The sequence below is a fragment of the Cnephaeus nilssonii genome, assembly GCF_951640355.1.
Source record: "Cnephaeus nilssonii genome assembly, chromosome: 20".
NCBI lineage: Eukaryota > Metazoa > Chordata > Mammalia > Chiroptera > Vespertilionidae > Cnephaeus > Cnephaeus nilssonii.
In genome coordinates this window covers 50571809-50642188 of record NC_137091.1, presented here as the reverse complement: position 1 = coordinate 50642188, position 70380 = coordinate 50571809, and the positions used below count along the sequence as shown (strand labels likewise).

The 70380-nt window shown below is 51.2% G+C and overlaps 2 protein-coding genes across 9 annotated transcripts in view; both read left to right on the top strand.

Moving 5' to 3' along the window:
- The first annotated feature begins 25887 nt into the window (after window positions 1-25887).
- Window positions 25888-49771, top strand: PEG3 (paternally expressed 3). Of its 8 annotated transcripts, XM_079760140.1 has the most exons (11): window positions 25888-26047; window positions 29850-29921; window positions 33670-33743; window positions 35968-36440; window positions 37075-37155; window positions 38149-38376; window positions 38458-38567; window positions 40814-40916; window positions 41702-41791; window positions 42122-42329; window positions 42963-49771. In XM_079760140.1, the coding sequence occupies exons 4-11, from the start codon at window positions 36047-36049 to the stop codon at window positions 46285-46287; spliced, it is 4539 nt and encodes a 1512-aa protein (XP_079616266.1). In that variant the 5' UTR covers window positions 25888-26047; window positions 29850-29921; window positions 33670-33743; window positions 35968-36046; the 3' UTR covers window positions 46288-49771. The 8 variants fall into 8 exon arrangements, with proteins under 8 accessions (XP_079616266.1, XP_079616262.1, XP_079616263.1 ...); XM_079760136.1 differs by having other exon boundaries at window positions 36275-36440; window positions 42122-49771; XM_079760137.1 differs by having other exon boundaries at window positions 36188-36440; window positions 42122-49771.
- Window positions 49772-58383: 8612 nt separating this feature from the next.
- LOC307092793 (zinc finger protein 215-like) overlaps window positions 58384-70380 on the top strand; it is an 18363-nt gene continuing 6366 nt past the window's right edge. Inside the window, exons 1-4 of the mRNA XM_079760292.1 lie at window positions 58384-58428; window positions 64825-65309; window positions 67702-67805; window positions 69146-69193. Of these exons, the coding sequence (XP_079616418.1) occupies window positions 64943-65309; window positions 67702-67805; window positions 69146-69193 (519 nt within the window). The 5' untranslated portion in view covers window positions 58384-58428; window positions 64825-64942. The remainder of the gene's footprint in view (window positions 58429-64824; window positions 65310-67701; window positions 67806-69145; window positions 69194-70380) is intronic.

Sequence of the window (70380 nt, the reverse complement as noted above, 5' to 3'; positions counted from 1 at the left end):
GTGGCAAGATACATGCAACATCAAATTTGCTATCTTAACCATTTTTAAAAAAATATATTTTTATTGATTTCAGACAGAAAGGGAGAGGGAGAGAGAGATAGAAACATCCATGATGAGAATCATTGATTGGCTGCCTCCTGCTCGCCCCACACTGGGGTTGGAGCCTGCAACCCTGGCTTGTGCCCTAACTGGGAATCAAACTGTGATCTCCTGGCTCATGGGCCAATGCTCAACCACTGAGCAACACTGGCTGGGCACCACCTTCACCATTTTTAAGTGTACAGTTCAGTGGTGTGAAATACATTCATGATGTTGTGCAGCCATCACCACCACCGACTCCAGAACCCCTTTCCTCTTGTAAAACTGAAACTCTGTCTCCATTAAACCGTCACTCTCCTTTGTCTCCTCCCCAACCCCTCCTGGCACCCACCACCCACCATTCTACTCTCTGCTCTCTGTCTCTGTAGCCAAACAGAGAGAGAGTTCCTCCGCCCGGCACACCGCAGAGCCAAACACTGAACATGGACAACCGCAGTGGAGGAATCAGGGTTGCTCTGTTGTGGGAGCCACACGAGGAAAATGGGAAGCTTTTGCTTAAAACCCAGACCCGCCCCCCCCCCCCAATGGCTTACAATGTGTGTGGGGGGTGTTGTTTATAAAGGCAAAAAAATCATGAATAATCATGAGTAAAGGGTTCAGGGTCATGGCTGTGTCGATTGGTTCGTTCTTGTGCAAGCTTCAGCAATTTCATCTGATTTATTTAGTGCTTAGTGGCATGTTGTCCGGGGTCTCATGACTATGGCCAGGTGGTCTTTCGTGCTTACAGAGTTCTGCAAGACATCTTGAGGATTATAAGTCAGTGATGTTATCTTAAGGGCAGAAAAAAACCAGAGCTATACATCCTGTGTTTAAAAGACTACATTCTTCTGTTATCTTAAGCGAAGTATATTTTTTATGCTTATCCCTGAAACTTGCTTATCCCTCAGGGCCCCATGACAGGACTACATTCCAGTGCGGTTACAACCCTTAAGGGAACCAATTTAATAATTTTCGCTAAAAGCTAAGTTCTAGTTTTCCTAGTCTGTTCTGCTTTGCTATCAGTTTCAACTGTAAGTACCTCATATAAATGGAATCACACAGTATTTGTCTTTTTGAGGTTGGCCTTACAAGGATTCCAATTTCTCCACATCTTTGTGAACATTTTGTTACTGGTTTTGTTGTTTTGTTTTGATTTGACAGTAGCTATCCCTGTGGTGTGAGGGGTTGGGGCAATACTTTGCTGTGGAAATGTGTGTGTGTGTGTGTGTGTGTGTGTGTGTGTGTGTGTGTGTGTGTGGTGTGTTTATTTTTTAATTTTTTGTTAATCCTCGCCCGAGGATGTTTTTCCATTGGTTTTCAGGGAGAGTGAAGAGAGAAGGAAAGACAGAAACATCGATGTGAAAGAGAAACACATCGACTGGTTGCCTCCTGCACCAGCCCTGACCAGGGCCCAGGCTGGGGAGCAGCCTGCACGTGCCCTTGACCAGAATCAAACACAGGACCCTTTGGTCAGCAGGCCAGCACTCTATCCACTGAGCCACACCGGCTAGGGCTGTGTGCGTGTTTTTAATCCTCACCGGAGGATATGTTTACTGATTTTAAAGAGAGAGAGTGAAACATAGACGTGGGAGAGAAACATCCATCAGTTGCCTCCCGTACAAGTCCTGACAGGGATTGAACCTGAAACCTAGGTATGTGCTCTGACCAGGCATTGAACCTGCAACCTTTTTGGTGCATGGGACAGCATTCTAACATGGCGGGAGCTGCTATGGAAGGGTTTTGTTTTTGGTTTGTTTGTTTTTTTCATCCTCACCTGAGGATACTTTCCCATTGATTTCTAGAGTGGAAGGGAGAGGGAGAAACAGAGAGAGAGAAACATCGATGTGAGAGAGACACATTGGTTGGTTGCCTCCAGCATGTGCCCAGACTGGGGGCAGGGATCAAGCCTGCAACCGAGGTATGTGTCCTTGACTGGAATTGAACCTGAGAACCTTCAGTCTGTGGGCTGACACTATCCACTGAGCCAAACTGTCTAGGGCTGTGAAAGGGTTTTAAGATGGAGAGACACGCATGTGTTTTCACATTCATCCAAAAGCTGATTGGAGAATGGCTGTGAGGGGTCCGGGAGGATGCTGGGAGGCACCTAACATAGTGGTCACCGGAGAGAAGATGGCAGTTGCCTCCACAGTAGGAGGATGGGGATGAAGAGCAGTGAAGAGGTTTGAGGGTGATCTTGATGGCAGGGATAGAAAGAAAAAAGACTGCAGTTGGGAGAGAAATTTATGTCTGGAAATCTCACTAGAACATGAACACAAGGCCCAGTGTCCAGATGAAAATTTTAGGTCAACATCCTCCCATGGAATTTCCCCCTGATTCATGAGCTGACTGCCGGCTGGAGTCCAAGCTACGTATACATCAATGTCTAATAATTAATGAAGGGACCTGTGTTCTTGGACGGGCACAATGTGCCCAGTATTCCAGAAAATGCCCATTTACAGAACGTAAGAAGGTGTGAAGACCAACCCTCTGCTATGCAACTGTGTCCGTGGTTCCTCGTTTTAATATGTTTCCCCCCAATAGTCAGGGTACTGACCATCTTACACCAGCATTTTCTAATGCATTGAGTGTGTTTCATTTCACTTAGCACCAAGTAGGTCTATAAAGGATGTTACTCAAGCTCAATAAAAAGACAAATTTAATTATAAACCAACGAAAATAATTTCACTTTTATTGCTTTGTCATCTCATTATGTGACTATGACTCTCAAAAGAGGGGCGATTTGGGCCCCCGGGGGACAGTTGGCAATGTCTGCAGGTAATTTTGGTGGGACAACTGAGTCGTGCTGTTGGGTGGATGCCAGGGATGCTGCTCAACATTCTATACCTCAGAACAGCCCCCACAGTGTGGTCCCAAATGTTAGTAGTACTGAGGTTGACAAACCCAGCTCTGTGGCTACCTAAACACACACACACACACACACACACACACACACACACACACAGACACACACACAGACACGTGCGCACGCACGCGCGCAGCAATATTCATAGCCATGGTCTGTTTTGCAATGAATTATATGGCATCATAGTTAGAAAAAACTGTACAAACATGGCTTCAAGGAAAACTCTACAACTCCCAAAGCTTGTAAGCCTAATGGACGTTAGTGAAGGAGCTTGGTTTTTTTGTAAGGGGACGTGCTGGTTGCTTTGACATAGAGTGGTAAAATCTTATTTTCGTGGGGAATTCATTGTGGGGTGGGCAGGAATGGGAGCAGAATACCATCAGGAGACCAGTGGAGGAACCCAGGAGAAATATGGGGAGGGGAGGGGTAGACTGGAAGTCCTGCAAAGGAGAGGAAGAGAGCTGGTCTGAAGGTGGTGTTTGGGGGAATACAATCGACAGGACTGTGGCTTGTGGGATAGGGAGACTGTGGACAGGGTTTGCGCTGACATCCATGCTTTTGCCTCCATCCATGCTTTTCCCTCCCCCCAGGAGACGGGTAGGTAGGTCTTGGATTCCCAGAGACTTTGGAAGTTAATGAGCAGCCAAGGTTTTACTCCCCGAGAACAAGAAAGCCATTCCTTACGGAGTAGGAAGACCAGCTCAAACAGGATAAGTCTGGAAGCAGCTCAGGCCATTTTTACTGCTCTCCTTCTCCTACGCTCCCCTCCCCAGGAGGCAGATTTGGGGAGAAGATTGGAAATGGCCAAGAACAAATTTCTCCTGGAAGTGTGAGCCAAGGCTCGGCCCCAGAGGGGCCAGGGTTCCCGCTGTCACCCTACCGAGCTTGAAGTACCCGGAGGCCTGTTTTGCATTCATTGTGATTTCTAAAAACCTTGGTTGAAATATTATTTCTCTTGACCACTGAGTTCTCTGGTGCCTCCTTAAGTTTTGGGAGACCTGGCTCACCCCAGCCTAGACGCTGATGCTGTGAGAAGTACAGCGCACACTGATTCTTACTTTTCAACTGGGAGGGCAGGATACGTGGACAGAACTGACCCAACTCTTTAGGGCTCTATAACACACGGAAGCAAAGGCTGGCTAGAGCACCATGTATCCAGAGCCTCACGATTCTCCATTCCACCTTTGCTCAAGGAACATTAGGTTCCCCACGTTGACACTGTCCCTGGTGGGAGGGGCAGGCCAGCAATGGGTGGGCAATCCAGAACATAGAGAATTGATAAGAAATTTGGTTCATATGGAGAACTCCTAGCATGTATCCAAAATCCAGAGATAATAAGGACTTTGCATCCCCCATTGGAGGAAAGAAACACATTCCCAGGAAAGCACAGAGAGCTTAGAAATGCAGAAATAATCTGAGCCATATATGTAGTTGTGCATTTACTCTGTCAAGATACAAAAAGCCCTAACAGATTTGGCTCAGTGGATAGAGCGTCGGCCTGCGGACTGAAGGGTCCCAGGTTCGATTCTGGTCAAGGGCATGTATCTTGGTTGCAGGCACATCCCCAGTGGGAGGTGTGCAGGAGGCAGCTGATCAATGTTTCTCTCATTGATGTTTCTAACTCTCTATCCCTCTCCCTTCCTCTCTGTAAAAAATCAATAAAATATATTTTAAAAATAAAATACCAAAAACAAACAAACAAACAAAAAACACCCAAAGAGACTACTACTCTGCTATAGGCTGAATTGTATCTCCCCCCTCCCCCAAATTCATATGTTGAAGTCCTAACCCCTAGGACCTCAGAGTGTAACTGTATTTGCAGTTAAGGTAAAATAAGTCACCACAGTGGATTCTAACAGAATGACTGGTGTTCTCATAGAAAGAGGAAATCTACACACCTACAGGTTCACGGAGGGAAGAAGTCCCTCCCATGATCTACCCTCTGTGAGGACACAGGGGAAGGCAGCCACCCACAAGCCAAGGGGAGAGGCCTCAGGAGAAACCAACCCTGCTGACACCTTGATCGTGGACTTCTCGAACCGTGAGAAAATAAGTTTCTGTTGTTTAATTTGCCCAGTCAATGGCGATTTATTACGGCAGCCCAAGAAGACTGAGGAAAGAAAAAGACAGTGCTGAATTTTTAAAAAATGTATACACACACACACACACACACACACACACACACACTCACACACTAGAGGCCTGATGCACGAAATTCGTGCAAGGGGTTCAGCTCTTGCAGGTCATCCAGATAGTTGTTCTGCTGTTTGGTCTAATTAGCATATTAGCTCTTTATTATATAGGATTATATAGGATATATATATATATACATATATATATATATATATGTATTTAAATGATTTAAGAGAGGAAAGGAGAGAGAGATAGAGATAGAAACATCAATGATGAGCTCTAGCCAGTTTGGCTCAGTGGATAGAGCGTCGGCCTGCCGACCGAAGGGTCCCAGGTTCGATTCCGGTCAAGGGCATATACCTTGGTTGCGGGCACATCCCCAGTAGGAGGTGTGCAGGAGGCAGCTGATCGATGTTTCTCTCTCGTCGATGTTTCTAACTCTCTATCCCTCTCCCTTCCTCTCTGTAAAAAAATAAAATATATTATAAAAAAAAACCCACACCAATGATGAGAGAGGATCATTAATCGGCTGCCTCCTGCACCCTGAACACTGGGGATCAAGCCCGCCATGTGGCCGCGAGCCCCAACGGGGAATCAAACTGTGACCTCCTGGTTCATAGGTTGACCCTCAACCACTGAGCCACGCCAAGCTGGGCACAGTGCTGAATTTTATTTATTTATTATTTTAATCCTGACCGGGTGATATTTTTTTTTATTGATTTTAGAGAGAGGAAAGTGCGGGGGTGGGGTGAAGAGAGAGAAACAGTGATCAGTTGTCTGCTGTAAGTGCCCGGACAGGGGATCAAACCCAAAACCTAGGTATGTGCCCTGACTGCAGCCTCTTTGGTGTATGAGATGACGTTCCAACCAACTGAGCCACCGGACCGGGGCCTGGATTTCATTTTCTATCGTAGTAAGGGAGATCTGTGCTAGCCGGGCAGTATCTCTGCAGATGGACCCATTTCACAGAGGGTTTGGAGGTCAGAGGTTGGAAGGCCTTCAGACACGTGAACCGGTTGACGTCATCTCTGGAACTATTGGTCGCCCCAGGGAGGCCCTTGTTGATTGGTTGGCGCCAGGGAGACCCTTGTTGATTGGTCGGCGCTCAGAGGCTGGGTATCCTCACTGCTGGGCTGGCAAACCCGCATCCCCCGAGGGGCGCCCTCATTGATGAGCTGAGCGGGTTTTAGTGGATTCCGATGGCTGCACACCACTCTGTCGTCCAAACTTGTGGGAACTTTCTTAAATCTCAACTAATTTGACAATCGACACCCCACGAGACTGTCAGCCCCAGGAAAACAGGAACGTGATCTCCGTTGCCCGTCTACATGTATCCCGGTAATGCCCGGCAGGCTGGCTCAGTGGTTGAGCTTCGACCTATGAACCCGGAAGGTCACGGTTTGCTTCCGGGTCAGGGCCATAGTTGCAGGCTGGATCTCCAGGGTGGGGTGTGCAGGCGGGGAGGGGGTGGCTGATCAATGGTTCTCTGTCATCATTGATATTTCTGTCTCTCCCTTTCCTTTCCTCTCTGAAATAAATAAATAAAAAACAAAATAAAATAAAAATAAGTAAATTTAAAAAAAATGTGTCCCAGTAACTCGAACATGACCGGCATAGAGTAGCCACTCAAACACTGGGAAATAGTATTATTCTTGCTCAGTGCTATTATTATTCCCTCAGAGTAGACGTCTAGGTTCCTCAAATGAGAATGGGCAGGCCCAAGGATGTGTATATCTTCAGTTTCAATACCTAAAAGTAGAAGTGGGCAGGGGGGAGGAGGGGGAGAGAGAGAGAGAGAGAGAGAGAGAGAGAGAGAGAGAGAGAGAGAAGGAAAGGTTGATCTGTTGTTCTATTTCTTTATGCATTCATTGGGTTGATGCTTGTATGTGCCCTGACTGGGGATCGAACCCCAAACCTTGGCATATGGGGATGAAGCTCTAACCAACTAAACTACCCAGCCAGGGTCTTGGAGGATTTTAGGTTGAGGAATGACAGAGTCAGGTTTTCAGTCTTAAAAGGCTATGGAAAGCCGGGCCGGCATGGCTCAGTGGTTGAGCATCAACCTATGAACCAGGAGGTCAAGGTTCCATTCCCAGTCAGGGCACATGCCCGGGTTGCAGGCTTGATCCTCAGTGGGGTGTGTGCAGGAGGCAGCCAATCAATGATTCTCTGTCGCCATTGATGTTTCTAACCCTCTCTCCCTCTCCATTCTCTGAAATAAGAATATATATATATTTTTTTAAAGCCATGGAAAATGACTACAAACGCAAGGAGACAGGATGTGATTGGAGGGATCCAAACTGAGGTAGTGGTGGCCTTCGCAGTATGGGACACAGTGATCCCGGGTTTGGGTAAAGAGCTATTTCAGGAGGCGGAATTGCCAGGGCTGGTGATTGATGGGCCATGTCAGGTGGGGAGGAGATTGACAAGGGCAGCGAGTCTGTACCCTGGGCCCCCGAGAAGAGGCACAGTTAAATATATGTGGACGGCGGGCGAGCCCTCGGCAAGGCCAGGATCACGTTACCACGTCCATAACTGGTCCGAGGAGTTCGTGCAGAAGGTAGAGCCAAGTGTGTTCCCCTCCGGGTAGAAAGAGATTATCTCCTGCAAGCAGGACTGGCTACATGGTTTACATAACTCAGTGCAGAATGGAAACTTCAAAAAACATCAAGAGATTTGCCTTGAAGATACTAAGATGCAATGCTTTTTCCTTGCGTCTGTGGTCTCTCTCATGACCGGTCCTGGTATTTGTCCTTTGGCTAATTAATGCGCGGCTCCCTGGGGTGCGGGGATAGTTGTGGGGGGAGAGCGGACCCTCCCAGGCAGTTGGGGGTCCTCTCTATGATTCAGACACCTGTGCCTAGCCCACCAGCAGCTAGGTCCCTCTTCCCATCGCCGGCAGAGTGAAGCCGCATGCCCCGGACAGGGCAAGGGCGCGCACCAGGTAGTTCTCCTTCCCAGCCCAACACGAGGCGGGTGAGCGATTCTCAGAGGTCTGAACCCGGCGTGGGTGAGTCCTCAACGAACTGCCCCCTGCCTCCACTTCCACACCACCTCCTCGTCTGTGTGTCCAGTCGCCCTCTGCCTCACTCTCGTAAGGATACTTTTCATTGGGTTTAATCAGGGAATCCGGGACGGCTGAGCAGGCCTTGGTCAGATACCAACTAGTTCCTCATAGAAAAGAGGGTTTCGGCGGCAAGAAGCAGGAAAAAGGAGTGTGGAGCAGAACAACGATAGAGGTCTGCCGTCATATAGAGTACGTTTGTAAATACCGATGCAACTAACTATGCCTTTGCCATTTTCAATGAATTAGGCCGGTGGTTGGCAAACTCACTAGTCAACAGAGCCACATATCAACAGCACAAGGATTGAAATTTCTTTGGAGAGCCAAATTTTTTAAACTTAAACTTCTTCTAACGCCACTTCTTCAAAATAGACTCGCCCAGGCCGTGGTATTTTGTGGAAGAGCCACACTCAAGGGGCCAAAGAGCCACATGTGGCTCTCGAGCCGCAGTTTGCCGACCACGGAATTAGGCCAATACATTCTCCTTCTTATTTAAGCCCATTTGAGTTGAATATCCTATTTGCTGTCACGGAAAGAACACTACCTGATTCGTTCACACATTTTTCCTTTTTTTCCACCAGAATGTAAGCGCCATGAGAATGGCTACCAAGTCCCTTTGCTTTATCGGTGTCATCCCTTTGCCTAAAACAGTGCCTGGCGCCCTAGCAGGTGCTCAGTAAATGTTTGCTGTGTTTGTGATTATCCGTTTAACATCTAATATCAATCTCACCAGGTCATTTCCAATATATTGTTCTATTTTTTAAACTCATCTCTGTATCCCCCCCCGACTCTAATATAGGTCTCATACATAATGGGCTCTATTTTTATAATTTATAATGAGGAATAAACAAAAAAATAAATGTATCCTTGTTGGATTCTAAGAAACAGGAAGGTAGAGAGAGGTTAAAGGGGCTAGAACACCAAGGGGCCACTTGGACATGTGGACGATTTTGAGCTGAAGGCAGCAATCCAGATTCTGCACACTCAGGGGAAACTTCTGCTCTTCCTTTAACTACCTACAAGAATTTAAATTGCAGGTCTTTCCCATAATAAGCATGATCACCAGAAATAACCTTTTGTGACCTATCTATAGGGCAGGGCAAACTTCTTATGATGGAACATCTGCTGTTCTTATCATCCTTCAAATGACCTCCTCCCCTTCAGAAGGTCCAGGGCACCTTACCTCATTCCTTAGCCCAGAATGCCATACTTTAAAATATTTTATTATTTCATTATTTTTATTCTACAAAGGAGGGAAGAAGCTCTGAGATAGGAGGTCGCTTGTTCAAGTTTCCACATTTCCATTCAGTCACCCCAAAAAGTATTCATTGAGAACTGTGTGCTGGCCTTTTTCCTTTCTGTCCCGGAACCTCTTATGTATGTGGGGTTCCCATATGTATGTGTGTAATCAAGTCTAGTTAATTTCCTTTGTTAATCTGTCTCATGTCTATTTAATAATTAGAACAGCTGGAAGAATCTAGAAGGGTATATCTAAAACTTTTAAAATTTTGTTGATTTGAGAGAGAGAGAGAGAGAGAGAGAGAGAGAGGAAGGTAGAGAGGGAGAAACATCAATTTGTTGTTCCACTTAGTTATGCATTCATTGGTTGATTCTTGTATGTGCCCTGACCAGGATTGAACCCACAACCTTGGCATATCGGGACAACAGTCTAATCAGCTGAGCTACCTGGCCAAGGCTAGATGAAAACTTCTTCCTTCCCCATAGGCCATGAATATTTTGATAGCAATTATATCTTCAGGGTCTTTCTAGCATTGTCTAAAACAGTGGTTCTCAACCTTCCTAATGCCGTGACCCTTTAATACAGTTCCTCATGTTGTGGTGACCCCCAAACCATAAAATTATTTTCGTTGCTACTTCATAACTGTCATTTTGCTACTGTTATGAATCGTAATGTAAATATCTGTGTTTTCCGATGGTCTTAGGCGACCCTGCTAGCGGTTCTCAACCTGTGGGTCTAAGACCACTGGTCTAAAACATGGAAGGCCACCTTCCCTCCAATTATTAGTTGAATGATAGATTAATGAATTAATAACTGGTAAGGATGCATACTGTGTCACCGGTGTTTGCAGCAGCTTCTGAACTGAAAACCTATGACTCTGTGGAGTGTGCTGGGACTCACGTAGGCAGATTTTTGTTGTGCGGAGATCCCAGCAGATCTTCGCACTCGCATACAACGCTGATGGAGAAGGCTTCGGGGCTTTAGGCAGTTCCCCCCACCCCCCAGCCAGGCTAAGGTCAACGCGAATGGTTCTGGCTTGTTCCTCTTCAAGTGCTCTTAACTCTTGTTGGCTATAGAAAGCAGGTGGCTCTGTTACCACGGAAACTGCAGCTGCAGTGGGGAAGGGGAGGGAAGCTGAGGAACGGGCAGAGACTGGAATTTTCCAGCTCTGGAGGCCGACTGCGTGTGAAACCAATGGACCAGACCAGCACGCAGTTCCCCATAAATATTTTTGGGGTGAACTGAATGAAAATGTGGAAACTGGAACAAGTGACCTCCTATCTCTGAGACTCTCCCCTCATTTGTAAAACAAAAATAATGAAATAATAAAATATTTTTTTAAATGGTCCTATTGCATAGGATGTTTCCATTGAGATCATGTAAATACAATCCTTGGTACAGGGCCAGGTACTTTATAAATCAAAATTTCTCAAGTGTGGTCTTCAGGCCTGCTTCAGAATTGTTTGGAGGTACTTATTTGTAAAATCCAGATACCATTTCCCCCCCATTCTCTAGTTCTCTTTCTAAGAGGTATGAAATCATCTTCCTTTCCTACCTCAACACTATGGTGCCAGATAAAATATAGGAAACCCAGTATGCCCTAATGAGACATACCAATGCTAAAAAATTATTTGTTCACCCAGCCAGTGTGGCTCAGTGGTTGAACATTGACCTATGAACCAAAAGGTCATGGTTCGATTCCCGGTCCGGACACATGTCCAGGTTGCAGGCTAGATCCCCTGTAGTGGGGGTGCGGGAGGTGGCAGATCGATGATTCCCTCTCATCATTAATGTTTCTATCTCTCTCTCCCTCTCCTTTCCTCTCTGAAATCAATAAAAAATATTTTTTAAAAAGTATTTGTTGATCATGGTTGGGTAGCTCAGAGTTTCATTCTGATATGCCATAGTTGTAGGTTCCATCCCCAGTTAGGGTACATACAAGAATAAACTAATGTAGGCATAAATAAGTGGAACAACAAATCCACGTTTCTCTCTCTCTCTCTCTCTCTCTCAAATCAACCAGTAAATAAATAATTATTTGTTAATCTGAATTCAAATTTAACTGGGTTATCCTGTACTTTTACTTGACCACACTAGGCTAGTTTGTGACAAATGAAAAGTTGATTTTTATCAGCTAACCTAGCAGATGATTCAACTTGAACGGTAATTCTAACTCCGACACAACCCCTTTTTAAAGACTTCAGTCATTCACTTGAAAAATATTCACAGATCACACATTCTGTGCCAGGCACCTTTAAAGGTGGGGGGGATGTTTGCAGTTGAAGTGCCTGCCCACTCAGCACTTGTTTTCTTGCTTGTCATGGAATCATATCTTTCCCCCAGAACATAATGAAACCTAATCAACATATGACCTAATAGAATTCTGAAACGGAAGCATTTTTTAAAAAAACGTGGGCAAATGAAATCCAACAACTTTATTTAACGAGATGCATTTCCTAAATTTAAAAAATTTCTCGTTTTCATAGTTTTGAAAACAAAATGCGGCACATCCCCATTTCCCCATTTCCCAGAGGAACTATAAAGATGATCTCTACAAGGGTAAACGTTGTAAAGCCTGAAGCTCAATCAATTGATGTTGAAAACTCTCAAAGGGATAAAGGCTTAATTTGAATGGTAGAACATTTACTGTAATTTAATAGCAGAGATGGTCGTCTTAATATTTAATGATTTAAAAGAACTTCCCAGTCCATGGGAAATGTACAGTCCAAGAATAAAGCAAATTTCTGAGTGCATTTTATACTACATATGTGTACTTTGCAATCCTCACATGTTTGTGGTGAATATCCTCTCAGCAAGTCCAGACGTGAAATTTATTTTTCAAGAATTAGCTCTTGCCCTGGCTGATGTTGCTCAGTGGTTAGAGCATGGCCCCACCCACCAAAAGGTCACAGTTAGATTTCCAGTCAAGGGCATCCAGTCAAAGGCACCCACCTGGGTTGCAGGTTCTATCCCGCCCTGTCAGGGCACATGTGGGAGGCAACCAACCAAACATCGACCGTTCTCTCTCTGCCCACCCCCTCTTCACTCTCTCTCTAAAAAAAAAAAGAAAAGAAAAAAGAAAGAAAAGAAAATCATCAATGGAAAAAAAAATCCTTGGGTGAGGATTAACAAAACAAAAAATAAGAATTAGCTCTTCCAGCATTCCCAACTTTCCCCAACACTATACAAAGGAGGGAAAATAGAATTAGTTCATTGCCTAGATCCGTGGTGGGCAAACTGCGGCTCGCGAACCACATGCGGCTCTTTGGCCCCTTGAGTGTGGCTCTTCCACAAAATACCACGGCCTGGGCGAGTCTATGAGGAAGAAGTGGCGTTAGAAGAAGTTTACGTTTAAAAAATGTGGCTCTCAAAAGAAATTTCAATCGTTGTCCTGTTGATATTTGGCTCTGTGGACTCATGAGTTTGCGACCACTGGCCCAGATCATAATTCCAAAGTAATGGGTCCAGATACCCTGTTCACCAAGCCCTGTGACAGACCGCTGGGCAGAGACAGCGGGTGCAGATACGTTAAGTTTCCAAATCCGGCTGAGCGCTCCCAGAGGGAAGGATTCCTCTCCCTTTACTGATTGTTTCCCAGAAGCCCTTGCGCAGGCCCGCAGAGCGCGGTGAGGACAGCAAAGGCAGGCGGCTCGCTGACCAGGAAATGCCTGTTCCTGGGTCCCACCCCGTCCTCTCCCGTGGGTGCGGCCGGGCTTGGAGACCTGCGCCTCTGACACTGTCCTGAGTGGAGGCCGTGGTCCTCCTGAGGGCTCTCCACGGAGAGGCTGGGGTCGGGTTCCCAGCTCTGGGAAAATCCGGGGACTCGACGCCCGGGCGCGGGCCTAAACCGGAAGGCCGGGCCTGGCGCATGCGCAGCCGGCCTCAGGGCCCCAGCACCGCCATCTTGGGACCTTGCCGGAGGCGACCCGGCCGGCTCGGTGCCTGAGAGGCAGCGAGGCGTCGTCTAGGTGCCTGTGAGGGGGATGGACTCGCGTCGCGGCGCCTCCTCGGGGCCCCGGACATGGGCTTCCTTGCTCTCCCGGCGACCTCCAGACTGCGGGCCCGGCACGGCCTCCCCGGCAGGCCTCGGGCCTCGGGCCTCGCGCGGGGCAGGGCCCGCCAGACGTCGGGGGTTCGCCGATGACCTCACAATCGGGCTTTCCGCACCGTCAACGGTCTGCGGGGCTGCCTCTGGGCCGAGCCCCCCGAAGGCCTCCAGGTGCTTTAAAAAGTGAAAAGAAGGGGGCTTGTGAGTGAGAAGAATCAGAAACCCCGGGAACCGAGGGTTGAGGCCGGGCCGCCCCTGCGCACGGCCCCGCGGACACGCGTTTGCGCGGAGCGAGGAGCGGCTGTTGGGCGTCGATGGCCGCGGGCGGAGGCCGTGAGGGAAATGCCACCCAGTGACTGGACCACCAGCCTCCTCGGACGGGTAATTGCACGCAGAGCCAACACGTGTCCATGGTGAGTGCGCACCTTGGGGCTTTTTAAGCCCTTTTTGGTGTGTGTGTGTGCGCGCAACCTTCACCCCAATCCCATTTGGGGGGTTGCCATCGTCCCTCCGCAACCCCCTCCAGCCCTTGGCAGTCGTGGTGGCTCCCCGCCCCAAGCAGCCACTACTCCGTCTGGTGTTCCCTTTAGACTCGCCATGTAAAAACTTTCTCGTTTTCATACATTTTTGAAAAACCAAATGCGGCCCATTCCCATTTCCCAGAGGGATTTCCTTTTCCTGGAGGCCTCAGGAAGATGGACTAGTACCGTGGTCGGCAAACTGCGGCTCGCGAGCCACAGGCGGCCCTTGGGCCCCTTGAGTGTGGCTCTTCCACAAAATACCACGGCCTAGGCGAGTCTATGTTGAAGACGTGGCGTTAGAAGAAGTTTAAGTGTAAAAAATGTGGCTCTCAGAAGAAATTTCGATCGTTGGACTGTTGATATTTGGCTCTGTTGACTCATGAGTTTGCCGACCACCGGGCTAGTAAAATGCGGGATCCTCGGATGCCGGGTTCTTAAAGTTAGCGTCAGGCGTTTGAGGTGGGTGGATGTTGTGGCATTTTTGCCAGGAGTTGGGTCCCGCCTCTTTGGAAGGGTTGGGGCCCAGAACTGCTGTGCTGGGGGCTTGGGTGAATTGTGGCGGCCGGGACGGCCCCGGAGGAACGCTGAGGCTCGGTTCTGTGCCCTGGGCCCCGCGGGTTGCGTTAGGCTTTTCAGTGGATCCCCGTAGAAACGCAGGGAGCCCGTGAGGGACGCGACTGTGTTGACCGCCTTAGGCTCTGGTCCCGGTGCCCTCACCTGCTGGCTGTGAGCCTCCGGACCACCCTTCAGCTCCCGGCTCCGTTTCCTGGGCCGATTGTTGCTAGGTGAGGTGAGCGCCTGCTTGGAGAGTCTTAGAATAGTGCCTGGCACGGAGTGCAGCTGAAATGTTACCTGGCTTACCTCACAGGGATTCTTTTTATGGCGGGGAGAGGGTGATGGGTTAAGAGAGGTATGCTGTTCTAATCCACTGGACTCCAACCCGGTATAAAATTTGTTGAGAAGCCTGTTTGTTTGTTTTTTATGACTCTGATCAATTTGTGGGACATAATAATTTGCTCCCTGAGAGTTGGTAGGATGTTGATAAGCCACCCTTTCCCCCATATTATTTTGATATTTGGTTTTGGTACTGTATATTTTCTCAGGAAATTAGACATTTCCTTCATATTTGCAGATTCATTGGGTTCAAATGAAATGGCGTGTTGTTCAGAATTTAGTCTCTGCAGGCAGAAACAAGGGTTAGTGGCCTGAGCTCTTACCAACTGGTGCGATGGGAAATGTGCTTATCCTCCCGAGACCCCAATTCCACCCACAGAACTGGGTGCCCATTTCCTCTCCTGATCGTCAAGAGGATCCAACGGGAACCTTTTCCTCAGCACAGCACCTGGCGGCCCGGGGAACAAGGTTCCATCGCTGTCAGCTGTTACTTTCATTACGTCCAGTCCTCGCCAGTTAAACAGCTCAGGGATTGTAAACCTCTGTGAACCGGGGAGAGGAACCGGGAAGCCCTCCACTGTTTTCTAGGCCTTGGAACACAGGATGGGACAGGAATTATCTGTTCCTTGAAAGTTGGAAGTAAGTTTCCATCCCTACTCCAGTCACCCTAAAAGCAGCGGTTCTCAACCTTCCCGACCCACAGTTTGAGAACCGCTAGCAGGGTCGCCTAAGACCATCGGAAAACACAGATATTTACATTATGATTCATAACAGTAGCAAAATGACAGTTATGAAGTAGCAACGAAAATAATGTTATGGTTGGGGGTCACCACCACATTAGGAATGTATTAAAGGGTCTCGGCATTAGAAAGGCTGAGAACCACTGCTTTAAAGCCATGCCTTTTCTTCCTTTTTTTTTTGGGGGGTGGTACTTTTTATGTACTCCCCCTCCATGCCACGAAGAGTTTTAAACTTAACTCTAAAAACAGGAGTCGGTAACCTTTTCAGTGAAGGGCCAGAGAGTAAATATTTCGGGTTTTGTGGGATATATGGTGCCTGTCGAAATTCCTCAGCTGTTGTAACGGGAAAGCAGCATAGATAGTGTGTAAACGTGGGTGTGGCTTGTCCAGTGAAACTTTATGGACATTGAAATTTGGATCTCATAATTTTTGTGACATGAAAAGATTAATCTTTTGTGTTTTTTCCCCCAACCACTTAGTCATGTTTAATTCAACTGTTTGGTATGCGCAGTGTACGAAAACAGACAGCGGAGTGGATTTGGCCTGCGGCTGTAGTTTCCTGACCCCTATCAGAGAATTTCATGACACACAGACTAGCCGTGTGATGTGGTCAGAAAACTTGGTTCTGATGTGTATTAATTGGGTATATTTGGGCAATTTACTCAGCACTCAGCCTCATGTTCTTCATCTTGCAAACAGGCATTATACTAACATACCTACCCCTCAGCTTGTCGGGTTGAGATCATGTGAAAGGTCTTGCACACTGTTGGGAGTCTAGTGAACTACATACTAGCCATCTCAGTGATTTTTTGAGAGTTAGTCAAATAGAGTAAGTGCTAGAGGGCGGAGATAGATGACTGGATTTAAGTCCTAGCCACTTATTAGCCATGTGACTTTGCTCACATGGTCACCCAATTTCTCTTTGCCTCTCTTTCCCCATCCCTGAGATAGAGATTATAATCGTACCTCCTTCAGACAGTTCAGAAGATAAATGCCCAGTCCTGGGCATTTAGTCCTCAAGATTAAATAAGCTAACACTTTGTAAAGTGCTTAGAAAAACCCCTGGCACAGATACATTATGAATATTAGCTGTTGTAATTTCACAATAAGATATATTTGGGTGTTTTTTTTAAAGGTGTATTTGGGGTTGAAAACCACTGTGCCATGTTGTTCAAATGAAAGACTTCTGTTTCTTTGCCGAAGTGGTGTAATTTAGAAAGCTTAGGAATTATTTGTTCCTTGGAAGTGTGAAGAAATTGCCCATAAATGGCAAGGGCTTAGAGCACTTCTTGAAGAAAACACTCCCTTGACATTTGCCAAGTTTTTATTATCTGCCTTCCTTTCAAGAATGATCGATTTCATTATGGCTTTCAGATGGAATAGCCGACAAATGCACCCATTGGTGGTTGAGAGCTCAGGCGTCTGACAGATTTGGTTTGATTCCTGATTGACCGCCTACTGGCCTGTAGCCTGGGACGATGCACCAGCCTCCCAAGGCTCGCCTCTGATCTATAAAACGCGGATAACCGTAGTATCTACCTCGTAGAGTTGTTACGAGTATCCAACACGATGCACATAAAGTGCTTGGTGCCAGGCCTGGCCGGCTGTAAAAGTTTAATAAATGAAAGCTATTTTATTAGCCTCCGGGGCATTCTGAAAGTAAGACCCATTTGAGATTGAAAACCATTTGCTAGGTTCTTTCGTGCGCAGCCTTCCCTCTTATTCTAGCTTTGGAATGCTTAATAGTATTGTCGGAATTAGTGGTCTTTAGGAGATGGCCTTCATGAGCCATTAGCCGTAAGTTTATGTTTTCTTAACAAAGGGAGCCCTTTCTTAAAGAGGTTCATTGTATTTGTGTAGGATTGTGTTAGGAAGTGCAGGGTAAGCAGTGTAGACAGAAAGACCTAGCTGTGAACCCTTCTCAACCAGTTAGATTAGGACCTTGAGTAGATGACATCCTCTCTAAGCTCATCTATAAAATAAGTATATTAGTTGCAGTTTCACTAAGATTACTGGGAGAACTCATATATACATATATACATATATACATATATACATATATACATATATAAAATAGCTTTATTCAGGTAGAATTCATATATGATACAGTTCCCCCATTTACAGTGTACAGGTGTTAGTATATTTACAGAGTTCTACAACCATCACCACAATCCATTTTGAACATTTTATTTATCCTAAAAAGAAACCCTCACTCTCCACTTCCCTCTCCCCATGGCCCAAGACAACCATCAATCCACTTCCTATTTCTACAAGTTTTGCCTCTTCAGAACATTTCATGTAAATGGAATTACACAACATGTGGGCTTTTATGCCTGGCTTCTTTCACTTAGCATTGCTGTAGCATGTGTCAGTGCTTCATTTTTATTGCCAGATATTCTGCTGTATGCACAGACCACATTTCACGTAGCCAGTTATCAGCTGATGGGCATTTGAGTTGTCCCACTCTTTGTGACGATAATGCTGCTGTGCACATTCATATACACGTTTGTATGTGGGCATGTGTTCATTTCACCTAGAAATGGGATTTCTGGGTCCTGTGGTAACTCTGCTTAGCCTTTTAAGGAACTTCGGGCTGTTTTCCAAGTGCCATCCAGACTGTTTAAAGCACTTAACCCAGTGCCCGACTTAGAGCAAGTGCCTCACGCGAGACAGCTGTTTTGGTGACACATATTCATTGTGAGAAATGTGTTCTGGAGAGCCACTCTTCTAATTCAGTTCAATGAGTGGGCAAGCCTTCTGCTTTTTGAATGCCTTGGAACAATTTGTGCAGACGAAGAATAATTCCTCCCCCTCCTTGGGCATTTGAAAGACACTTCCAGTCCAACTGAAATGTCACGTCATTTCTGCTTCCCTAGAAAAGGTTTTCTGATTTGTTAGCATAGAGTTATGTAGCATAGTTGAAGGGTCTGACCTCTGGAGTCATTTGCTAGGTAGGCAAGTAAGTTTGAGGGAGATTCCATGAATTCAGTTTCCTTATGTGTAAACCAGGTGATGAGGGCACCTGTCTCAGGTATTGTAAGGATGAGCTGCAGATATATGTCATGCTCGAAGCAGTATCTGGCACACAGGTTGTGCTCAATGAATAGGAGTTTTTAAGCTTGTGTGGTTGAAAATTCCTGTGCTAGGTGGTTAAAACGCACTGGAGAGTCTTAACACAGGAATTCTCCATAAGAAGATTTTTTTTCCTATTCCTTTAGTAATCAGTTTTGTCATTTTTATTTTTCTTGAAAATGTTCCTTTTCATTAAAATTTTCATATGTATTGGTCTACTAAAGTCTGACCTAACATTAACACGTTTGCTTTAATTTGTAATAGGTAACATGTTTGTGTGGTTCAAAACTTAAAAGGGAGAAATGGAAATACATTTCATCTCCAGCCACCAGTTTTCCTCCCTGTAGATAACTGGTGTCACTATTTTTTCAAAATATGTTTTTATTGATATTTTCAGAGGGAGAGGGATAGAGAGCTAGAAACATCAATGAGAGAGAAACATCATTGATCGGCTGCCTCCTGCACACCCCCGACTGGGGATTGAGCCTACAACTAGGGCATGTGCCCTGACTGAGAATCGAACCCGCGACCTCTCAGTTCTTGGGTGGATGCTCAACGGCTGAGCCCCACCAAGTGGGCCAGTGTCACTACTTTTGTGAATAGTCTATTCCAGGGGTCCTCAAACTTTTTAAACAGGGGGCCAGTCCACTGTCCCTCAGACCGTTGGAGGGCTGGACTATAGTTTAAAAAAAACTATGAACAAATTCCTATGACACTGCACATATCTTATTTTGAAGTAAAAAAACAAAACGGCAAAAACACCCGCATGTGGCCCGCGGGCCGTAGTTTGAGGCCGCCTGGTCTATTCAAAGCTGTCCCATGCCTAGTGAAGCAGATACGCATATGTGCACGTTTCTCTCTTTATTTAACCAATAAAACGTACACTCAGCACCTCTTTAGATTTGGCTCCTCAGTGGGCCTTTGACAAAACCAGCTACGTAAGAAGTGTTTTCTCCTGCCTGGATGCGCTGCCTGTGAAAGCCACATCGCCTCTCCTTGTATTTCTAGTCACACCCTGAGCTGTGGACATGGTAAGTGTGGAAATCACGCCATTTCTTAGAGACTCCAGTGAGAGTTGAGTGAGAATTCTGTAGCTAGAGGTTGTTTGTCAGGAATCCGCAGTCCTTAACTGACCTACGGGCCCGGCAAGGTCCGGCCTCTGTCTCCGGTGTTGGTCTTGTGCTCGCTGGCATCCTCACTCCCTGGCCCTCCACATTCCTCTGTGCTCGCTGTCAGTCAGGCAGGGATGGCCCGGGTCAGACTCTCTTTTTGGACATGCGTACAGCACAGTCTGCTACTCACTCACATTATGTGTATGGTTATTTGATTGTTTGGCCTCATCCATGGACTTTCCAACCCTATGAAGATACAGACGGGGTCTCCTCGTTTATCAGTATGTCCCTAGTGTCTGGATGGAGTTGATAAACTTAATTCCTATTTGTTGAATGATTGAATAAACGAGTGTCTACCATTTTGCCAGTTCAGGATTAGAGCTTTGTGGCTGGTAAACCACTGTGAGAAAAAATAAAAGTATGTGAATAGCCCTACATTTGCTAAGTATTTTGATTTGCATGTGATAGCTGACTTCTGAATTTCTTTTAGTATTTTGCATTTTAAAAATATGTACATTATTTCAGAGAGAGAGAGAGAGAGATCAGTGATGAGAGAGAATCATTGATTGGCTGCCCCTGCACGTCCCATCGGGGATCGAGCCTTCAACCCAGGCTTGAGCCCTGACTGGGAATCGAACTGTGACCTCCTGGTTCATAGGCGGATGCCCAACCACTGAGCCATGCTGGCCAGGCCTGACTTCTGAATGTTTTGCTTCCTGTGAGACAGGGTGCCCAGTGCGCTCTAGGACAGGGACATGTGAGCAAATATTGGGTATAGGAGCCTTCTAGCTTACAGAAACTCTAGTAGTTCTGGACCTTACCTCTCTGCCAGATGGTTGACATATTTCCCTTTTATAACATCTGGTTTGTGACAGAGGTGTCATTTGCTTACCTTTAATCTTACAATGTAGTTAATTGCTTTTCGGTCCTGTTCTTTTAATATTTGGATTTAGGAGCAGTTTTGGTGAAAGAGTTGGTGGCCCTTAATAGGAATGATTGGTTTTTTGTTATCCTGCAATTCCTTGTGAAGATTAACAAATAAAAGTAAGTTCACCCTAAGGAAAATTGGTTAGGTTTGCATTACTGAGGAACTACATACACATTTGTATACGAAGATATTTACCTGTTCAGCACTGAGTGTATACACAACAGTCCTGAAGAACTGATCTCTCTGTTTGGAAAGCAGCATTTATTTTAAACTGACTGTTCATGTAGCACCAGCTCTGAGCAGAGGACCCCGGAGTCAGAGCTCTAGCAGAGGCCTCTCCAGAACCCTTACTCAGCATCTCCACTTGCATGTTCATGAGCTTTTCAAATGTGACAGATCCCAATGGAGCTCTTCGTTTTGTTCTCTTCCTCTGCCCAAATGTGCTACTCACAGACTCACCAATAACTCTTCCATCTAGCTACCGTGCTGCCCAAAGCAGAAGTAGAAATCATTTCTTACACCTTTTTCTTTGCCACATGTACACAAATCATCAGCGGGATTTGTCCGTTTTGGCTCCAAAGTATGTCTTGTATTTGTTCATGGCTTCCTGTGTCCACTGCCACCATCCTGCCTCAGAGCACTGTCATCCTTTGTCCAGGCACTGCCGCCTCACTGGCCGGCCGGCCTCCTCTTACCTATCTCCAGCCCCCCCGGTTCTCCCCACAGCAACACGAATCATCTCACAGCGGGTGCTGTCAGATCTTCTGGAAAGTCTTTACTGGCTCCCCATCACATTCAGGTCATTGTGAACGAAACCGAAATGAGCATTATCTTGGCCTCTGGTTTCGAAAGAGATGCATACCTGAACAATCTCATTATATGCCCTTCAACCCCATTCCTGCTACCCTCCAGCCATTCTGGCGTCTTTTCTCTGTTTTTCTTTTATCATCTTTGTACATTGGTATTTTATCTTTCTAGCATGTTCTTTTCTTTGATCTTCCCCAGGATGGCTCTTTTGCACAATTTAGCCTCAGCTTTTGCTCCCTCAGAGAAGTCTTCACTGACTACTCTATGGAACCACCATACTAGCACAGCCCTCCTCATTTCAACAGAGCCCTCGCCACAATTTTTTAAAAGTTCATTTTTTCAACTTATTAAATCTGTCTTCTCAGCTAGACTGAAGCTTGAAGCTGTTATCTATCAAATTAATTAGTGTGGGGGCCATTTCAGTCTCATTCGCAATGAACTATGCCTAGCATTGGCCTTATATGTAATAAGCATGCAAATATTTGTTGAAAGAATGGATAAACAAACATTTATTGGGAGACTTCTATGCATTAAGCTCTGAGCTAATCCATGGGCTCATAATACCCAGATAGCCTGATTTATCACAAGAGAAGTTTTAACAAACATCAAATAATAACAAGCCATATCATTTGGCAAGATGCAATTAAATGAGAAATCTACAATCCAAAGCATTTTTCAGAGCACTTGGAAATCTAAACACATTCCTAATGTCGCTAAGAGGACATTTAATGGAATATATGGAATGTGGTTCAAGTAGCACATGGAGGGAAAGCCATACCCTTAAATATATCTGTTAACATTTAAGAAAGATTAAAAGTAAATGAGTTAAATACACACTTCAAGATGCTAGGAAAAGAAACCCAAGTAAGTAGAAGGAAGCAAATAATAAAAAATTAATTAAATGGAAAAGGAGAAAGAATATGGTAAAAAGAAAAAAAAAAGCAAAAAGACCTCCCAAGGGCAAATAGGACCTTTGTAGGCCGTGGTCGGCAAACCGCGGCTCGCGAGCCACAGGCGGCTCTTTGGCCCCTGGAGTGTGGCTCTTCCACAAAATACCACGGCCTGGGCGAGTCTGTTTTGAAGAAGTGGCGTTAGAAGAAGTTTAAGTTTAAAAAATGTGGCTCTCCAAAGAAATTCCAATCGTTGTACTGTTGACATTTGGCTCTGTGGACTAAGGAGTTTGCCGACCACTGTTGTAGGGAATAAAGCTGCAGTCTGTTGATGGCCATAGAAGACATGCATTCCTGGGGAGTGGGGGGTCGCATAGACCATCGTCAGAGGTGGGGGGCTTTGGCATAACACTTGCGGGTTTCTCTAAATTGCTTTATGGATTTCATGTCAGTTGAAATCCCAATAGGATAGTTGATCAGGCTGGACAAGCTAATTCTAAAAGGAGTTTCGAGAGAGAGGGCTCAGAAGAGTTCAAGGCACTTTTGAAAAGGTAGCGCGGCTGCCGTTTCAAATATCCAGATAATGTAAACCTGTACCAATGCACAGGTGGGTGGGAGCCGGTGGGACAGGCGAGGGAGCTAGGAACAGGCCCGCTCCCGACGGAAACATGTCAGGGGGGAAAATAGATCCAGAGAGCACCTTCAGAAGTAAACACAGAAACCCAAAACACGAGGCTCTCGGCCATCTTTACAGCTTCCGTGCGGGGAGAGGTTGCTTACGGTATGAAGAGGTGAAAGGTCACAGCACCAGTGCTTAACCCTCGGCCGTGACCATGCTGATGGCTTTTCCCCTAACTTGTTTATGGTATGGGTTTTGGACGTGTATCGAAGTGGGACTGGGGTAGGGGGCAGGAGGTAATTCAAGTCAGAACATGACCTTTTATTCGCCTGTAAAGAAGATCGTCCCGGAGGCTGTGGAGAGGACTGGAGGGAAGGGTTGGGAGTGGGGCCGCCGGTCCTGCCGCGGGAAAGCCCGGGCCAGGTCTCGGATGCGGCTGCGATGGAGAGTCAGCAGCACTTGCTGATGGACCGGATATGGGTGGCAAGGAAAAGGGGAATGGGAACAATTGTGAGGTCTGGGGCCACTGCCACTGGTGCTGTGTACAGAAATGGGGGAAGGGAGATTCTAGTTTGTCTTAAGGGCTTTGCGTTGCCGATGGGGCCGTTAGCAGACGGTGTGGGTGTGGATCGGCCTTGGTGGAGAGTCCCCGGCAGGAGGTTTAAGCTTGAGAGCTAGAGGTGTGCGCGGTGTCTGAGCCCTGCGACCAGGTGGGACTGCGACGGAGCTTGAGGGAGGCGTGTGGTGACCGCGCTCTGAGCGTCCGTCGGAGGTTGGCCAGCCCAGAAGCCAGCGAAGATGACAGGGAAGAGGCCCCGAGCACGGGGCATACCAGGGCAGTGTGGCGTCACGGAAAATGCGCCAGCGTGGGCTTGCGTTATCGCTGTTCTCAGGAGGCTGTGGAAAGATCAAGGCGAGGTGGAGAGCAGGGCCCTCGGCCGCGCCGAGAACTGCTGAAGTTTCCGCGTGTGGCCGGGATGGACGCACACATGACGCGGCCGGGAGAGAATGTGCGGGAGCCTGTGGAGTCAGTGACGGGAGATTTCCAAGAGGCTTTTCATTCCGGGGGCGGGGGGGGGGGGCAGCTGGAGGAGCTCCGAGAACGTGTGGTATCTCATGGGAAGGATCCAGAGAGAAGCGGGTATGGCGGGGAGCCGCCTTTGAAAAGGTGAGGGCGCAGGGGTCTAGGGAATGTGTTAAAATCACCCCAAAACCATAACCAGACGTTAGTTCGTATCACTTGGGGAGCTCAGACAAACACGTCTGAGGGACCCTGGGCTTGTACAGGGATTCGCAGCTCCCCAGATTACCCTGATGTGTAGCCAGATTTGAACACCTCTGCCCTAAGGGGCAGTGCCACATTCCCTTTTAGGGGTGCCTCTAACCTTGCTGGGGCACGGCTGGGTGAGATGAGACTATTGAAGACTTGGGTGTAGATCACCGCCCCCACCCCAAGCCAGGAGCTTCTTAACGTAGCAAGCAACTACTGACTACTCATATGTATACTTACTAAGTGGAAATCCTACTCTGTATTTACCTACAACTTACCAAATATGCATTGTAACCTGGGGTCTCACATTCTGTGGCTCTTAGGTAACCTGCCTTTTGTAATTAACCGCATCTTATGAAAAAAGTTCCCCTTTAAAATTCGTACTGGCCACACAAAATTGCCATGTGTGATTTACGAGGACACAATTGGATTCTTCTGCCGAGCACATTTTCCTAATAAACATGCTCCGTGAATAGGCTTGCGTATAATCCTTTGCACATCTCCGCCTTTTCCCTCTGCTTTCGTTCCTTGAAAGCGAATAATTGGACTCCGAGGCTACATTAATGAGCTTTTTATAATTCATTGATGTTACTACTAGAAAAGAAATACACATTTCTGGCAGGAACATTCAAACAGCATGGGTTGGAGAAGGGAAAAACCCGTCCTTCGTCCCCCCCCCCCCCCCCCCCCCCATCCCCTTTCCCTAGAGGTAACCGGTTAGCGATTCCTGGCCCGCTTTTCCAGAAGTCTGACCTGCAAGGTGGTGTGCATGCTTCACAAACAAACGGAACACTTACCAGCTCATGCCAACGTGTGTGTGTGTGTCACTGCCCCTGCCCTAGCCCCGGCCGCCGAGCCAGCCCTGCCGCCGCCCGGTCCTGCGTGAGCGAGGGCTCCTCGCCACCTGTCGGCCCCGCCGTCCTGCCGGCCGGCCGCTGCGGGAAGGGCGCCGCGGGCCGCACTTGCGGGTGTCGCTTTAGCGTCTCGGAGTCGAGTCGGGATTTTTGTCCCTGAGGTCTGCCAGCCATGGGCATTTTCCTGCGAATTGCCAGTTTCCTCCCCTCTCCCCCCCGCTTTTCCTGGCGTGGTTGGGTCTTTATGCCCCTGGTTTCCAAGATCTCTTCACGTACGAACACGTGAGCCCCCATGCCTTTCGTGTGTCTCAGGCGGAGCAGGCTTGTCTCCCGCTTTCTTGTCTTTAGAATCCAACATACATGTTTGTTTCGGATTGACATTTTTAGACAAATATACGTGGTCCCCACCACCCCCGCCGCCGCCGCCTTTTCCTTTCCTCGGCGGTGGCGCACTCGGGGGCCATTAGTGGCGGTTTCTCTGCACCCCCGTTTCTTTGTGTCGGGGGCGCACAGCCCCCACCCCTTTTTCCAGACCCCTCTCGGGGGCCCCTCGCGTGGGCTCAGTTGACGTCAACCTCCGGCCCTGGCGCCAAGCGGTAGCTACGGCAACCGTGTTCTGATAGGCAGCGCCCGGGGGCACTGGGGGGGGGTGCCCGGGGTGGCGCGCTGCCGCTGATTGGCGCGCGCCGGAGCCCCGCCTCTGCGGAGCGGCTCACAAGTAGGCGCGGGCAGCGCTGCGCCGCAGACGCCCGGAGTCGGAGGTTCAGGTCGGAGCGGAGGAGCGGAGGAGCGGACATGTCCACCTGGAGCTGGTGGCGCCGCCGGGCGCCCGGGTCGGTGCGGGTGCGCTAGCCGGAGCGCGGGCTGCACCTCGCTGGCCGTGCGGCCGGCAGCTGTGCCTGCGGTGCGGTGAGGTGAGTCCGGCCGCCCGCCTGCGCCTCCGTGCCAGGCGGGCGCGTCGGTATCACGCCGCAGGTGCGGTACCCTCGGCGGGCGGGGGTCCGCAGCGGACGGCAAGCAGGGGGTGCGCGCATGCCGCAGCGGCTCCAGCTTGTGCGGCCGGCTGCCCAGTGGAAGCGGCCGCGGAGTCGGGGGGTGCCGCGCTATGTTGCGGCGATAGAGGTGGGGATAGGCGGGAGTGTGGGGTAGGGGGATTGCCGCTATATAGGTGGGGACAGGCGGGAGTGTGGGGTAAGGGGATTGCCGCGATATAGGTGGGGACAGGCGGGAGTTGGGGGGTGATTGCCGCGATATAGGTGGGGACAGGCGGGAGTGGGGGGGGGGTTGCCGCGATATAGGTGGGGACAGGCGGGAATGGGTGTTGCCGCGATATAGGTGGGAACAGGCGGGAGTGGGGGGGGGTTGCCGCGCTATGTTGCCGCGATGTAGGTGGGGGACAGGCGCGCGATGGCTGCAGTGGTGACGGGCTCCTGTCCCTGCCAGCCTGCCAGGGCGGAGCGTGGGTGGCGAGGTCTCTGGGTCTGCCCGCTCTCCCGAGCTGGGGCTGGGGCTGGGGGCTGCGGGCTGCGGGCTGCGGGCTGCGGGCTGCAGAGCTGGACCCTCCTCCCAGGAGGTCCCTGGTCCTTGGGCCGCCTCGCATCCTTGCCGCGTTTGGGGGCGGTGCTTGTTTTGCCGCAGTGGCCGTGGGAGGAGCTAAGGGCTGAAAGGGGCGGGTCCAAACGGTGTGACGCCTATGGGTTCTTGTCTTGTGACAGCGACGGGCTGGGGAGCCCCGCCCGCCATGGCAACCTGATAGCTATAGGCGAGCTGCTGGGCAGGCGCTGTCCTGATTGGTTAATTGCAGATTGGGGCGGGGCCAAGGGCTGTCATCACCAGGCACTGTGGACTCTGACAGTCTTGGAGCCCCGCCTACCTCAGCGCCATCTTTGATGGGGGCAGCTGAGGTTTGCCGCGCAGGCGCAGTTTTGCTGGCTGGCCGCAGGGGCGGGGCCACGGGCTGTGGCGGCTGCAGTGATGAAAGGCTGCGCGGGTCCTGCCTGTCTCGTACCTTTCTGGCTGTGACGGTTCCAGCCTGACTAGGATGGGGTCTGAGCTCTGACTCAGATTGAGCCACGAATAGCGTCCGATTAGTCGGCGGGGCCCATGTGGCTTCGGGTGACCAGGCACAGTGCCTGCAGTTTGCTAAGGCTGTTGCCGCTGTGGAACTGTCTGTCTGGAGCGACAGGGATACAGGCTGTCAGTATGCCGGTGTGTGTGGGGGGCGAGCTTCAGAGGCCCACCGCGTCCCTGATAGTCTTTTCAAGACTGTTTTTACCCTGGGGTGTGTCTGGCTGCATTTTTTGGCTGGGCGGGGGATGCTAGCAGCAACATGTATCGTACAGGTGGCTCTGTGGTCGTTCGGGACCGATGCCCTGCAGCTATGTAAGTTGGCTGCTAGGTGGAAGCCACGGCTTGTTGCTCAGATGCCCTCATGAATGACAGCAGGGCTGGCTGCAGGGGCGGGCCCGAGGGCGGGGCTCCTTAGCCCCACCTACTCTAGCGCTTTGCTGGCCCACAGGTAGCCGGGAGATTTATTGCGCAGGCGCCATCTTGAGTGACAGCATGGCTGGCTGCAGGGGGCTGACCCAAGGCAGGGCTGTGTGTCTTGAGTGACTGATGGGGGCTGCAGTCCTGCGTACTCCCGCGCTAGGTGGGCCGACAGGTAGCCGATGAGGATTACTGCGCAGGCGCCATCTTGAATGGCGGCGGGGCTGCAGAGGGCGGGGCTGAGAGGATGACGTATTTTGAGTGACGGATGGTGGGAGGTGCAGACCCAACCCATCTTGCGGTGCCTGTTGGCCAGTAAGTGGCGAGGCTCACTGCACATGCGCCATCTTGTGGCCCTGCCCGGGTGGGCCCAAGGGTGGGCTGTCCTGTCCTGCGTGCCTGGCACGATACCGCCCGGTGATGAGTAAATGACGGTGATGCTGCAGGGGCGGGCCCTGGGAGGGCCTGGGAGCCCCGCCCACCCGGCACCACGGTGGCCAGGCCATCTTGAGTGACGGTGGGCGGGGCCAGGGGCGGGGCCACCTTGTCCTGAGTGACGGATGGCGCTGAAGACCCCGACCGTCCTGGCGCTGTTGGTTGGAGGCCACAGAGGCTTCCAGTGCAGGCCCTCTCCTGAGTGGTGGCGGGCCGCGGGGGGCAGCCCGGAGGTCGCAGCCAAGGCTTACTGCACAGGGCGCCTTCCTGAGGGACAGCAGGGCTGAGGGGACCGGCTGAGGGGCTGCAGGCTCCGAGCCGCCCCGCGGTCTCTGCTGCGCAGGCGCAGAGCGGCCAGCAGTGCGCTCGCCGCAGTGGCGCCATCTTTCGTGGCCGCGCGATGTGGCAAGAGCCTCGCTTCCTCTGAGGGGCGCCAAAGCCGCGTCAGAAGTGGGCACCAGGTTCAACTGCCCAGTCCTGGGGTCACTTAGGAGAGAACTGCGGCCACGTGGGGAAAGGCAGGGTCTTCAGAGGAGGAACGAGGCGCGGGCTGTGGGTGTGAGGTGTGGGGGCTGGGGGACAGGGCAGGCCTCGCGGGAAGGGGTGGTCCTGCAGCCTGTGGGGCAGGAATGTGGGGGGGCACGGCGCGGAGTGAGGGGAGGAGGCGGCTCTCTGCTGGGGGCGGGCCTGGAGGCGGGGCCTCTCAGCATGGGGCGGGGCGGGCCTGGGGGTGGGGGCGGGCCTGGAGGCGGGGCCTCTCAGCATGGGGCGGGGCGGGCCTGGGGTGGGGGCGGGCCTGGAGGCAGGGGTGGGGGCGGGGCCTCTCGGCATGGGGCGGGGTTTCCTGCTGGGAGGGGGGCCGCGGGCGGGCAGGGGCCACGCATGCGCACAGCCACGTGCGGGTCTGCTGCAGGACCAGTTTCCAGGGATTTTTTTGAAGCATACATCCGCCAGTGACAGCGTTAGCAGAGCCCACCGGGAGCTCGCCGAGAACCTATGCGAGGTTCTGTAAGATTCGGTGATGATAGCACTGCCCAAAAGTAATGGTCACCATAGCAACAAGGGCCTATGGGAGCTGGCTCTTCCTGTTACTTACATACACGCAGTCGAGTTCAGTTTCTGGCCCTGCATCACCAGCCTCACCTCCCTTCTCTAAGGGGTACCCGTGTCCTCCCACGTGGTGTCCATGGGAAACAAGTCAATGTACTGTTTTTTCTTGTTTTTCCAAAGGCTGATCTGTAATAGTTTGCCATGAGCTCTGAGATTGAGTCCTCAGAGCCTCTGCTTTTCTATGAAACGAGAGCGCGTGGTGAGGATCAACAAGAGACAATAAAAGTGAGGTGCTACGTGCTGTCCCTGGCCTGTCATTAGCAGTGAATAATAGTGCCTTCTCAGCCACTTGCCCCTCCTGCCCCACGGCCCTTGCCTGTAGCGAGTGGCCAGTGCCACCTAGCCAATAGGTGGGCTTGTTAAGTTGCCATAAGCCCACGCCCTGTGTCTTCCTCAGTTTGCTCTGCTGGTTAGAGACGTTCTGACACACCCGCAGGCTGCCTTGCGCGCCCACTGACATAGCCGCGTTGAGAAAGGCGCTGACTACAGCCCAGGGGACAGCCTGGGCCTCGGCGAGCACGTGGCCCTGCCATCGGGGAGGGCTGTTCTTCCTGGTCTCCTCTGAGCCCTGCGAGTGCCCGAGAGGAAGGTGCTGCTGCTGCTGCTGCGGTGTCATCGCCCGCCGGAGGAACCCGGTCCCGGCAAAGCAAATGTGATGTCTCATGTTTTCCTTTCCTTCCCCAGCTCTGCCTTCTCCAACCTCTACCCTCTTCGCAGACGGCTGACTAGATCCCAGCGCCAGGTGGCCGAGTCCAGGTGAGCCGAACTTGACTTCTCGCCGCACAGCGCCACACCCTTCCTTGGAGTGGGCGCATCCTTCCTCCTCCTGGCACCCGTGGCCCATCCACACGGCCACGGCACCCTTTGTGCTCTCGGAACACGCACACACACTCCTGGTGGATCCCGTGTTCGCCAGACACTCTCCCTGCCCTCGCGCCATCCTTCTCGGTATCCTCACTCTTCCCAGCACTCAGCTGCCACTTCAGGCCACTCTTTCTCTCTTATTGGGCGATTAAAGAAGCACGAGAGTCATTAGTCACCAATGAACATGGCCCCCGTGGGAAAGGAAGTGCGTCCCTGGAGCTCATAACGTGTTAAGTAATGAAAGACGTTGAACACGTGATTGTGAGACTCAGGCATTTGCTGCAGGCAGTTACCTTAATCTGGAAGAGGCCATATAGGGCCTCCCTGAGGAAACCAGGGACATGAAAATTGAGCCCTGAAGGGCAGTGGATGGTAGTGTGGGAAGAGGAGTGTTGGGAGAGGAAACATGGACGTTCCTAAGGTAACGAGAGAGGAGCCAACAGTCCAGGACTCCCGGAGCAAAGGAAGGACTCGGTCAGCATTGGATGGACGTGGGGGGCAGGTAAGCACGTGGCTTGGTCTGCAGCACATGGGAAGCCACTGCGACCTTGAACCGTGGAAGTAACATGATGATCAGATTTTTGTTTTTAACATGTCATCTGGTTGCAGGGTTCAGAAGGGGAAGGTTGAAACAGTGGGTGCCAGGAGGCCACCCTCAGGTCTGAGGGAAAGATGGTGGCTTGGATTTAGGGTCACGGCAGTGGGTAAGTGCACTCCTACAGTGAATAATAGTGCCAGCCGTGCTCACGGCTGGCGAGCGCAGCAGCGGTGACAGGAGCCTCTCCTGCCTCCGTGGCAGTGCTGATGTCTGACTGCTCACAGGCAGCAGGCCTAAGCTGTCAGTAGGACATCCCTCAAGGGCTCCCAGACTGCAAGAGGGCACAGGCTGGGCTGAGGGGCCCCCCCAATGCATGAATTTAATGCACTGGGCTTCTAGTCTATATGTATATAAAAGGCTAAGCGATCATGATGCGCACTGACCACCAGGGGGCAGATGCTCAGACCGGTATCTATATGTATATATATAAGGCTAAGCGATCATGATGTGCACTGACCACCAGGGGGCAGACGCTCAGACCGGTATCTATCTATCTATCTATCTATCTATCTATCTATGGCTAAGCGATCATGATGTGCACTGACCACCAGGGGGCAGACGCTCAGACCGGTATCCTACCTAATAATAGACAAACATGCAAATTGACCGCACCTTCGCCACGCCCACCAGCCAATCAGGATGAGTATGCAAATTACCCCAACAAAGATGGCGGCTAATTTGCATATCAAGACAGCGTAGAAAGAAACCAAGAGTTGCAGAAGGGAGCAAAGCTGCGGAGAAGCAAGCAAGCCGGGGGGGGGGGGGGGAGGAGAAGGGAGGAGCGGAGGCGGGGCCAGGGGAGAAGGGAGAAAAGCAGGCGGGCTGGCGGAGAAGGCGGGGCGGGGGAGAAGGGAGGAGAGCAGGCAGGCTGGCGGAGAAGGCGGGGCGGGGGAGAAGGGAGGAGAGCAGGCAGGCTGGCAGAGAAGGCGGGGCGGGGGAGAAGGGAGGAGCGGAGGCGGGGCCGGGGGAGAAGGAAGGAGAGCGGGTGGGCTGGCAGAGAAGGTGGGGCGGGGGAGAAGGGAGGAGCGGAGGCGGGGCCGGGGGAGAAGGGAAAAGCAGGCGGGCTGGCGGAGAAGGTGGGGCGGGGGAAAAGGGAGGAGCGGAGGTGGGGCCGGGGGAGAAGGGAGGAGCGGAGGCGGGGCCAGGGGAGACGGAAGAAGAGTGGGCGGGCTGGTGGAGAAGAGAGAAAAGCAGGGGGGCTGGCGGAGAAGGCGGGGCCGGGGACAAGGGAGGAGAGCAGGCAGGGCGGGGTAGAGTGCAGCAGGAAACCCTATTGCAGGATTTTTCCTGCAACGGGAACGCTAGTCTATATATATAAAAGGCTAAGCGATCATGATGCGCACTGACCACCAGGGGGCAGATGCTCAGACCGGTAGCTATGGCACGCAGTGACCACCAGGGGGCAGACACTCAATGCAGGAGCTGCCGAGCTGCTGTTACTTGGCAGCTGTGGTTCTCGAGTGACACACCCGGAACCAGAGAGGAGGAAGCCTGATTCTAGGGTGCATCACCCGAGAACCGCCCTCTCACAATCTGGGACCCCTCGGGGGATGTCGGAGAGCCGGTTTCGGCCCGATCCCTGCAGGCCAGCCAAGGGACCCTACCAGTGCACGAATCTGTGCACTGGCCCTCTAGTATATTAATGTTGATCAATGTCACCCCAATTACTAAGATGAAAATTTAAAAATAAATAAAACATTTTAAATGCTCATTCTAAAAAAAGCCCACCTTTTCCTGCTCCTAGATGATAAAAATTTTATTTCATTTTTATTTTAGATTTAGCATTTTTATATATGGTATGATCTCCTCCCTCAAATTAGTGATTGGCTAGTTTTCCTATTCCTACTTATTGAAATAATTTACATATCCCTTACTCTGTTCCAATGCCACTTTCATAGACTACTACATACTCAACTATGTATATAGTAAACTCATGATTCTTAAATGAATCAGTCTTTCTGTCATAAATTGCAAGTGGTTTTTTTTTGTTATTTTCTTTCTTTGGCTTTGATGGTGTAGACAAGACCATCACTTCTTATTTTCATGTCATCTTTCTGCCTTTAGGCATCATACTGTAAAATAACTTTCTTACCCCAAGATTATACCAAACTATTTCTTGGTGATGAAAAAAATAAAATAAAAGAATTCCATGGTCAAATACACTTGTAAAACACTGAACTTTACGCCCCTCTCTTGAAGAGTCACAATAAGATGTGTTACTGCTCACTGTGTTTACAGTGATTTACGACATGCACCTGCTCTAGAAGAGTATCAAGAACAAAAAATATATATTTCTTAAATTTTGTGTTTGGCTTGTTGGCCTTTTGACATATGAATTCTCAAAATATTGATCTAAATGGAATTATTCCATGTTACCTTAGAGAAACTGTCCAGTTACCATTATTATTCTTGGAAATTCCATTAGATAATATACATTAATTTGGGGGAGGATTTAGAACTTGAGTGTACTGGATCCATACATCTCCCAGGACTATCCTGTGTTTCTAGCTTATTGCAGTATAGTTTGTAGCTTCATTTATGTAGGTGCTATTTTTTATATTGGAGCTCTTCCCACTTAAAATATTGTTGATACATATTTAAGGAGTCTGTTTTAAATTGTTTCCTTATTAAATTATAACATCTCCCTATTGATTCATAAGAGAATGATAGTTTTACACCTTTCTTTATGCCTCAGATTTGTTTTTCTTGTAATTAGCTAGAACTCTAGAACGATGTTCAGTAATGACAGTGTTCAGACTTTTATGCCTCTTTCATTAAGCGAGAGATCAGCGTTTGTTAGTGCTAATCTTCGCCTTGGGTTTTGAGTTCTGGTTTCATAGAAAAAATCTGAAGGTTTTCTGTTTCTTTCTCCTGGTTGGTGTATCTGACACTGGAATTGGTCTTTTCTTGGAGGTGATCGGAAAGGCCTCACCCCTAATGATCCCCGAGTCTACAGCCACTTGGAGGATGGGTCTCGGACACTTTTTTCACGTTTCTTCTGTGTTCATTCGTCCTGTGTTTCTTCCTGTGAAATGTCTGCAGGTCCCTGGCATTTTGACTCTGTTCCTGTGCGTAGTGGCTTGTTCGGCAGTTCCAGAAAGGATCTGTTCCAACAGGTGATTTGCATACCTGAGCGTGTCCTGCTGTCTCTGAGAGACTGGACTGGATCTTGTCGGGGACCCGTTTTGTCTCTGGCAGGCGCGGGCTCTGTGCTCTCCCTCCCTCCCCCTCCCGTGGGGGCGGGTTGGCTTCTGAGGCCTCTGCCCTTGCCGGAGGCCGCCCCTCTGAGCCAGGTCCTGGGTGAGGTTGTGCTGTCGTCCGAAAGATCAGTGCTCAGAGCCAGGATACTTGCCTGTCCATGCTTTGGAAGCTTCCGCTCAGCAGGTGGCACCTAGTGCCTTCTCCGCTGTCACGCCTCCTCCTGAGGAGGGCAGGGCCGCCAGGGCGGGGCAGGGCACCATGCTGGTGCCACAGCTCCAGGGGGACAATGGAGGACAGTGTTCAGGGAGCAGAGTGCAGCCCGTCACAGCAGGAGAGCGTGGGACCGCGCTTACCACCTTTACTCCCAAGCGATAAGTCTACTGTGAAACTCTAAACAATTGGAACACCTTTTTTCCCCTTTAGACGTATTAAAACAAAATAATTTTTTTTAAAAATACGTTTTTTTAATTGATTTCAGAAGGGGAGAGAGATAGAAGCATCGATGATGAGACAGAATCATTGATCGGCTGCCTCCTGCACGTCCCACACTGGGGATCGAGCCAGAAACCTGGGCATGTGCCCTGACCGAAAGTCGAACCCTGACCTCCTGGTTCATAGGGCAGCGTTCAACCACTGAGCCACACCAGCTTAATTTTAAACATGTAGCTTTCCTTTTAAAACAAAAGAATGTGTGCTGTATGTGGTTTTCTTCTTCTCTAGAAGGAAAGCCCGCAAGTTCACGCAGCCCCCAAACCGAGATTTTGTCACGTGTTGCCCACTTCACACCAGTGTGGCCGATGGTAATAAAAGGCTACATAATAACACCTGGAGGCAGGGAGATGATGGAATGGGAAGGGAGCTGTGTGGCCTTCACTGGCTGCATGAGAATAAAGAAGGAAAAGAAACAGAAAGGAAAGAGACCCAGGGGAGTGCTATAGGCGGGATTTGGGGACAGACAGGCACTCTCTCCAGGGAGGGGTCTTGGGCACACCTGCCTCCTTGGACCCTGTGCAGCTGCTGAGCCCAGCAGAACTTCCCGCGACCACGGGGTGTGACGTCCCGTCCAGGACGGAGCCCCTGGCACTGGAGGTGCGGCGGGGGTGAGCGAGGGCTGGACTTGCACTTGGATTGCATGGCCGTTGAGCCATCGGGTCACAGCAGCACAGTGCAGAGAGAGTGGTCACGGCGGAGGCACCGGCGCCTGCACTCCCCGGGGCTGAGCACCGACGTGCCACGCGGCCTTCATTGCGTTTCGGGGAGAAATGCTCAGAAATGGCAGGATTGGCCCCGCCCCTAGTGCCCTGTGTCCATGTTTGCTAAGAAAGGAAGTTGCCACCCAGGTTTAGTAATGGCTGGCATCTTGGGCATGTGCCCTGGGCTGGGCATTGGGTAGTGAGGACTTTTTGTAAATTTTATTTCAGAGGAAGGGAGAGGGAGAGAGAGAGAAACATCAGTGATGAGAGAGAATCATGGATCGGCTGCCTCCTGTACGCCCCCTTACTGGGGATCAAGCTCACAACCTGGGCATGTGCCCTTGACCGGAATCGAACCTGGGACCCTTCAGTCCGCAGGCCGACGCTCTATCCACTGAGCTACCCCGGCCAGGGCAGGTGGTGAGCCTTTCAGCCATATTGGCTTGTGGAAGCTTCGTGGTCCTCAAAGGGGGTTGGTCTGTTGTTCCTTATTTGCAGATACGGGGACAGACGCCAGGGCGTAGAGTAAGTTGCCCAGGATCATAAAACCAGTCAGTAGTGCCTGACTGGTGTGGCTCAGTGGTTGGACATCCACCTATGAACCAGGAGGTCATGGGTCAATTCTTGGTTTGGGCACATGCCTGGGTTTCGGGCTTGATCCCTAGTAGCGGGCGTGGGCGTGCAGGAGGCAGCCGATCCATGATTGTCATCATTGATGTTTCTCTCTCTCTCCCTCTCCCTTCCTCTCTGAAATCAAAAGCCGATCAGCAGTGACCTGACTCCTTCAGTGCATGTGGTGCCCGGAGGCATGCCTGTGCCTTGCGGTCCTGTGTCTGTGTCTGTGTGGGGGGGATAATGCACCGCTTGCCCCCTCGGCCTGTTCGCAGACGCGTTGCTGGCCGCCGGGCCTCACCCCCCGGGACGTGTGTCTCCTTGCGCTCTGCAGGTCCCCGCTGGCTGGCACAGCTGCTGCGTCCTTCCCGTGACCCATTTCGGTTGCTCCATTGACCGCTTTCCCTAGAAAGATGCTGTCGCCACGGCGCTTTTACTACGGGAAACTCCAGAAGCCCTGGGCCTCAGGCCCGTATGAGCTAGACAGAGACTTGGCTCAGGACCCGGATGCCATCGTAGGAGGAAGTCCGACTGACTCTGAATTTTCTCATCAGAGGTTTCGGAATTTCCTCTACGTGGAATTTGTCGGGCCTCGGAAGACCCTGCTCAAACTCCGAAACCTCTGCCTTGACTGGTTGCAGCCGGAGATTCACACCAAGGAGGAGATCATCGAGCTCTTGGTCCTCGAGCAGTACCTGAGCATCCTCCCCGAGAGGATCAAGCCCTGGGTGCAGGCCCGGAGGCCGCAGACCTGCGAGAAGCTGGTGGCCCTGCTGGAGATGTACAAGGAGATGTACGGGCCCGAAGGTGAGGCGGGGCGGCCGGGCCACGCCCTCTCCCCTGGGACAGCCGACGTGGGATGGGGCCCGGGTGCCCCGGGGAGCAGAAGCACAGGGTTACAAACCAGCCCCCCGCCCTGAGGTGGGAGGGAAGGTGACGCTCGGGGCAAGGGGCCATGAGGAGCCTCACGTGTCTCGTGCTGTGGCCCCGGCTCCCTTTTTTTTTAATCTTCACCCGAGGATATTTTTTCCTTAGATTTCTAGAGTGGAAGTGGGGGGAGAGAGAGAAACATGGACGTGAGAGAGAGACATCTATTGGTTGCCTCACTCACAAGCCCCTACCGGGCTGGGGAACCTGCAATGGAGGTGTACGTGCCCTTGACCAGGAATCCAACCCACGGCTATCCTGTCCTTGGGTCGATGCTCTAACCACTGAGCCACCGACCAGGGCCCGGTTCCCTTTTGGAGACCGAAGGGTGTGGTGCGCCAGGAAGTCGTATGTGGCTGCAGTTGTCGGGGGCGAGGTAGGAGAGGTCAAGCCAGTTTCCACCAGGAGTGGTCCAGCTGAGGCGTCCCGTGGAGGTGGGTGTGCGGTGGGGCGCGGGGAGATGAGAGAGGGCAGGGGACGGCCGGCACTGAGTGGGCGTCTGGTGTCCTCTTAGACGACAGTGACGCCCAGAACGAAGACAACGTGAACCGGAGTGGAGCAGACTGTCCCCTGCTGCGCCCCGCCTGTTTCTACAGTGAGTACGATCGGGTCAGACTTCAGCCGCACTGCCCGTGGCCTGAAGGTGCACAGTGGGCATCGGGGCCTCTGAGGGCGCCCCCCACCCCACCCCCCGTCCCCAGGGCAGCCGCTGCTGCTCCGAGACCTGAGGGGGGCGCAGGTTCATTGATGATAGATGAGGCATTTTTATACCCAAGCCGGCGCTAACGTAGAGTGCGGCACAGGACGTGTATTTTCAGGGGCGGCAGCACTGGCTATTGGAAGGTGGCAGTGGGCTGTTCAGGCTGCACCCACAGCCTTCCCGGGCAGGGCGAGGCTCCAACGCTGTCTCGCTGTTCAACAGTTCTTCAGTGAGCTTGAACAATTCTTTAAAAATCAGTTCTCGTTTTTAATGTATTTTTATTGGTTTCAGAGAGAAAGGGAGGAGATAGAAACATCAATGATGAGAGAGAATCATTGATCGGCTGCCTCCATGCCCCACACCAGGGATTGAACCCGTAACCGGGGGAGGGGGCACATGGCCCGATCAAGAATCGGATTGTGACCTCCTAGTTCACAGGTCAACCCTCAGCCACTGAGTCACCCCAGCCAGGCTGCTCAGTGAACTTTCAAAAGGAGCGTTGCTTTGGGGGAGGGCGTATGTTTTGCAGTAGAGTAGTGTGCACATTGGGAGAGGCTTGGGTGGCAGAGGGGCTGACGTCCATCTTCTTGGAGGTGGACTTGACTGTGTATGACCTGGGGAACCAGCGGACGTGTCTGGAGGGGGGCGGAGCTTCTGAATAAGCATCAGAACTTGCTTTAGCGCAACCTCCAGGTAGTCGAAGCCTCCAGAAACCGTTCCAGGCCAAGGGCGATGGCAAGAGTCCAGGTTGCCCTTGGGCGTGTGGAGACCTGGATGTGGGATGTGATTCCTGAAGGCAGGAGCAAGGACCGTGCTCTTGTGGAGGGGGCTATGCACGTGGGGGGACACGTGTCAGCACTGCTCACCCCAAATGTCTGGCTTTCGCAGGAGAACGGGACCGGGATTGGGACCAGGACTGGGATCGAGACCGAGCCTGGGACCGGGATCGAGACCGAGCCTGGGACCGGGCCTGGGACCGGGCCTGGGACCGGGCCTGGGACCGAGCCTGGGACCGGGGCCGGGCTTGGGAGCGAGCCCGGATGCGGGAGCGGAGGGCCCGAAGCAGGGACCTGGCCTTGCGGGAGCGCTGGCCGTGCGGCAGGATTGCCAGAAGCAGTAAGTCCTGCGCTCTGACCTCCCAGTGCGCCTGCGAGGCCGGCAGGCCTCTCCGTGAGTTCACGGCCTGTCTCTCCCCAGGGTTTCCTCACCGGGACCTTTCCCTTCCCGCTGCGATGGAGAGAACCATAGCGATGGAGAGAGGGCGCCGTCGCCGGAGCTTCATGATGCAGTGCGATCTGCAGTCCCAGGTATGTTTCGGTTCCCTCTCTCCATTTCATGGCAGAGGTGCCTTTTCCCCAGAGTGTGTGTGTGTGTGTGCGCACGCGCGCGTGCATCTGCCCCCTAAAATCCCACCTGGGCAGGGAGCCCCCGTTACTCCTGAACGGATCCCAGGTCTGTCCCCAGAGGGGGCAGGTGGCCAGAGTGACTGCTACCGTTTTCCTGACTCCTCCCGTGGTCAGAGACACTCCTCCTGCTCTGAGCCCGAGGAGCAGACCGCTTAGTGCCCTGATGCCGGCCCCGCTCTCCAGCAGCACCCGCTCCTGCGGGGCTGGAGTGGAGCTTGTGCAGTTGTGGGGACCATGGTGATCACAGATGCAAAGGGAACCGCTGCTGTAGGGCTACCCACGGTGCTCGGTGAACAGTTTCACACCAAAGCAGCATCTTCCTTTCATAGGAAATCGCCGATCAGAATTTAATGTACAGTTATTATCCTCCGATTGGGCAAATGGAGACAGATATGGAAAACACCCCTTCCCTTTTGCCATGGCCCTCGGGGCCTGTTAGCAACAGAAACAGCCGTGGTGACCCTTCTGCTCCCTCAGTCCGCCACGTGCTTGGCCCGTCTGTTCTCTGCCAGCCCCAGGCGAGGAGCTGGTCTCCCTGCTGCCTCACAGGTGCCTCTTCGCTGCGACAGGGAGGCAGGCCTGAGCTCAGCCGTCCCGCCAAGTGAGGCAGCTCGGCCAGGCAGGGTGGTGACGGCCATTCTGCGGCGCCTCCTGAGCTTTCACAGCTCGGTGTCCTCACAGGCTCGGCCCTCGCCGGGTTTCATTTTGAAGCTCCGCATCGTCTTGGTGGTTCTGGTGCTCATCCCTGGGCGCGGACCCTCGCTCTCCTCTGACACCCCAGTGCCTGTGCTCCTGCGTCTTTCCCCAGAGAGACGCCCTCATTGTGCAGCTACCTTCTGTGCTGCGTGTTCTCCTCTCTCTGGAGGCCCATGAGACAGACTCCGGTGAGCGCCCCTGTTTGCCGTTTAGGGTACAGTGTCCAACCAGGACGTGTGGAAGCTCGCTGAGGGCAGGAAGGTTCAGAGCTCAGTTAATGTCCATGCCACTTCCCAGCAGTGGAACTATCTAATACATTACCCAAGTATCTTTCTAGAAGAGTTTAGTCATGTATGTTTCCTTCACATACTTTTTCCTGTTGAAACCACACGTCACATTGAAGAACAGCCTCCCCCACATACGGCAAGGTGGGCTGATGCCCTTCTCCCCGTTTTACAGACGAACCTGAGGCTCCACGTTTTCTGTTCCCAAGGCTGCTCGGCTCAAACATGGCGCGGTCCTCCCTTCCCCCTGCTTTCCCGTGGCTCTGAAAACGGGTGGGCTCCCCACGGCCCCGTCTCCCTCCTTCAGCGTGCCTCAGCCTTGGTGCTGTGCTCCCCGGGACCTCCGTCCTCTGAAAGCAGTCATGTTTCAGTGCAGCAGTGAGAAAAGGTTCTGGAAGATTCTGTATAGAAGACTCTGAGTAATACAGGGAATTTAAAAAAATTTTTAGGAAAGGACCCATTAGAACACAACAGAGCGCTGTGAAAGGAAGGCACTGAGCGCTTAGAACGCCCTGGGTATGGGGACTTCTGCACGCCCAGAGGAGCCCACAGTGGGCCGTGTTGTGCAGAGCATGTGTGTGCAAGACACGGTGTGTGTGTGTGTGCATGTGCAGGGGTGGAGGCTTCAGTCACACTTCCTGACCAGATGTCTGCTGACACACATGTTCCTTCTGCTCCCCACACATGCCACGCACAGTTGATAGTTAGCCTGGTGAAGCTTTCCCACCAGCCCCCTCTCTCTGTGTCAAAATGTTGCCCACCCCGGGATGCCCCACCCAGGGCTCTCTACAAAACCTTTGCTCACTAGTCCAGCCCACCCTGAAGTGTCCCTCTACTAAGCCCCTTAGCACTGATTATCTGTTCCCCACTTTATTGCTTATTGTTCTCTAATTGTTTCACGAGTCTTTTCTCTCCAACCAAATTATAAGCTGCATGAGGGCAAGGAATGTGTGTCATACGTCTTTTGGATCTTCCTCAGACTATAGCGCCAAGGTAGGTACAAAGTAGGTCCCTAGTTAAACTTGACCTGGACCACTCAGAACCCCAAACGCTGTGAGCACTTCCTACATACCTTTGTATGTTGTAGCTCCCGTGTCGCCAGCGTTCTTCTCTCTCTGCGTGCCCCTCGGACGGACCCCACTGAGTGGTCTGTGTTTGCTGTTTCAGGACACGATGTCATACCAGGACATGGTGAAGCTCACCGAGGACAGGAAGGCTCAGAACTCCATCAAGGACAACATGGAGAACTACAGGAAACTGCTTTTCCTGGGTAAGCCGCTGCTCCTGCAGGCACTGGAGCATCCGCCACCTTCCTCTTTCCACCTGCAGGGCGGTAGCCGGTAGCGTCCACGTTGGTCTGTCTGGACGTCAAGGGAAATCAGAAAGCTTTGAAAGCTCTCAAAGCAGAGACATAAATGAAGAGATTTCTGTTGTTCAGAAATCCTTCTGGCTCTGGGTGGAGAGCATATTTGGGGGGGACACGGAGATGGCACCTGCCACAGAGTTGATACTCTCACAGGTGGTGACAGCAGAGACTTAAATACACACTCGGAATGGGACGCTGATGCCTGTGTGCCCGCCTAGAGTCCCCTAGCTCGGTCAGAGCAGGCCTCTGGCCGTTCAGGCCTGCGCGGTGGAGAGAGCTGTGCCGAGAGTTCTGTGTAGGCAGTGGAGCCTTGAGGCGCTCCAGTGTTGGCGGAAGAGGCAGGGAAAGAGGCTTCCAGAGGGTCCAGGAGGACACCCCTGAGGCCAGTGGAACAGGACATGGAGATGGAGGAGGTGGTGAGGAAAAGGTGGAGCCTAAAAGGATGCAGTGAATGTAGGGAGACGAAGGCCCCTGCACAAATGTGTAGGTGGAGTCAGGAAGATTGACCGCCTCCAGAGGAGCAGAGCTAAGGGGTGGTAGGAAGGACGTGGAGCTGAAGGCACACGACGTCCAAAGGATCGGATTGGGGCTGCTTCCTGTTCAGTGGCCCCGCGAAAGGCAGGCCTCAGTTTATAGTGCTGAGTCTTGGTCCCCAACTTGAGTATGAGCTGTCGTATCATTGTGAACAGGGCTTCAGCTTGCCGAAGATGATGGCCACTCCCACATGACACAAGGCCATTCAAGGTCAAAGAGAAGTGCCTACCCCAGCACCAGTCGAGGTAAGCACTAGGTAGACCATGCACAGTGGCCACGTTAATCGGTGAGATGGGCACGAATATGTACATACACACACTGAGTCCTCACTTAACGTCCAGAGGTTCTGGACTGAGTTACGTGAAATGAGCTTTATAAACCATAGGCCAATGGATGTCAACAGAGTTAAATTCCTACGGCATCTCATCAATTAAAATGAGACGATGTTACTCGAGGACCTGCTGTACTGATAGACCTTTAACAATTTATATCCACACCACCGTCACGGAAGACCTACTGTTACTTTGCACAGGTACAGGAACTAGGGAGCGTTTACATTCGGTGTTTCTTTCCAGGTCTGAGAACTACGCCTGAAGCCAAAAAGTCAACCCATCGCCGGGGTATTTGTGAGCAGGAGCCTTCGCATGGAGTGATAATGGAAAAATTCAACAAGGATGCTTCGCGCAACTCCAAACCCGGAAGAGCGAGAGAACCCAATGACCGGTTCCTGAGGTTCCCCAGAAGGCCAGACCAGGACTGGAAGGAAGCGTCCTCAAACAGAGAGTCAGTGATCCAGGAGCGGGGCTGTGCGGGCGGTGCCTTTGGGGGAGGAGGTTTTAATTGTAACTCAAACCTTGTTTCCAAAAAGAGGGTTCTGGAAAGAAAAAGGCGCTATCAGTTTGACACAGATGCGAAGGGTTCCGTTCAGGATCAGAGAGGCTCTCCGCGCAAGAGGCCCTTTGAGTATAGTGACATGAGAAAGGCCTTGAGCATGAGCAGCCTTAGCTCCCCCGGCGCCGAGTCGCAGCCGCCTGAGTTTGCAGCCATGCCCTATGTGTGTGATGAGTGTGGGAGGGCTTTCGGTGTGATCTCCGAGTTTGTCGAACATCAGATCATGCACACTAGAGAGAATCTCTGTGAGTACGGGGAAGCGTTCATCCGCAGTGTGGCTGTCACTCGGAAAAGTGCGGCTCGCGGGAAGTGCTTTGAGTGTAAGGAGTGTGGGGAAACCTTCGACAAGACTGCCGATCTTGCCGAGCATTGTAAAATCCACTCTAGAGAGCATCTCACAGAAGGTAATGATGAGGAGTATGAGGAGCCCTTCATGCCTAGCCCCACCTTCAGTGAGCTTCAGAAAATGTACGGGAAAGATAAATTCTATGAGTGTAAGGTGTGCAAGGAAACCTTCCTTCACAGTTCTGCTCTGGTTGAACACCAGAAGAAAATCCATGGGAGAGATGACAAAGAAGATGAAGGCTTTCAACCCAACCCAGCCTTTAAGGAGCTGCAGAGGATGTATGCCAAAGAGAAAATGTACGAATGCAAGGTGTGCGGGGAGACCTTCCGTCACAGCTCATCTCTGAAAGAACATCAGAAGATTCACACTAGGGCAAACCTGTTTGAAAACAAGGGTAAAGTGTGTGAGGAAACCTTTATTCCTGGTCAGTCCCTGAGAAGGCGTCAGAGATCTTACTTACAGGAAAAGCTCTATGGCTTTAAAGATGGTGGCGGCGCCTTCAGGCAACGCCCTTACTTCGGTGAGTTTCCCACAATTAGCATTCGAAATAATCTCTATGAAAGCAAGGCGTACGGGAAGTCTAATATCATTCATAATATGCCCTTGATTGAGTCTCAGAAGAGTCATACTATAACAAGACCACCTGAAAATGAAGACGAGAATGCATTCACCATTAGCTCTAATCCTGATGACAACCAGAAAATTTCCACTAAAGAAAATGTCCTTGAGAAGAAAGCAAATGAGAGGTCTGTTATTCATAGCTTGTATTTTGCTGAAGTCCAGAAAAGTCAGAGTGCCGTGGGGCCCAATAAACCAAAAGTGATCACAGAGTCTACCATTACGAGCTCAAATATTACTGAACAGAAAGTCCATGCTGGAGAGAAGACCTCTGAAGAAAAGAAAAACGAGAGGTCCGTTATCCATAGCTTACCTGTTTTCAAACTTCCCAAAATTCCCAGTGGAAACGAAAGTAATGAGAAGAGAGGATCCTCAAATCTTAATGATAAGCAACAGAAAACTCCTGCCAGAGCCAGCCCTAAGGAAATGGACAAGAATAACAACTACAAGGACTCTGTTATACGCCGTGTATCTGGTACTGACGCTCCAAAAAGTCTTGCTGCAGAGGGAGCCAGTGAGTTTAAGAAGGATGGCCAATCGCCTGTTTCCAACGCAAATGTCCCTGAATATCAGAAGGCTCGTGCCAAGAAGAAAAACATTGAGCGCAGGAACTGCGAGACTTCAGTCATTCACCCCCTACACGTCGGTGAACCTGAAACATTTCGCCCTCGAGAGAAACTCTATGAATGTCCGGAGTGTGGAGAGGCCTTTGTTCGCAGCTCCGACCTCACTGAGCATCAGAAGATTCACCACAGAAAGAAGCCCTTTGGAAACGACAACTACGAACGATCTGTTATTCGCAGCTTGGCCTCTGCTGACCCTCAGAAGAGTTATGCTGACCAGTCAGTGCAGGTGAATTATGATCAAGAGCCAGAGGGGATGACTTGCATTCAACAGCCAGTGCAGACTAGTTTTCTTGACGAGCTAGTGGAGATGAGTTACGTTAAAGAGCCAGTGCAGAGTTACGCTGAAGAGCCAGAAGGGCTGACCTGCATTCAGCAGCCAGAAGGGCTGACCTGCATTCAGCAGCCAGAAGAGATGACCTGCATTCAGCAGCCCATGCAAATGAGTTTCCTTGAAGACCTGGTGGAGATGAATTACGTCCAAGAGCCAGTGCAGACGTACGGTCAGGAGCCAGTGGGCATGATCTGTGCTCAGCAACCAGAGGGGATGACTTGCATCCAACAGCCAGCACAGACAAGCTATCCTCGACAGCCAGTGGAAATGAGCTATGCTGAACAGCCAGCACAGACAAGCTATGCCCAACGGCCAGTGCCGCAAGCATGTAAGGACTGTGGGCAGTCCTTCGCTACCATTGAAGCCCTCAGTGCGCATCGGAAAATCTATGCCCGAGAAGAGTTCCACGGAGGTTCTGTCATTCGGGGTGCAGGCCGTGGCAGGCCTGAGCAGGAAGAGCCGGAGGAGGAGGAAGAGGAGGAAGAGGATTCTGAGGACTCAATCTACGGATGTAAGGACTGTGGGCTGGGCTTTGCAGATCGGGCCGACCTTAAGGATCATCAGAAAGTTCATGGCAGAGAGTACCTCATCGACACTCGTGAGTACACGCAGTCTGTGATTCACACCCATTCCATCAGCGAGTACCAGAGAGAGAACACTGGAGAGCAGCTCTTCGAATGCCCAGCATGTGGCGAATCTTTCGTTCATAGCTCATTCCTTTTTGAGCATCAGAAAGTTCATGAGCAAGACCCATATTATGGCCACCGGAGGTACGATGAGCCTTTTATGCACCCTTTCATCATTAACCCACAGAGGTTTCGGGCCCCACAGGCGAATCCTACAGGGATGTATCTTCAGTGCCACGTGTGTGGGCAAGATTTCATTCATGGCTCTGTCTTCAATGAGCATCTGGCACTTCACATGGGAGAGGGTTCGCCGGAGCAGGCCCCGAGAAGCAATGGCGCTGTCCATGCAGGCTTGGCCCTCGCCGAGTTACAGAGAAGTCAGGCCGAAGAGAAGCACTACGAGTGCGGAACATGTGGAGAGTCCTTCCTCAGCCAGTCAGACCTGAAGGAGCACAAGAAAATTCACGAGAAGGATGACGAGCCCTACGATTATGGGGCTTCCTTCGTTCATACCTCATTCCTCACTGAGCCCCCCAAAGGAGAGTCTCCATTCTTTGAGTGCAAGGACTGTGGGAAGTCCTTCATTCACAACACAGTTCTCACCAAACACCAGAAGTTCCATGTGGAAGAGGAAGAAGCAGCCGCCCAGGAAGTTGAAGCCAATGTCCTTGTTCCACGAGAAGTTCTGCGGATCCAGGGGTCAAACATGGAAGCTGCCGAGCCGGAAGTGGAGGCCGCTGAGCCGGAGGTAGAGGCTGCCGAGCCCAATGTGGAGGCCGCTGAGCCCAATGGGGAGGCTGAGGGGCCAGATGGGGAGGCTGCAGAGCCAAATGAGGAGGCCGAACAGCCCAACGGAGAGGCCGAACAGCCCGACGGCGATGCTGATGAGCCAGATGGTGAAGGAATCGAAGACCCTGAAGAGAGAGATGAAGAGCTGGAGGGGAAGGCTGAAGAGCCAGAGGAAGACGCCGATGAGCCAGATGGCGCAGGGATCGAAGACCCAGAAGAAGAAGACGAAGATCAAGAGATTCAGGTTGAAGAACCATACTACGACTGCAGGGAGTGTGGAGAAACCTTCACCACCACCTCGGCCTACGGGGAGCACCGGCAGACCCACGCCAGAGTGATAATATTTGAGTCTGGAAATGTCTACGGGGAAAGCTCACACTACACTGGGCACGCCAGCTCCAGCACTCACGGCAATGACAGGGCTGACGACAAGTACTTCAAATGTGATGTCTGCGGGCAGTTCTTCCGTGACCGCCTCTCCCTCGCTAGACACCAGAACACCCACACTGGCTGAGAGCACAAGTGGAGAGGTCAGAAAACCTCCCTTTCCTTAGGACCTGGCCCTCACAGAGAACCCACAGCAACCCATAACCATGTCAGGAGGACACTTAGCTCGACTTGGACACACTGACTTTTAGCAACAGATACTGGACTGGAAAGGAACCGGAGGAGGAGGTGGTGGTTCCATTGGTCTTACCTTCCCCCGTCACACGCCAGTGCGTGCCTGTGGGGAAGCCACAGCACATCCCTTCCCCTTCATCCCAGTGATCAGCGTGAGGGACAGTCCTAGGAGATCGGAGACGACAGAAATAGCCCCAGCCAAATACTTCTGTAACCTACCTATCATTTTCCTGAGCTGTATATAAAAGAGCAAATCATAGCAAACAGTAGTCACAGGTACTTGGATTTTAATGACACAGAGTTACAGTTTACTGTGCAGAGATACCTCCGTGGTATGCTTCAATTTTTTTTTTTTTTGGAAGAGGAAATGAGCACCATACTTATAAATATCTTAGTTCCTGTGAAAGATTTCTTGTGCATTATTTTAACCCCTTGAGTATCTTTTTGAGTAACTGTGTGTTGTCCCTTACTCTTAAATATTCCTGTAAGGTGTAGGCATGCGAGATAAATGTCCTTTCCTCTGTGCTGTTTGAGAAGAGAAGTTCTTTGAGCTTCCTTTTCAGCCATCATGTCTACACCAACACCTTGGCACCTAATGCTGTATAAGCCTTTTGCAATCTGTGAATTGACCTTTTGTGACCCAAGGTGATCCCTTGCCATATTGTACCTTGCAGTGATCCTCATGCAAAAATACTGCAAGTTTGTGTTTGTTTAACCAACTTAATGTGTGTTCGATAGTGAATCCCCAAACGCCCAGCTTTTCCCTGTAAATCTTGCTTCCTTGCCTTTAAGAGAGTGGGTTGCAACCATCACTAGATCACGACAGTGCCTAATGAAGGTTGGAGCCGTGAGCAGAGCCTCTCATGCTGTAAATACGGTTGCAGGTGACAACTTTCATCGCTTTGTGTGCGCTTCTGCCTTAAGTGACAAGTAGCAGCGTGGCTTTGTTAGTAGGTGCCGCCGCAAGTCAGTTTGCACCTGGGTGCCCAGGAGCGAGTATCCTTAGAGCTTTCTCTTACTGAACCTAATTCTTGTCTTCACCTGTCTGACCCTCAACCCCCTGTCTAACTTGCATTTTTTTTTTTAAGAATTTTTTTTTTTTTTTTTAAAGAAGAGCTTTCTTTACAGTCAACCTAAGCTTAACATGGACTCAGGTTCCCAGCAGCCTTAATTTGTTTTGTTACCATCTGTTCTCGCCTCTTTCGGCCCTCCTGAGTACTTTGGAGCTATCATTAGTGTCCGGTTGGTCTGATTCCCATCGATGACAGATCGACCTCATAGCTTGTGGTTTCCTGTGCCGTCTTCTGTGGACACTTGTGCTCCTTTTGCTTCCCCTCCCCCTCGTGTCATGACTATTGAAATTTCTTTTTCTTTTTTTTTTTTTTTGGCTTTGAGTTGACTGGAAAAATAATTTTAAAATTTTTTTTAAAAAATTCAAAAGTGGATCTGATGAAGAAGTGAACAAAAGATAAGAGCAGTTAATTTGAGAAAGAAAATGCCAATACTTTCTTTGGGAATGTGCCCAAATGTCACTCTCCTAGATTTGCGTGGTCAGGGCTGGAGGAGAGTGTGTCAGAGCTGCTGGGAGTTCCACAGTCCAGAGAGGCGGTGGGACTGAGAGCGTGGAGCAGAAAGGAGTAAGCCAAAGAAAGGAGTCCTCACACCGCAGCAGACCTAGGAGGGTGAGGACGCAGACAGAGGGAAACATCGGAAATGGATTGGAAGGCCAGGCCGGTGAGGATGTGGCCTGGGCAGTTTAGAAGGGGGCCATCTGGATGGCATGATGTCATGAGGGCCCGCTGCATCAAAAGACCGGAGGTTGGAACGGACATCCGGGAAAACGGGAGCAGTGAGGCACTGCGTCCGAGCGGGCCCCGGAGAAGGGAGCCATTGCTGATGTTGGGGTGAACTTGGGTTCATCCCTGTTGGCAGCGTCAATCGGTAGCTCCTTCTCGGAAAGCAACTTGCCAAATGTCAGGGTGTCCGTTCCAACCTTGTGCTAGTGAAAAATTAGGAACAACTTTGATGCCAAACGATAGAATGATTAAGTGAACGTATCTGATTCTTACTCAGCTGTTTTAAAAATGATAATCATGCAGAGTTATGTAGTAACATGGAAATATATTTACAGAATATTAAGTGGAAAAAGCAGGACACAGAATTATATTTATACTACAATTATAACTGTTTTAAAATGTATGCTTTTAGTCAACAGCTGTTGTGTTGTTGTTGTAGGCTTCTAGTTGAGCATTATTTTTCTTAAATTTCTTGATGTTCTTAATGGTAGTTAAGTTACTAAAAAGTTTATAGTCATGTCTCCATTGTGAACAAAATTTGAACTCATCATCAAATACTTGGGAAATAAAAGTGGAGGAAAACAAACAAACCATATTCCCACCATCCAAAGACAGATACACTCTTTAATAAATCGTTTCTTGTTTCTGTGCACAGGTTTATGATTATAACTGTGTCAAAATGTGTATTCAAAGTTGATGTTCTATTACCTTTGTTTTCAAATGTTCCTTAGTAATAGTGTTCTGATAAAAAAAAAAAGCTTATTATGCTTCTATTACAAGCATAGTACATACCCAGAGGAAAAAATTGGAAGATACAGTAAATTAGAAAAGAAAAAAACATCACTCATGTTCCCAACACCCAACAACTGAATATCTCGATCTGTTTCCTCCATCTTGTTCCAGTGCACAAACTTGTGGTGAGTGTTGACTATGTACACATCAAGTCTTCAGTGAGAAAAAGTGTGGAGAATCATTAACATAGTGTTGTTGTTGTGGAATTATGGTTAAATATTCTGTCTCAAATCCCTTGGGTGATCTTTGGTGTTTTGCTATTAAATCTTATGTATGTATTTTCCCATTGCAAATATAATACTCAGAATTTGGGGGAATTCAATCAAATAGAAAAGAAATCCACCCATATTCCCAGCACCTAACAGCTCCTATTAACATCTGTCTGTACACCAGTCTGTGATTGTTAGGGTGTTAATGATAAGTATGCATAGAATCAAAGATGGGAAGAAATATGGAGAATAATTAAGAAATAGTGGTGTGGTTGTGGGATTACGGTTAAGTATTTTGTCTTGGTTTCCTTGAATGATCTTTATCATAGTGTTTTGGTAATCCACCTTTATTTCATATATTTCCATTGTAAACACAGAATGTGTTCATTATAGAAACTTTGAAGTTGCAAAAATGTAGAAGAGATACACCCATATTTTCATCATCCAAAGATTGTGGTTAACATCTTGATTGATATATTTTTTCATCTTGTTTCTGTGCACAGGTTTTTAGTTTAATATGGTGGTGGTTGTTATATCTATCTGTAGTAGTGTCAATAAAAATAAAGTTAAAAATAAGATCTTTCTCAGTCTCTTCTTTTATCCATTTTAAGTGTCTGGGATTATTAAATATAGTTCTTAAATTATAAATCCAAAAACTTAGTGCCTTCTTAGGCCTTAACATTTGCCTTAAAGCTCTTATTTCAGTTTTAAGTATTGCATATTTTGATTCGAAGGGTTTTTTAAATGCACGATTCCACATTTTTAACTATGTTTATACAATTAAAACATTTTTAATAGTGTTTAATCAGTAGATGAGTGGATAAAAAAGCTGAGGTACATTTATACCATGGAATACTATGCAACCGTAAAAAAGAAGAATCTTTTACCCTTTGAGACAGCATGGAGGGGCCCGGAGAGTATCATGCTAAGTGTAATAAGTCAGTCAGAGAAAGACAAGTATCACGTGATCGCACTCATGTGGAATCTAAGTAACAAACTGATGAATGGAGTGGAACCAGAGACATGGAGCATGGAACAGAGTGTGGAATCTGGGAGGAAAGGCGGGGGAGGGTGGGTGGGTGGGATGTAATCAACCAAAGACCTTGTATGCATATATGCATGGCCCTCGGACGCAGACAATAGGTTGCTGAAGGCCTGGTGGGGGGAATGGAGAGGGTCACGGGGGGGGGGGGGGGGGAACATATGTAATACTTATAACAATAGAGAAAAAAAACACACACTTGATAACCACAAGTGGATTTCAGTTACTTGAGTCGGTATTTAAAATTTTAATCTTATTTACATATGAGATTCAAATAAGAATGATCTGCCCTAACCGGTTTGGCTCAGTGGATAGAGCATCAGGCTGCGGACTCAAGGGTCCCAGGTTCGATTCCGGTCAAGGGCATGTACCTTGGTTGCGGGTACATCCCCAGTAGGGGGTGTGCAAGAGGCAGCTGATCGATGTGTCTCTCTTATCGATGTTTCTAACTCTCTGTCCCTCTCCCTTCCTCTCTGTGAAAAATCAATAAAAAAAAAAAGAATGATCCTATAACATAAAAATGTAAATATTATGGTTTAGGATCTCTTTAAAGTTTGTATTCCTAAATCTTCCCTGAGGTTAAAAGGTGTTTATTTTGAAGAGTCATTTCCCTAGTTTTAAACCTGACCTCACCACCAGAAACACCCCAGGCAACTTGGCAGATTGTCCTCCCAGATACATTGGGAGGTAATCCTATCTAATAAAAGAGCAATATGCAAATTGGCCATCACTCCAACACACAAGATGGCCGCCCCATGTGGACACAAGATGGCCACCGCAAGATGGCCGGCAAGGGAGGGCAGTTGTGGGCAATCAGGCCAGCAGGGGAGGGCAGTTGGGGGGGACCAGTCCTGCAGGGGAGGGCAGTTGGGGGCGATAAGGCCAGCAGGGGAGGGAAATTGGGGGCAGCCAGGCCTGCAGGGAGGACAGCTGGGGGGGGACCCAGGCCTGCAGGGGAGAGCAGTTGGGGGGGAACAGGCCTGCAAGGGAGGGCAGTTGGGGAGGGGGACCCAGGCCTTCAAGGGAGGGCAGTTGGGGGGCACCAGGCCTGCAAGGGAGGGCAGTTGGGGGATACCAGGCCAGCAGGGGAGGGCAGTTGGGGGTGACCATGCCTGCAGGAAGGACAGGGGCAATCGGGGTGGTAGCGGAGGGCAGTTTGGGGTGATCAGGCCTGAAGGGGAGGGCAGTTGGGGCAACCAGGCCTGCAGGGGAGGACAGTTGGGGGGGACCCAGGCCTGCAGGGGAGAGCAGTTGGGGGTGACCAGGCCTGCAGGGGAGGGCAGTTGGTGGCAACCATGCCTGCAGGGGAGGACAGTTAGGGGTGACCAGGCCGGCAGGGGAGGGCAGTTAGGGGCAATCGGCCCGGCAGGGGAGCAGTTAGGTGTTGATCAGGCTGGCAGGGGAGTGGTTAGGGGGTGATCAGGCTGGCAGGTAGAAGCAATTAGGCGGGCAAGCAGTTGGGAGCCAGTAGTCCTGTACTGTGAGAGGGATGTCCCAGATAGGAGAGGGTGTAGGCTGAGCTGAGGGACATCCCTCCCCCCGTGCACAAATTTCGTGCACCGGGCCTCTAGTTTTTAAATATGCCCGTGCATCCATCATGACCAGAGATGTCCAGCCAGGTTGCCTATGGGGTCAATGCCGGCCCCTGCAGAGGGTTGCCCCATCCCCAATTTGGGATTGTTGTGCCCCTGATTCCATGACACAAAGGAGATGTCCCGTATTTGACATCCTCCTAATCCCCTGCGTGTCACGTGATCGGAGTCTACTCTTAGGATAGAAGAGTGTACTTTTCATTCAGCTACGTCCTCTGGAATTTGGCAGAGCCCCGCGTTCTTCCGTATTCTCAGAACTTGTGTATATTCCAATGGAAGTCCATCCTGTTCTGGTCATGTCCTGTGGTGTCTGACTGGTCACAGCGCCGATGGTCCTGTGAGAAGGAGCATCAGGGCGGGTCCTGGGGAGAGGGTCGGTTCTTACGTAAGATTGATTTCCCGAAGAGTCTATTAGGGAAGGAAGTAGACGAAGGGAATGCAGTGAGGGTCCCCTGGAGCTGCCCGACCAGCACTTCTACTCTGGTGTGGGGAGCCGGCACGGCCATGGCATCCTCAGCTCCAGGGCGCCTGATGTGCCACGCCAGCTCAGCCAGGTCCAGTGACCCTGAGTGGGGGCGGCTGAAAGGCTTAGAAAAAACAGACAAGAGAATGAAAGCTGGGTCTCGGTGGGACACTGCTCCCTCATGGAGAGGCAGCGCCACGGACGACAAGCCGTGTCTTTATTTTACAGCTGATGCCACGAGGCAAAGGAAGGGCGTGGTCAGATGTTTACAACATTCTCGTGGGTTTCGATCCTACTCAACTACATGCACCTGAACTCTATCAAGCCCACGTCACTCAGGCATGTGGGGCCACGTGTTCGGACCATAGGGTCAAGCTGACAACTCCAGCTGTTGGCTATCACTGTGCTGGGAGGGCTCTTCCCTCCAGGCTGGGACTTGCACGTGGCCATGAGGACTGTGCCCTCTCATCAGTCCGAGGCTTGGACCTGTCCAAACACTGTAGCCGCGCCCCACACTCCGGGGAATGTTTCCCCTCCCATCTCTGTTGTAGGGATAACTACTCCCAGGCCACCACGTTTATTCTGCGAGACTTGACCCCTCTCTGGGCTCAGCGGATGGGTGCTCATGGGTCCCCAGTGTCCAGACTCAGACTAAGGGCCACCTGGATGGTCATATAGGTTGGGGCTGGGCGTGCTGAGGAACAAACAGAGCTGGGGTAAAGCCACATGGCCAGAGGGAGGCTTGGCTCCTGGTGCCTCAACCACCCCTGTGCCCTGTGAATCCTCGCGGAACTGCCTAACTTTGGGTTCCCTAACTCTTACGTCTTCAAGGCTACCCCCTCTCACGTGAGACGGCTTTAGGATGGGTGTCGTTCATGCTGTTTTCACCAAACCCAAATCCCTTCCCCTTCCTGGACCGCTCGGTCTCGTGAGAACGCCACAGCACGCTGCCCTGCCCCTTCCGGAGGCTGAGCTTGGTGCCCATCAGGCTCCCCGCACATGTGGACACAACTCACTCCAGTGGCAGCACGGACCGCGACGGTACTACTTCCTACGGCACAGGTGAGCCAGAGCTGTGCTGGTAACTTGTGCTTCGTGAGGCCTGATGGTTCAGTTCTTCCTTTGAGTCTCTGAGCCACCCAGGATGCTTCCAATCGATTTCATGTTTGCTTTTTACATGGCTGGAGCGAGTTATTTGCAACCCAAAGGAGCCCTAACTGATATAGAAGTTGACGCCAGAGAACGCGTTGGCGATAATCAACCCTGAGGGAAACGTGGGGTCTTGGGCTAGGCAGCGAGAAGACCAAAGCGTGGGGCAGTGGAATATCTAATGATTGCCCGTGGTCAGTTGTCTGTAATCGTCTGCTTCCTGGGATGAAAGGCTCGATAGCTGCTGCCAGAGACAAATCCAAAGACGATAAAGAATGTGCAGACAGAGGTGTCCGAGGGTATCTACAAATACCCTGATCCTACAGCCAAATCCATAGTCTTGCCCCATCTATACGCAACCGGTCGACCACTCGACCAGTCGGCCGGTCGCTATGACGCGCCCTGACCACCAGGGTGCAGATGCTCAATGCAGGAGCTGCCCCCTGGTGGTCGGTGTGCTCCCACAGCTAACCTCCCGTGGCCGGCCAAACTCCCACGGTCTCTCCCCCCGGCTGGCCACCCCGATAGGCTCAATCAGGACTGGGTGAGACGGCCCCAATCGGCCCCAATCGCCAGCCAGGCCAAGGGACCCCACCTGTGCACGAAGTTGTGCACTGGGCCTCTAGTTCCTACTAGAGGGAACAGGTATCCCTTAGGCTTCTATATATATAGATGGCTTAGCTATGTACAAGGCTGTAGGTCCCACTGCAGGAAGTGAGGGGGAAGGCAGAAGTGTAATGGATGGAGGGCCCGTCCTCAAGGGTCCCTGGACTCTAAGCGGTCTCTGTTTATAAGCTGATTCAAGGAGGTTGTGACTCTAGTGTGGAGGCCCTAGTCCACCTCTTTCTGACCTAGACTTTCACTTATTTTGCAATAGAAATCAAGAATCTGTGTCAGAACTCCCCCCAGAATCTGCTTATACCAGCCATGCTTCCTATAAGAAGTGGCTCCCTTTTCAATACTTGAGTTCCCCCCATCGTCACAGGGGAGATCAGAAAGCAATTCAACCACCGGCACAACCCCACCTCCTCAACTTTCTCTGGTATGGAAGTGGTGAAATGAGTACCTCAGTGGGTTTGGAGAATTCATAGTTGTTGTGTCCATCTTTCCCAGTTTCCTAAATTCCACCATTTTTTAAAAGTCCTCACCCAAGGATATATATATTTTAAAATATCTTTTATATTGATTTCAGAGTGGAAAGGAGAGGGGGAGAGAGAGAGGGAAACATCAATGATGAGAGAGAATCACTGATTGGCTGCCTGCCGGGGGTCCTGTCCAGCATCTAGAAGGGTTCAGGAATCTGGAGAAGGGCTGTGTGTAAATTATTAAAGCGTCCAGAGACGAAACATAAATTTGGAAGGCACTTTGGGGAGCCAGAGGGGCTTGGCTGTAGGAACCAAGTTCTCTTTGTCTCAGGACCCCTTGCTTTTTATTAACACAAATTGTCCTCAGGCAAAGTAGATATACACATCAAAGGCAAGGTTTAGTGCACAGAATCCGTTGTCAGATTGGGGGAGCTGCCTACAGCTGTTCAGGTGTTTGGCCCGTAGGAGGCAATAACAGGTAGATTGAAATGCCCTCAGCTGTCTGGCAGCAAGCAATCATCTATGCCTCTGTCGGCAAACTGCAGCTCGCGAGCCACATGCGGCTCTTTGGCCCCTTGAGTGTGGCTCTTCCACAAAATACCACGGCCTGGGCGAGTCTATGTTGAAGAAGTGGCGTTAGAAGAAGTTTAAGTTTAAAAAATTTGGCTCTCTAGAGAAATTTCAATCGTTGTACTGTTGATATTTGGCTCTGTTGGCTAATGAGTTTGCCGACCACTGATCTATGCAGATGTTCAGGTGTGGGGAAATGCCCTTAGCCATTTCCAGCAGGCAGTCCTCAAGGTTCCATCAACCTTTTGATGAGACTTCTTGCATTATTATTAGCTTCCGGCAGCTGCCTCCTGCACGCCCCCTCCTGGGGATCCAGCCTGCAACCCGGGCATGCGCCCTTGACTGGAATCGAACCTGGGACCCTTCAGTCCGCAGGCCGACGCTCTATCCACTGAGCCACACCAGCCAGGGCTCAATGAGGGTTCAAAAGGAATGTCAGTCTCCTCAGTGCAGGGGTGCTTGGCTCCTGTGGGCCGTGCCTCCATGTCTGAGTACTGCAGCCTGGCCAGCACTCCTTCTGGGCGAGTGATCCCCAAGTCGGGGGCCTCTCTCGGCCCTGGATTATCCAGGGGTTCCCTCTTGCACCTGGGCTGAGCCCCTGGATGGCCAGGGACGGATGTGAGTTTGAGTCTTCCCCCAACCTCACTTGCCTGTGGCTCTGGGCCATGTCTCTGAGCCCGCGTTTCCTCATCCAGGAAATGAGTCGACTGTGAGGGTGGAACACATCCAACACACGTGGATTCCCATCCCCGCCATCCTGTACTTCCCAGTAGCAGCTCGGGCCTTCCTGGGGGCCAAGCAGTTAACCTTCAGAGCCTCCATTCACCCGGTTGCTTCACCCTTTCATGCCTCAGTTTCGTCATCTGTAAAATGGTGATGGTAATAGTACCTACTTTATCTAAAAAGGCTTCGGCGGGGGGTGGGGGGGGTGTCAATACACTTGTGTTAAGGCTAAGAACAGGAACTGTACGAAGGGCAAGTGTTCAAGACTATTGACCAGCCCTGGCTGGGTGGCTCAGTGGGTTGGAGCATTGTCGTCCTGTACACTAAAAGGTTTCGAGTTCAATTCCTGGCCAGGGCACATACCTAGGTTGGGGGTTCGATTCCCATTTGGAGCGCATACGGAAGGCAACCAATCCATGTTTCTCTGTCCTCTCCCCTTACCCCCCCCCTCTCTCTCAAATCAATACAAACATATCCTCATGTGAGAATTAAAGAAATACATTAACTATATTGTCATCATCATCATCATGAGTAACAATTGTTATACTGTTCTCATACATTTCAAGCCCTTGTTAAATGTGCTTTCATTAAACATATTGGTCCCTAACACAGGAAAGCATGCTCTATCTTGCTCACAAAAAGAGAAATGTGAACTAGAACTACCCTGAAATATCGTTTCTCCCAGACCTCACTTTGGGAAACGTTAAAAAAAAAAAAAAGCGTAATATGACACTGGGGATGCAGATATTCTCTCTCGCACAGGCGGGTGGGGCCCAAGATGCAACAGTGTCTATGGACGGCAATGTAGAAATCTCTATCAAAACGACACACAGCCGATCAGACCATCGAACCTCAGAGGGAAGGTAGGGGAGGGTGGGGGTAAGGGGGAGAGATCAACCAAAGGGCTTGCATGCATGCATATAAGCCTAACCAATGGACACAAACACCAGGGGCGTGAGGGCATGAGTGGGAGGGTTGAGGGGGGGGGGTGTGGTATGGGGGTATAAGGACTCATATGTAATACCTTAATCAATAAAGAAAAAAATAAACCAAAAAAGAAAATGGAAGAAAGAATAAAACAAAAAAACGACACAGGCACATGTCCTTTACATCAGCAATTCCACCTCAGGGGAACGAGCCCACCAACGTACACGCCAGCGGAATGACTGACGATCCAGGGGATGGATCAGCCCTGGTGGTAGTGGCAAAGGGCTGAAAACACCTCGACAGTCCCACAGTCTGGAACGGGTTAAATAAATTCGATCCCAGCCACACCACAGAACCCAAAGAGCCGTTCGAAAATGGTGAGCAAATTCTCTTTGTCCTAACATGAGAGGCTCTCTGAGGTAGACTGGTAAGTAAAAAGAAATGAAGGCATAGAACAGTGTGCAAAGTGTGCCACCTTTTGTATAGAAAAAGGCAGGAAATGAGGAGTATGTAAGCAAAGGAAAAATACATGTATTACATTTGTACAAAAATATAATTCTGTAGCATAGTGAATATGTATTATGACAAAGTGTTGCATATTGGATAATTACATTTATATTACATATATCATACTGTACACATAAGTGTTGTATTATACCTTACATCTTTAAATTCTTAAATATGAAATATGTCTTATATTTTAAAATATATTCATTCATATTACTGATGTACATATGTACAGAATATATATTATAGTAGAGATATAGGTGCATAATACATATCCTTGATAATCACACATGTATGGATATGTGCATGTGTATAATATTCATACACTATCTATATACTAGAGGCCCAGTGCACGAAATTCGTGCACGGGTAGGGTCCCTCACACTGGGGACCGAGCCCACAACCCTGGCATGTGCCCTGACCGGGAATCAAACCATGACCTCCTGGTTCATAGGTCTATGCTCAACCTGAGCCACGCTGGCCTGGCTCTATATATTATTATCTGTGCATAAAGAAACTGTGAAAGGACCCAAAATAATTACAGTGTGTGCATATGCAATTAAAACATTCTAAATATGGAAAAGCCAGAAGGAATTGGGTGGCATAAAAATGTGGTGGGTGGCACACCACACACACACATGAATGCATGCGCACACACACGCGCGCTGCGCGCGCACACACACACACACACACACACACACACACACACACACAGAGTGGAAGCCTGCTCACTGAATACTGTTTATTTCCCTAACAGTTTATAATATAAGTAGACCCGTGGGGAGATCGTTTTGTAAGTTGTATAAATAAGGTGTATAAATGCCTAATCACTATGTTGTATGCCTGAAAGTCATACTAGTGCACGCCAACTGTAATTGAAAAATAAGTTAAAACAATTTTAAACCATTGTATTCACCATCCAAAACCAGCGCCGGGGTGCCTATCTGCTCCCCTCTCCCCTCCCCTCGCACCTCACTTTGGTCCGCTCCTCATCCAGCTGTGACCTCGCGCGCCCCCTAGTGGATCCCGCCAGCAGCGTCTTTCCTCGCAGAGCGCACGCGCAGACCGGGCCCGGCACGGCTCGGCACGGTACGCACGGCGCATGCGCCGCCAGTTTGAGCGCGAAGTCTAAAACCCCGCGGCTCAGTCCGGCCGGGGCGTGCGGCTGCGGCGGACGAGGTGAGCGCGCGGGCGGGTGGCCGGCGCCGGGCCGCGACGTGCCGGGGGGGACACCACGGAGGGTCGAGCTCGCAGGCAGGCGGGGGCACCCTCAGGGTTGGGGGGTCCCCCTGAGAGGGACGCCTCGAGGGGCAGGACGAGGCGGGTCTCCCTGAGAGGGACGCATGGAGGGTAGGGGTGACGCGGGCCCCCCTGAGAGCAACACATGGGGGGCAGGGGTGATGCGGGTCTCCCTGGGGGGGGGGTGCATGGGGGAATGGGTGACGCGGGTCTTCTTGGGGGGGGCGCATGGGGGGCAGGGGTGACGCGGGTCTCCCTGGGGGGGGGCGCATGGGGGAAAGGGGTGACGCGGGTCTCCCTGGGGGGGGGCGCATGGGGGAAAGGGGTGACGCGGGTCTTCTTGCGGGGGGCGCATGGGGGAAAGGGGTGACGCGGGCCCCCCTGAGGGGGGCGCATGGGGAAAGGGGTGACGCGGGTCTCCCTGGGGGGGGCGCATGGGGGAAAGGGGTGACGCGGGTCTTCTTGGGGGGGGGCGCATGGGGGGCAGGGGTGACGCGGGTCTCTCTGGGGGGGGCGCATTGGGAAAGGGGTGACGCGGGCCCCCCTGAGGGGGGTGCATGGGGAAAGGGGTGACGCGGGTCTCCCTGGGGGGGGCGCATGGGGGAAGGGGTGACGCGGGTCTCCCTGGGGGGGGCGCATGGGGAAAGGGGTGACGCGGGTCTCCCTGGGGGGGGCGCATGGTGAAAGGGGTGACGCGGGCCCCCCTGAGGGGGGTGCATGGGGAAAGGGGTGACGCGGGCCCCCCTGAGGGGGGTGCATGGGGGGCAGGGGTGACGCAGGTCTCCCTGGGGGGGGGCGCATGGGGGAAAGGGGTGACGCGGGCCCCCCTGAGGGGGGTTCATGGGGGAAAGGGGTGACGCGGGCCCCCCTGAGGGGGGCGCATGGGGGAAAGGGGTGACGCGGGGCCCCCCTGAGGGGGGCGCAATGGGGGAAAGGGGTGACGCGGGCCCCCCTGAGGGGGGTGCATGGGGGGGCAAGGGGTGACGCAGGTCTCCCTGGGGGGGGGCGCAATGGGGGAAAGGGGTGACGCGGGCCCCCCTGAGGGGGGGTTCATTGGGGGAAAGGGGTGACGCGGGCCCCCCTGAGGGGGGGCGCATGGGGGAAAGGGGGTGACGCGGGCCCCCCTGAGGGGGGCGCATGGGGGAAAGGGGTGACGCGGGCCCCCCTGAGGGGGGTTCATGGGGGGCAGGGGGTGACGCGGGCCCCCCTGAGAGTAACACATGGGGGGGCAGGGGTGACGCGGGCCCCCCTGAGAGCAACGCATGGCGGGCAGGGGTGACGCGGGCCCTCCTGAGGGGGGCGCATTCGGGGCAGGGGGTGACGCGGGTCTCCCTGAGGGGGGCGCGTGGGGGGGCAGGGGTGGACGCGGGTCCTCCTGAGGGGGGCGCATGGGGGGCAGGGGTGACGCGGGCCCTCCTGAGGGGGGCGCATGGGGGGCAGGGGTGACGCGGGTCTCCCTGAGGGGGGCGCATGGCGGGCAGGGGTGACGCGGGTCTCCCTGAGGGGGCGCATGGGGAGCAGGGGTGACGCGGGCCTCCCTGAGGGGGGCGCATGGCGGGCAGGGGTGACGCTGGTCTCCCTGAGGGGGGCGCATGGGGTGCAGGGGTGACGCGGGTCTCCCTGAGGGGGCGCATGGGGAGCAGGGGTGACGCGGGCCCTCCTGAGGGGGCGCATGGGGGGAAGGGGTGACGCGGGCCCCCCTGAGGGGGGCGCATGGGGGCAGGGGTGACGCGGGTCTCCCTGAGGGGGGCGCATGGCGGGCAGGGGTGACGCGGGTCTCCCTGAGGGGGCGCATGGGGAGCAGGGGTGACGCGGGCCTCCCTGAGGGGGGCGCATGGCGGGCAGGGGTGACGCTGGTCTCCCTGAGGGGGCGCATGGGGAGCAGGGGTGACGCGGGCCCTCCTGAGGGGGCGCATGGCGGGCAGGGGTGACGCGGGCCTCCCTGAGGGGGGCGCATGGCGGGCAGGGGTGACGCGGGCCTCCCTGAGGGGGGCGCATGGGGGGCAGGGGTGACGCGGGCCCTCCTGAGGGGGCGCATGGGGAGCAGGGGTGACGCGGGCCCTCCTGAGGGGGCGCATGGCGGGCAGGGGTGACGCGGGCCTCCCTGAGGGGGGCGCATGGCGGGCAGGGGTGACGCTGGTCTCCCTGAGGGGGCGCATGGGGAGCAGGGGTGACGCGGGCCCTCCTGAGGGGGCGCATGGGGGGCAGGGGTGACGCGGGCCCTCAGGCGATGAGGGGCGAGGGCGGGCGCGGCGGGGGGTGCAGGGCTGGCCCAGGCCCCGGTGGGCTGAGGAGACCGGGGCCCAGAGCAGGGGCGGCAGGGCGACCTCTCCTCCCCGCGGGCCGCTTCCCCTGCGCAGGACTGGACGCTGCGGGTCCACCTGCTCCGCCCTCACCCCTCACCCCTGACCCGACGTCCTCACCCCTGACCCGACCCCCTCACCCCTGACCCGACGTCCTCACCCCTGACCCGACCCCCTCATCCCCTGACCACACCCGGACCCTCTGGCTCCAGCTCGGACATTTCTCTGCCCCGTCCCCTCCTTGCTCTCGGACACCACCTCATCCTCCGCCCGCCCCCCCTCTACCTCATCCGCCTCCCCCTCCACCCCTGTCCCCTTTACCTCAGCCTCTCATCCCCTTCCACCTCAGCTCCCTTGTCCCCCTCTAACTCAGCCTCTCAGCCCCCTCCACCTCAGCCCCCCTCACCCACTTCCACCTCAGCCCTCCGTCCCCCTCCACCTCAGCCCCCCTCACCCACTTCCACCTCAGACCCCCGTCCCCTCCACCTCAGCCCCTCATCCCCTTCCACCTCAGCTCCCTTGTCCCCCTCTAACTCAGCCCCCCATTCCCTCCACCTCAGCTCCCTTGTCCCCCTCTAACTCAGCCTCTCAGCCCCCTCCACCTCAGCCCCCATTACCTCCACCTCAGCCCCACCCCATCCCTTCCACCTCAGCCCCATGTCTCCTCCACCTCAGCGTCCCCCGCCGTCCCCTTCACCTCAGCCCTCCGTCCCCCTCCACCTCAGCCCCCCTCACCCACCTCCACCTCAGCCCCACCCCATCCCTTCCACCTCAGCCCCATGTCCCCTCCACCTCAGCGCCCCCCCCCCGTCCCCTCCACCTCAGCCCCTCATCCTCCTTTACCTCATCCACTCAACCCTTCCACCTCAGCGCCCCCCCCCCCGTCCCCTCCACCTCAGCTCCCTATCCCCCTCTACCTCAGCCTCCCATTCCCTCCACCTCAGCCCCCCCCCTCCCCTCAACCTCAGCCCCCCTCACCCACCTCCACCTCAGCCCCACCCCATCCCTTCCACCTCAGCGCGCCCCCCCCGTCCCCTCCACCTCAGCCCCTCATTCCCCTTCACCTCAGCCTCCCTCACCCACCTCCCCCTCAGCCCTCCGTCCCCCTCCACCTCAGCTCCTCATTCCCCTCCACCTCGGCCCCCCATTCCCTCCACCTTAGCCCCCTGTCCACCTCCACCTCAGCCATCTATCGGCTCCACCTCAGCCCCTCGTTCCCTCCACCTCAGCCTCCCATCCTCTTCACCTCAGCCCCTCGTCCCCTCCACCTCAGACTACTGTCCCCTCCACCTCAGCCTCCCGTCCCCTTTGCCTCAGCCCCTCGTCCCCTCCACCTCAGCCCCCTGTCCCCTCCACCTCGGCCCCCCAAGCCCCTCTACCTCAGTCCCTCCGCTGCTCTGTCTCTGCCCCTCTTCTCCTCCTGGCCTGCCCTCTCACCCCTCCTCCCCATTTGTCTCAGTCATACCCTCCTCTCTGTGGTGTTTCTCCCTCTTCCACCCTGCCGGGCTCTGCTCCACCTTCTCTACCTGGTCCCATCCCTCCTCTCTCTGTTTCTCCCCCTGGCCCTACCACTTCTCCCTCAACCCTGTTCCTCCTCTTCTCCCTGCCCCACTCGTCCTCTCTCTGTCCTTCTCCTTCCTCTTCCCCTTCCCCTTGGACCTGGCTGTGGACCCCTTCCTCTCCCTCAGTTCTGACCCTCCTGTCTCAGGCCTCCCCCTATTGTCTACAAAAGAACAATAATTAGACTCAGAGCTAACTTTTAAATTTCAACAATAGAAACCAGAAGACAGGAATGATCATCATAATTGGCTGAGAATTAAATGTCAACCTACGGTAACATAGCTAGTAAAATTATCTTTCAAATGTACATATATTGAATTAAACATTTAAAAAATGTACATATATTGAATCATTATGTTGTACACCTTAAACTAATGTAATATATGTTAATATACCTCAATTTAAAAAATAAAAATTGTAAAAAGAAAGAAAAATTTTAAAAGTTTATACCTTTTGTCCAGGTGATTTCACTTTGAGGAATCTGTCCTAGAGGGGAAGTATCAGGGATGTGGACAAATACACACTGTTACAGTGATGTTCGCTGCATTCTAATTTATAATAATGAAGAACAAAAATGCCTTTAAACAAAAATGGTTAAATTATGCCATAGAAATAGCAGGTGTGTTTTAGTAAGGAGAAGAAAAGGAAGAAAAAGTGTTTCCCTCAGCCCTGGCCTGTGTGGCTGAATGGTTAGAGCGTTGGCCCATGGACTGAAGGGTCGCAGGTTCAATTCCCAGTAAAGGGCATGTACCTGGATTGCAGGTTCCATCCCTGGCCCCTGTCCAGGTGCCAGCGGGAGGCAATCAATCAATGAGTCTCTCTCACATCAATGTTTCTCTCTTTTTCTCTCTCCCTTACTCCTTCCTTCCCTTCCACTCTCTCTAAAAATCAATGGGGGAAAAATATATCCTTGGGTGAGGATTAACAACAACAAAAAGTGTTTCCCCCAAATGGCAGTTTCACGTGTGGTTTCATAGAGTGAATGTAACTCTAATAGAATAAAGTGTTCTTTATTTTTCTGATTGTAGAAGAAATGAAGGTTCATTGTAGAACTTTTGAAATCAGGAGATAGGTTTTAGGGAGGGTACAAAATCACCTGTAAAAATCTCTTATAAACTCACTATTCATACATAAGCCCCTGGTGCAGTATTTTGGTTTACTTTTCAATGTCTTTTCTAGTGCTTTATATGGTTAAGCATATATTCTATGTACAAGTTCGTTTCCTGTTTGTGGTTTTTTTTTCACTTAATACTATAACCTAGATTGTTTCCCAACAACTATAACAGCTAAACATTTTTTTTGAAAAAATATTTTTATTGATTTCAGAGAGGAAGGGAGAGGGAGAGAGAGATAGAAACATCAATGAGGAGAGAGAACCATTGATTGGCTGCCTCCTGCACACCCCCTACTAGGGATCGAGCTTACAACCCAGGTATGTGCCCTTGACTGGAATTGAACCTGGGACTCTTCAGTCCAATGCTCCAGCCACTGAGCCAAACCAGCTAGGGCACAGCTAAAAAAATTTTAGTCAAGTATATGTGCAGAAGAGGTCACAAACCCTAAGTGCAGAACTCAGTATTCACAAAGGGAACATACTGTGCCTATGCCATGAGCTCGTAGATTAAGAAATAGAACATTTCCAGCTTTCCAGTAGCCCCTTAGGTTGTCTCCTCCCAGGCATCACCACTGCCGCCCCTAGACCCAACAGTAACCACTATTCTGACTTTTTTTTTTAAGATAAATTTTTATTGATCTCAGGAAGGGAGAAGGAGAAAGAGAGAGAAACATCAATGATGAGAGAGAATCATCAATCGGCTGCCTCCTGCATGCCCCCTACTGGGGATCGAGCCCGCAACACAGGCATGTGCCCTTGACTGGAATCGAACCGTGACCTCCTGATTCCTAGGTCGATGCTCAACCACTGAGCCACACCCACCAGGCCACTATTTTGGTTTTAATTCCTATTTCTCTGCTAACTAATGAAGTTGAGCCCTGTTTCATATGTGTGTGTTTTTGGCCATTTTTCTCAAATCTCTTAACCTTTTGCCCTTATTTTGTCTGCTTTTTTCTTACCAATTTGTATGCATACTTTATATATTTTGCATATGAATTCAGGGCGTATGTATGATAAAGCTCTTTCTTCATCCTGTATAATTATAGTTGTTTAAAATCATTTATATTTTGAAATGAAATTCTTCCCTGGCTCATCAGATTTGTTCAGTTTGTTGTGGTTTGGGAATCCAAGTCTCTTTTCCGTTCACTGCCCTTTCTGAAATATTTCTAGCCTGTGCCTGTGGCTTTTCTGGACCTGGGAGTGGGGCTGAGGCAGCATGATGTCTGTAGATGTGCACATCTCTGTGAATATATATTTGTGTGAAATGAGCTAGCTTCCTTTGCCTCCGATCAGCTCTCCCCCACTGTCCAGTCCTAACTATGCAGGCCATTTGTAAGTCTGTCTCTGTCATTCCTGCAGGTCCTGGCATTTCTGTATCCTTTCTTCCTCTGAAACAGTTCTTCTACTACAACGGTGTGTTCCGGAGCATCCTGCCTTTTCAAAATATCTTTATCCTGCAAAGGACCAAGCTGTAAAGATGGCGCACAGGACAACCCTTTTGGATGTCTTGAGGAACCCTCAGCTCCTTTGTATGCGTGGTCCGGAAACCATGCCCATGCGAAACCCAGGGGTTCTGAAAATGTCTCATGAAAAGCTTAGGTATGTTCAGTCCCTCTCAGTGACGGGGACGCAGCAAGCTCTGAGCCAAATCCGGGAGCTCTGTGGTCAGTGGCTGCAGCCCGAGACCCACACCAAGGAACAGATGATGGAGCTGCTGGTGCTGGAGCAGTTTCTGAGCACCCTGCCCGAGGAGGTGCAGAAGTGGGTGAGATCCAGGCGGCCCAAGAACAGCAAGGAGGCAGGAACCCTGGTGGCCAACCTGATCCAAGCTTGTGGGAAGGAAGGTGAGACAGGAAGGAGGCGATTTGCCACTTGCACTTATGGAGCATCTGCTGTATGCCTGGCATGTTATCGGAGATGAATAAAAATGTGTGGGATGAATGAGAGGATGCATTGCATAATCCTGTCTAACCTGCCTCCTACGACGTGGAAGACATGCTTGTGTTTGGGTTTTGCTTTTAATATTATTTCTCTGAGAGTGCCCCTCTCTCCAGCGTTGTCCTCCTCTCCTCCCATTTCTTTTTTTTTTATTTAATATTTTATTGATTTTTACAGAGAGGAAGGGAGAGGAATAGAGAGTTAGAAACATCGATGAGATGAGAGAGAAACATCGATCAGCTGCCTCCTGCACACCCCCCACTGGGCATGTGCCCGCAACCAAGGTACAGGCCCTTGACCGGAATTGAACCTGGGACCCTTCAGTCCGCAGGCCGACGCTCTATCCACTGAGCCACACCGGTTAGGGCTCCCCCCATTTCTTATCTAAAACTACACCCAGCCAAAAATACAGGGTCTAAAATGTGGGAAACACAAGACCTAGAGGTTTAATCTCTGCTAAAATGTGACTGGTCTGGAAACTCTGATTGGAACGAAGGGCATTTCAATAGTGAGAAAAGAACGCCATTTACTCCTCATAGTCCTTTGAATAAAACTGAGAGAGAGGCAAGGGGACAACAAATAAGGACTCAAGACCGTTGCTATCTCTGGTTAGAAGGCTGGGGTGTGGACAGGAAAAAGTACATGAGTAGATGTAAGTTAATTGGGAATGTTCTCCTTTAGGGGTTGGGTAGTGAATTTATAGGCCTTATAATTAAAAATGTAAATGAATCCATTTAAAATAAACATGAGAGTCGTGCATGGCTCAATGCTGATGCCAGATCAAGAAATAAAGGATTGCCCTAACACCATGGTTGGCAAACTGCGGCTCGCGAGCCACATGCGGCTCTTTGGCCCCTTGAGTGCGGCTCTTCCACAGAATACCACGGCCTGGGCGAGTCTATTTTGAAGAAGTGGCGTTAGAAGAAGTTTATGTTTAAAAAATGTGGCTCTCAAAAGAAATTTCAATCTTTGTACTGTTGATATTTGGCTCTGTTTACTAATGAGTTTGCCGACCACTGCCCTAACCAGTTTGGCTCAGTGGATAGAGTGTCGGCCTGCGGACTGAAAGGTCCCAAGTTCGATTCCAGTCAGGGGCATGTACCTTGGTTGCAGGCACATCCCCAGTAGGGGGCGTGCAGGAGGCAGCTGATTGATGTGTTCTCTCTCATCGATGTTTCTAATTTCTAACTCTCTGTCCCTCTCCCTCTCTGTAAAAAATCAATAAAATATATTTTAAAGAAAAAAAGAAATAAAGGATTGTGATTAATGCAGTTATTTGCATTCCTTAAAAGAATTTTGAAGATACAGTGAAAAAGTTCAGCACTTCAAATTCTAGATGTTTTACGCATAGTAATTTATTTTGTTTCTCTTAGTAGCTCTTGTTCTATAGACAGGGAGACAGAAGCACAAAGAGGCTGAGTAACTTGCCCATGGCCCCAAGATTAGTAATTGACCTTTGGGATCCCTGCCCTTGCCCGGTCTGTACTTTTACTCACAGTATATATATACATACATATACTGAGTGGCCAGATTATTATGATCTCTGAATGCATAATAATCTGGCCACTCAGTGTATTTGTATCTCAAATGGGTACCAAAAGTATTCTAGACTTTTGCTGGAGATCAACCACCTATTTGCCCTGAGCTTTCTATCAGCCATTGCAAAGGGGAAAACTGATCAGGTGCACGATTTATAGTATCTTTTATATCAAATAAATGAGTTACTCAAGAGAAGTACACTGAGTGGCCAGATTATTATGTGTTCAGAGATCATAATAATCGGGCCACTCAGTGTGTGTGTGTGTGTGTGTATGTATGTGTGTGTGTGTATGTATGTGTGTGTGTGTGTGTGTATATATATATATATATCTTAATAAGAGCTGCCATTTTTTCATGCCTACGATGTGCTTTACATAGTAATGTTAATCCTTACAAGAGTCTTTATAAGTATAAGTACTTACATTTTACAGTTTAGAAATGGATTCCCTGGTGATTCTGAGCGTATTGTGGCACTGGGAACCGCTAACATAGAGGGAGCTTCCGTTTTATTTGGAAGGCAATGGGGAGCCGTCCAAGGACTTAGAACTGGGAAGTGACTGGAGAGCGTTTGAAGAACGTGCTGTATTGAACTGAGAAAGCCTCCCTACGGTCTTCCTCTTGTCATGGAAGTCCAGAACTGCCGTTAACCTCCCCGGGCAGGGCAGGGCAGGGTGCTGTGGGCGGGGCAGGCCCCTCGCTCTGTCTGTGATTTCTGCCAGACTAGACTCCGTTCCATGGTCATTTCCTCCGCCCTTCTAGATTTCCCTGCTCGGAACCCCGTCCTTGCAGAGGAGAAGAACGCCAAAGAACGCCGAAATGGGGAACCAAACACACGTGACGCCTTGCCCCCTGCTGGGTGCCAGGTGAGTCAGGCTTGCTTCTGATTCGGTTCTCCAATATGGGGACCTCCCCTTCCCAGCTCCTGCGCCTTTCCTATCCAACTGAACCACACCCTCATTTCCTTCACGTTTTCATCCTATCTAATAAGGAGGGAATATGCTAATTGACCCTCACGTTGTCGCAAAGATGGCGGCAGCCACAGCCAATAAGGAGGGAATATGCTAATTGACTGTCCCCCCCCTCAAAGATGGTGGCACCCACAGCCACAAGATGGCGGCGCCCAGTCCCCTCAGCCCTGCCAGAGTGGCAGGCATGCGGCAAGGCCGGGCCTGCCCCCAGGTGGGCCGGCTGCTCAGCGCAGCTACCTCCGGAGTCCCCCAGTCCCCTCAGCCCCCCAGCCGCCCAGGGCCGCCCAAGGCTCAGGTAACTGGGGCCGGCCAAGGCTTGCGCTGCTGGCAGTGGCAGCAGCAGAGATGTGATGGGAGCATCGCCTTCCCCTGATCGCCGGGTCCCCTCCTGCTGGGAGGGCTCCTGGACTGTGAGAGGGGGCAGGCCAGGCTGAGGGACTCCCCGCCTCCAGTGCATGAATTTTCATGCTCCGGGGCTCTAGTATAAATATCACGTAACTATGCCTTTCCCTGACTACCCCATGTGAAATCTTCGTCTGGCTCGTGTATCCCCCTTTGCAGCTTTATTTTTTCTCTGTTGTAATTATCGCTATCCCACACACTAACATCATTAACATTTTTTCTCTTTCTTACCTCTTTTTGTTGCTGTTCATCCTCACCCGAGGATAATTTTCCCATTGATTTTTAGAGTGTGAAAGAGAGGGAGGAAGGGAGAGAGAAATATCAATGTGAGAGAGACACATTGATGGGTTGCCTCCTGCATGCACCCTGACCAGGGCCGGGATCGAACCTGCAGCCCAGGTACATGTCCTTGACCAGGAATGAAACTTTGGTTCAAGGAATAACCACTCTAACCACTGACCCACGCCGACCAGGGCAGTGGCGGCTTATTCAAATCAACCCTGTGGCTTGCGCTATTATTACGCTCCTTTTTCTTGATGAAGCAAATGGCAGCTACTTCAGGGATAGGATACTGATGTGGGGTTTTCTTTCTTTCTTTCCCCCTCCCCCAAAATCCACTCCTGAAGGTTCTTGTTCCGTCACATTCTGAAACCTCAAAGACAATCCGATGCGTACACTGCTTTTCCTTTAGAACCAGAAATAATTCACGGCGGGGGGGGGGGGGGGGGTGGTGAAGAGGGAAAAATGGTCTAAAAGATGGCGAAGAGGGAAAGGGGTAGAGAAACTCTGTTCCAGGAGAACATGCTCCTGAAAGCCGCCCTCTGTTCCGACAGTGCCAGTCTCAAGAGTCCCAAGTGGAGGCGCCCGAGGGAGCTGCCCAGGTAACGTGAGCAAGGGGTTTACAAAGGGGCGGGGTGTGACGAAGGGGGCGTGCCTGCACCACCCAGGGGCGGAGGGCAGCTGCAGCTGGTGGTACCGTGTGAGAATGCGGGTCCAGGCCTTCTGATTTGGTAAAAAGAAGCCACAATTCCAGTTAGTAATACGAAATATACAAAATGTTTTGTGTGTTGGTAGCTAATACGAATTTTTGTAAAGTATATCGTTATTGATTTCAGATAGGAAGGGAGAGATAGAAACATCCATGATGAGCATGAATCATGGATCAGCTGTCTCCTGCATGTCCTCCTCACTGGGGATGGAGCCCACAACCTGAGCATATGCCCCTGACCGGAATCGAACCCGGGACCCTCCAGTCCACAGGCTGACGCTCTCTCCACTGAGCCAAACCAGCTAGGGCTAATACGAATTTTTAAAAAAGATTAATAAAAGACTCATGTGAGCCACGTAAACTCTGTGTAGGAGCTGGGCAGCCAGCGCCTGGGCTTGCGTTTATTTATTTTTGTTTTGTTTTGTGACCTCTCGTTTAAATCACATGCTCATTGACTTGCATGATGTTTCCCTGAAAACACGAATGGTGGAAATTAATTAAATGGGTCTTATATCGTCTCCTAACATCTGCTTTTTAAATGCAACCTTAAGTTATACAGGTTGGCGTGTGGAACTGTAGATAACTAGTTTGTGTTGCTGGAGTATTAATCTATCGTGTGACTATACCAACGTGTATTTATCTCTTCTACTGTAAGTGGACGTTGTTTCCCAGTTTTAGATGCTGCGAACAGCGCGGTTATAAACATCTCTGTCTAGGTACACATGAGCAGATATGTACCTAGGAACAGAATTTCTGCGTCCAAAGTGGTTTCCCAATGAACGTTCCCTTAGCATCTTCTAAGATCCGAGGGTCCACATTTGGTATGGTCAGACTTCTTTTCTTTTTCAATATATTTTATTGATTTCAGAGAGGAAGGGAGAGGGAGAGAGAGATAGGAACATCAATGATGAGAGAGAATCATTGATCGGCTGCCTCCAGCACACCCCCTACTGGGGATGGAGCCCGCAACCCAGGCATATGCCCTTGGCCGGTATCGAACCTGGGACCCTTCAGTCCGAAGGCCAACTCTCTATCCACTGAGCCAAACCAGCTAGGGCTTTGTCAGACTTCTTGATTTTT

Coding starts and splice junctions, on each gene's coding strand:
- PEG3 (XM_079760134.1), top strand. CDS start 36,047: ATGCTGTCGCCACGGCGCTTTTACTACGGGAAACTCCAGAAGCCCTGG. Junction 38,377..38,457: donor CGGCAGGATTGCCAGAAGCA/GTAAGTCCTGCG, acceptor GTCTCTCCCCAG/GGTTTCCTCACCGGGACCTT. Junction 41,792..42,121: donor CTACCCCAGCACCAGTCGAG/GTAAGCACTAGG, acceptor GTTTCTTTCCAG/GTCTGAGAACTACGCCTGAA.